This window comes from Stegostoma tigrinum, chromosome 12, assembly GCF_030684315.1.
Source record: "Stegostoma tigrinum isolate sSteTig4 chromosome 12, sSteTig4.hap1, whole genome shotgun sequence".
NCBI classification, from domain to species: domain Eukaryota; kingdom Metazoa; phylum Chordata; class Chondrichthyes; order Orectolobiformes; family Stegostomatidae; genus Stegostoma; species Stegostoma tigrinum.
This window is the reverse complement of record NC_081365.1, coordinates 58,853,400-58,924,447: the sequence shown is the minus strand read 5'-3', so window position 1 is coordinate 58,924,447 and position 71,048 is coordinate 58,853,400. Positions and strand designations below refer to the sequence as shown.

The window sequence follows — 71,048 nt, the reverse complement described above, 5'->3', positions numbered from 1 at the left end:
TTTGGAGCACTCCATGGTTAATTCACCTTGGCCTCTAATAAGGACTGGAGAGTCATCAACTTTATTTTTGATCTCCTTATCAGCCTTCATTTTGAATTTCCCACTTTGAATGAATCAAGTCTATGATACTTAGATGTTGCCAGCAAGATTTTAATAATTGTCTTGTCGGGAAATTTAAGTTACTTTCGCATTTTGAAAACTTCCATTTGGATTGAAGAAATGTTGGCTAGTGCACAGAAAATGAATAATTTTTGATTTGGAATTTCTTTGTCATATTTTTTAAAGATGTGCATAGGTAAAAACCTATTCTAGTCATAGGTAGGTAGCCAACTAATTAAGTCTACTAGTGACACAGTCATTTCATTTTGTTGACAATGTTTCTATGTCATGTATGGTACTTGCCACTACTTGTGGGGTAATCCTAATTTCATTTAACAATGGGTTAGAGATGATAAGGACTGCAGAAGCTGGAAGCTAGAGTCAATAAATACGGAGCTGGAGAAGCCCAGCTGGTCAGACAGCATCTGATGAGGGCAAAAATCAATATTTCAGGCCAAAGCCCTTAATCAGTACAGGGGAAGGGGAAGGCAGCCCAGACAGAAATAGAGGGGAGGGTGTTGTGGCTGGAAGACGGGTAGGTGAGATGGAGATAAGTGAATGGCAGGTAGGGGGTCATTGTGTTTGGTCAGTGGGAAGCGTGATGTGCATAGATGAATAAGAAGATGGGCGGGTTGAGGTGGAGAGATTTTGAAGCTGGTGATCCAGGTGGGGCGATATTGTGGTTGATCAGTGGGAAGGTTGGGGTGGATTGGTGAGTCGGCGGATGGAGGTGGAGAGATTTTGAAGCTGGTGAAGTCACTGTTGAGGCCATGGGGCTGTAAGCTCCCAAAATGAAATATGAGGTGTGTTCCTCCAATTTACATTTGGCCTCACACTGACAGTGGAGGATGCCAAGGATGGGCAGGTCACCAGGGGAGTGGGAGGGGGTATAAAGGGGATGGCAACTGGAAGGTCGGATTGTTTGGTGCGTGTAGAGTGCAGAAGGTCTACAAACCGGTCCCCAGGTCTGTGTTTGGTCGCCCCGATTATAGAGGAGACCACATCAGGAACAACAGATTGAGTAGGTGAGATTAAATGAAGCGCAGGTGAATCTTTGCCGGATTTGGAAGGATTACCTGGGGCCTCGGATGGAGGTGAGAGGGCAACTTGGTGGGTAAGTTAAAACAGGGGTTATCCTGCAAGAGAGAGAAAAAAGAACAAGCAAATCTAGTAGGTGAGATAAAGAGGGAAACAGAGAAAGAATTAAATAGAGTAATAAAGTGATGAAAGTATTTTTTAAGCTTTATATTACAACAGTAAAATTGAAATGCATGTTACAGAGCAGATCACAGTGTGATAGGATATAATTTGTTATATTTTCAGAAGAATATCTGTCTATAATTGAATATATTTCTAATATTGACTAGTCTGCATGAAATCTAATGATATCCATGGGAAAAAGAACAATAAAGTGAAATAATAAAATTCTACAGTTAGGTGCAATTTTTCTTTCACTTGCAAGAGAAACCTTTACAAATCATTGACACCTTCAATATGCTTGAGCACGTATTGATGAAACAACAAATGGATTAGTTCTGTTATTGGTTTCATACCATATATTTACAATTCAATTTTCCCAGGGTTCTCCCAGTTGTCTACTTTATTTACAATTGAAAATCTGCAAAACCTTGGGAGATTGTGTCACTGTGTTGGTGCATCAATGGGTACATTTATATGAAGTATCTTATGACGCAAGTTTGTTGGTGCCACTTATGAGGTACCTATTTGTCTGATTTGATATGGGTGAATGTCCTGATCTCCCACCAAACCTTTGGTGGAAATCTGGAGAAATTATACAAATGGTTGTTTCTACAGAATATCCATCAAATTACAACAAGCTGAGGAATCATGATGAAAATTCTACCTGATTATATGCATGTGCAAAGGGCACAAACTCTTTGGTCCAACTAGCCCACGCTGAACATAACGCCAAACTAAACGAGTCCCACCTGTCTGCACCTGTCCCATATCCCTCCAAACCTTTCCTATTCATGTACTTATCCAAATGTCATTTAAACGTTGTAACTGTACCCACATTCACCACTCCCTCGGGGAGTTCATTCCACACGCGGCTCGCCTTTTGTGTAAAACAAAAATTGTCCCTCTTATCTTTCTTAAATCTTTCTCCTCTCAACTTAAAAATTAGCCACCTATTCTTGAAATGTCCCATCCAAAGGAAAAGGCAACTACCATTAAACATGTCTATATCCTCCATTATTTTATAAATTTCTGTAAGGTCACTCTCAATCTCTTACGCTCCCGTGAAAAATGTTGCAGCCAGTCCAGCCTTTATAATGAATGCAAAATATCACTATGGAATACACAGAGTGCCACATAAATTGACACAGCTACAGGAATTGTAACTTAAAGAAATTATACTATTTAATGAATGCAACTGAAATATATTCAGGGATTGTCTGCAGCAAAGCTCTGATGCAGTAATTGAACTAATTATGGTCTGAAAGCAACTCGGATCAAAAATTATAAAAAAAAAATAGCACATATTGAAAAAATGGAAAACGAATAGGAAATTAAAGAAACCAATAATATTAATGATTTGAAAGACTGAAATATAATATGACCCAGACAAACTGAATGCAATGAATTTAAAAGATGGGAGCCCACACTGACACAATAGCAAAATCAGAAATGATTTAGGTATTCCTCGATGCAATGATGTTGAAATTCAGAATTGTCTGGTTTCAGTTTGTATCTGCTCCTGCAACAGGAGAAACATATTTCTGAGCTTGATGATGATGTCAGACAAGGGGCAGGCTCACCATCTATTTGAGAACTTGCGGTGATTGGAAGGTTGAATGATAGTTCTGAATGGAACATTGGTGAAATATGGTCACAGTTTGGATGTGAGTGAGTTGGAGGTCATGTTGCAGGAGGGCAACTGATCAATCAGCCCTACCTGAGATAGAAGGCTATGTTTCAGTCCATCCTAATTGCAAGCTGGTTTACCAACCAGGGCAATGTAGTCACTCAGATTTCTTGTGCAAATATGAGCTGAATTTTATCCGAACAGCTGAGCTCCCTCCACCCAGGCTGAAACAAACGGTTGTTATATAATGCAGTTAGTACTTGAAAGATTAACTTAACATCAGAAGAACGTTCTGCTCATCAGGCTATAAATGGTTATTCCTTGGAGAAGCTAAGGAATAGCTTCCTATTCCTTAGCTTCTCCAAGCTGGAGAAGGTCTCCATGTATTGACTGTGTTTCCCAACTAGTTCCTGAGTGACTATTCTTAGAATTGACAGTTGTTACTAGATGTAGAAATGTATATTTACTATGAGGTTGAATCTGATGAAAAGACAGCCATCTATCTCAGATGTAACATAACTGACAATGAAGTAATATGTCACAAACCTTTACTGTTTAATCTGGCCATATCTTCTGCTAAATACATCACATGTTTATTTCCCCGCTTGGTTTCAGTAACTTGACTAATACTATGAATGATAATTAGTGACAGCAAATCAGAATAGATGGGTGGTGCAGGCAACCAATACCACTGGAGAGGCCATCTCACTTAAGCTAGTGGCAAGACCTAAAGAGCTAGAGGAGCCAGCTGGTGGCCAGAGTTGAGCCCACCATTCTTATCACAGATGGTGAGTTTCCAGACACCATTGCAAAGCAAACCATAGTCACTTCTGGAATGGCATCTGCAAGATGAGGGTACATGGATGCCCAAGAAATATTGAAGGGATATGAAGACACCAGAGTCAGGTTGGCAGGTACCCATGGTGATCATGGTGATGTGAAAGAGCTGGGGGTTGTGCATGTGTGTGGATAGGGAGGGATAAGATGGCCTTTGCTACTAAGGGTGCTTAGGGTGCTCAAAAAGGATATCACAACACCATTATATGTATTGGGACGGACTAGTTTCTCCGTCTGTTCTCCCAGTGCTGAAAATAGCTTTCTTCCCCCTCAGTACTGCCCAGGAAATACCTGTGGAGATGGAAAGAGGACGTTAATTAGCAAATTAAATGGCTGAACTGCTGAACGCACTTCTGTCGACTTTTCTTCTCCTGTGAACATGGCAAGGCAGCTGTTAAACAGCATCCCACCTACCCCTCACCAACACCTTCCCTAAGACATTCTGCCAGCCTTCCTTCTTTGCTTCCTATAAGCGCATCGCCAAGGAACTAATAAAATCCAATCAAGCAGTTAGTTTGCTCTTACCAAGAATCAGGAGGAATCAGAACTCAGTGTCTAATCCTTTCACTGGGTCATGATACAAGACTAAACTGGGAGTTTTGCAGTTTTTTTTTACACTGAAAGTACATTAAAAGTCCTTTAGAGATCTTTTATTCACAACTTCCCATTAGCACGCGCAGCTCACTTCTACTTGCTTTCCATGTTGCACAGTGTGGCCCTTGAAACACAACAAGAATATAACGGTTCTTCAGCAAATAGGCATCATGGCAGCTTCAGGAATAGTTCGGACACACTTCTATGAAGTCATATCAATGATCACAGGTCACTTTCATGTTGGTGGAATGACCTTTTCTACTGATGAAATCAGCTGCGTTTTGATGTGGGCCTCTCAATTTGATGTGTGTATTGTCAAACCTGCCCTACACTGCAAGAAGCCAACTGTGTGGCCAAGACCTACTGCCTGGGCTGCAGCACTGACCTCATTACAGGGAAATAGGATGAAGTGGTGTGATCTGGCACAAATAACATCTGTCACAGCTTTGATTTATTTGTGGGCAGATCCCACACACATCCCCAGTGGGACCTTGGACAGAGTCTGTTGTATAAAAATGCAATGGAGTTCTCACTTTATTGGCTACATACTTCCTCGTGCCATGGGTGCCACACCAGCAGTTGGCGTTGTTCTGAAGCAGTGTCCTAGCACATTCTCAGTCTGCAAATTTGCTGGAAGTGCTCTACAGGTCTGGCAGCATCAGTGAAAGAAAGAACAGAGTTATCGTTTTGGGTCCAGCAACCCTTCCTCAGAATTGGTTTTGACTTCACAGATGCTGTCAGACTTGCTGAGTTTTACCTGCAGCTTCTGTTCTTTTCATTTTTACATTCTCAGCCAACACTGACACTGTGCCTCACTTATTAGGAGGAAATGGAATTAAGGATGAAATCCTTTGACCATTGTGTATCTCCTGTACATTCTAAGGGGACCTTCAGTTGCGAACTCTTCACAGGAGGCTGTTCAGCATCCGTTACAGGTTACTATTAGTTCTGGACTTGCTGGTGTATCTGTTGCTTGTTGATTTTTCTGCACTTTCATTGCATTGCAGCATCAGCTATGATAGCCATGATTGTGCCTGGATCCAGTAGTCATGGTTGCAATGAACCTGCATTGGGGACATAAAGAACAGAAGAGACCCGTCGTAATGAGAATGGTCAGCAGCTATGTCATTCACAAATAAAGTTTAACATACTCCTCCAGACATTGGGATATGAGCACTCAGACAGGGATGGCCATGGAATGCCTCTGCATGATACTCTGACCTTAGACCTTATTTTGATGAATGAGGCACCAGCCATGTTGCAGAGAGACAGTAGTGCTGAACACTTGTCCTCCAGGTCCCACCTAAAAGGCTTAAGAGCATCTTGCATAATACTTAAAGCTACGTTGAACAGCCTATGAGGCCTTGCATTAGATTTGTGAATTGTGGCTCATGGGTTTCGGTTTTAAGTTTGCCTCTGGTCACTTCTGCTTCAAAGAGATGGCTACCTTTAATCTGTAATGACCAATGACGCGGTTGAGATTGCTTGTGACCAGCATTTGCAGCCCACACATTTGGACAATGCACCCTGTCACATACACAATGGCGTTGTGATTGTGCATGACCCTAACCTACAAACTGCAAGTGCATGATTGATGCAATTGCCTCTTGATGGGCCTCACATCTTTCAGGCATGGAGACTGCATTTTGGCACAGCAAAGACACACTGACTGTACCTATTCTGGGTATGGTCACAACTGTCTTCCATTCATGAATCATAGTTTGGAATGGGGAAATCACAGAAGGTAATGCAGGCCATGCTGCGCACCATGAATCCCAGGCTCAGCCTGATCATCAGATTTCCCCCCTTCTACCTGGTGCTCCCTGAGCTGCCCACCACTAGTGATTGCCCACATTCCGACACACCACCTGGAGTTATAGCTGCAGCTTGTATCCTTAGGAACCTGCCTCCTCACCGAGCCATGTCCAGGCAATTTAGTCATGTCCAACACTGTGATGCAAACTCCTTCTGTCGAGGCTACAGTGGCAGCAACTGTTGATTAAGACTCCACCCCCTACATCCCATGCACTGTCGTATCCTCACCCAAATGTTAGATTTCCATCTGTCACTGTGTTTGTCCCCTCTGTAGCCAGGCTGCTGCCTTCTATCCCCTGCATTGAGTCCCCTACTTGGTGACCACAAGTGTGTCCCCTGATGTCCCCACCTTTACATTCATTCTGCCGACCCTCAGGACTGGACATGGCCAATGCCACACATTGACTTGGACAATGTCCTCGAAGTTAGCTGTCCATATAGAGGCATTCCATGGTCTGTCTTGTCAGAGTTCTCCATGTCCCATTTATGAATGACTATGCTAAAACAGTCAGTTTTGTGTGCTGTAAATGATGACTGCTCACATTACTAAGAATGTGTTCTGTTTCTGATGTTCCCTACATAAATCATCCCATCATTTAAAAGAAACGGGATGAAGAGATTAATCAGGAAGTTATAGACAAGTCAATCGAAGCTCAGGGATGGGAAGTTATTAGAAAGAATTTCTGGGGCACAGAATACATCTGCACTTGAAAAAGCACAAATTAATCAAGGACCATTAGCATAGATTTATTAAGGGAAGGTTGTGTTCAAAAAATGTAACTGTATTTTTGTGGAGGTAATTAGAATTGTTAATGAAGGTAATGCATTTGATGTAGTGTGTATGGATTTTAGCAAAGTTTTTGATAAGGTGGTTCATGACAACTGCTCAAGAAAGTAAGAGTCCATCGGATTTAAGGCCAAAGTGACACATTATCCTCTGCCTTTCAGTCAATTTTGGATCTAGAGGGTAATGGCAGAGAGATGTTTCAATGCCTGGAAGTCTGTTACTGGGAGTAGGGGATGGGTTGTGCAGGGCTTGGTGCTGGGGCCCTGGTTGTTTGTTGTTTGCACTAATATGTTGAACATAAATGTAGAGGAAATGCTCAACAAGTTTATGAATGACACAAGAATTCATATGGTTGCAAATGGTGAGGAACATAATCATAAACTGCAAAAAGATATCCATGGACTGGTCAGCTGGGTACAGTGGTAGCAAACAGAATTTAACCCAGAAAAATATGAGATAAAGCCATTTGGGAGAGCTAACAAAGCAAGGGATTGCGTGATGTATGGTACAGCCCTAGAAATTACTGAAGATCAGAGGAACATTGGTGTGCATGCCCACAAGATTCCTGACGTAGCAGGGAAGTAGATAAGAAGGTTGAGAAGGCACATGTGATATTTGCTTTTATCAGTTGAGGCAGAGAGCACTACAGCAGGTAATTATTCTGGAATAAAAGATAAAATTGCTGAAGAAACTCAGCAGGCCTCAGCAGTGGTAGGGAAATGTTCAGAAAATGTTCAACGGGTCAAAAACCATGTTGACAGGCAAGGAATAATTCAATGAAGGGCAGCATGGCTGTGCTGCAGGGTGTGTCATGTCTAGTAGCTTTGATTGGGCTTTTCAAGGAGTTTGACTCGGTGTTTGGCTGAATGAAGTTGATTTTATCTATATGGAATTCAGCAAAGATTTTGACAAAAATGTTGCATGGGAGACTGGTTAAGAAGGTAAATGCCCATGTGAACCAGGGCAATTAGTAAAAGGGTCAATAACCAGAGGCCATAGCTTTATTGTAGAAGGGAGAAGATTTTGAGAGGATTTACGGAAAAAATCTTTTACCAGAAGTAGTTGGGTATTTGGAATGAATAGCTTGAAAGGATGAGAAAGACAAAACAGCTGTAAAACTTAATAAGTATTTAGACGAATACCTCTAACACTGTGGCATACAAGACTGCAGGCCAAGTGCTAGAAAGTGGGACTAAGTACTTTATAATTGGTACATACACAGTGGTCTAAAAGGCCTCTTGCTGTGCTGTAAAAATCCATGACTCCCTCTCCATGTTTCAATTTTTGATTCCTTAGCATGTTGACATATTCCTCTACCATAAATACTGCTACTAGTGTGTATTATTTCATTGTTTTTCATGCAGCATTATTGTTATTCATTTTCAAGGGTCCACATTATTCCCGATCATCTTTTTTTCCCGATATAATTGTGAAATTTATCATGCTGATTTTGATTGCTCTTGACTTGATCTAAATACTATTTTAATTGCCATTGTCAAAAAAAAGTGCTATTGTGTTTAGGATTAGGCAATTAATCACTCAGAAGTTATCCATATCTAAGGAAGAGCTCTATTTTATAGCAATCTTTAAGGTGCTCACTGTTGATCTGTTGAGAGTTTCTTGCTTGAATGTAATTCTGAGTAAGCAAATGGAACTTATATCATCACAATGTTGAAACATTGCTTTAAAACATTGAGTGCTGTGACCTGCAATCAGGTTTTTAATAAATTTACCAACCCAAGTCTCAGCTTTAAGTTTTTTTTCCAACTTCTGATGGAGTTGATGTAATACTGCAAATAGTTTTATGTACCAGACACAGTTAGGCGCTAGTAGGCTAGGTCTCGTAGATCACTCAGGTTGAATGGCCTTTTTCTGTGCTGTAAGTTCTATGTATCAGCAAAAACAGTTCCATTTCATCCAGTGGATATTGAGTTAACAAAAGCCTTTGGTGTAAAGGTTAAACAGCTTCCTTCTAAATTACAAACATCCATGATTCCTGAAGATTTTCTCTCTGAAGTTACAAGAGAGCTGGTATGCAGAAGAGGAATTTCATATTTGTCTATTAGAGAGCACCCAAGTAAGGCATATTGCTAAGCAAAGTAAAAAGAACTTTATTTGCTATACTACCACTGATCTGAAAATACTTAATACAGACCATAAGGAAAATCAATCCTAATTTGTGACATTGATGTACGCACCAAAATTTGTATTTTTTTCTTAAATATCTGTCATCAGCTTATTTTGGGATCCAATAACTCTTTGGGCAGGGCATAGTACAGAAGCATCCTGTCTGTTTTGAAACTGCAAGGCACTATCAACCTATGTTACAGCAATTTGTAAAACAAATATTGTAAGTTCTCTGTAGAACCACAGAATACATTTTTAATGCTTCTTGCTGAAGACTTTTTAGTCACATTTTTCATTGAGCTGAACACTTTGCATTGAAATGAACGGAACTGAAAAGTAAGCCAAGCAGAAGTACACAACTGTACTTGATGAAACATATCAAATACGTTTGCAGATGTAATTATTGCAAATTTGACAAATACCAAAAGCAAATTTTTTGACTAACGATTTGAAGGATATATAAAAACTTAAAAGTAACACTTTTTTTTAGAACAAAACTATCAAATCCACAGGTCTTCCTGAAGCTACTGAGTGGTTATTTTTATATCCATTTCTTCCAGTAAGTGGAAGCTTTGATATGAAGCAATTTATTGGCTGGAAAGTCTACTCATCCAAAGTGAATCTCAGTGAGATTAGTGTTAATAATGTTATCTTGTTTGTCACATTGTCACAACCAGGTTGGAAATAAGGCAATGTCATTTCAACCCACTGATGTGATTGAATGATAAAAATATCAAAACAAAGAGAGCAGAAAATGAAAGAATAGAATATTATCAACAAATAAATAGCATGCCCAGGGTTCAAATTTTATGGAAATTAAACAACATTCTTCAAATACTCTTTCACTGTCTTTATTATGGGCATAGGACAGTTTATCCATTGTATGATATCATTGGGAAAAAGTTTAGAAAATGTAAAAATAGTTAAGAAAATGTGCAAAATCACAGTGTTCTTCAGAAGCTGAATACTCAGTGTTCTGCCTCCTATTGTTTTTCTGTATTAGTTCTATTCCTGATCACTCGTATTGATACAAAAAAGATCGAATTAATCTGAAAGTGATGCTAATTTTTGGTCTAACTTATATGTGACAAAATATTTGTTCATTTTTTAAGTCGAAAATTATGAAAGAAATATGTTTCAGCATTGAATCAGTTAGTATGACATTTTTAGAGGGTAATTTGGAATAAAAACCTCAATTAATGTGAACAAAAGCAATTACTCAGATTTTGCTATGAACACCAGACAACTATTTCAGTGATATGAAAGGCTAAACTTGTGCATAGACTTTGCAAGGGAAATTTCGGTGACAAGTTACTGTTACTGGTGCAATACTTGCTAAAGGTCCTTTGAGACCTATTTCAAATCAGCAAGAGTGTAGATTTTTAACAATTTGGCTTAAGGAATCCTTATTGAATAACATAAAGCCTTACCCAGGAAATATAAGCTAATATAAGAATTCAATCTCAAATAAAGCGGAGGAAATGAAAGTTTTTAAAAAAGATTGGATTAAGTGAGACAGAAATAAAATGTTGAAAACATTTACTTTCTTCTTTGAATGAAATACTTCATAACTGCACATTTTCAGTGCCTGAGAGGTTGTTAGCAATAATAACATTGTTAACAAAACTGCTCTCATGAATGGGGGACAATGAAAAAAGTGTATTGTTGTCAAAATACATTTGGTATGGGACTGATTTTTGGGCACGGAAATCTGCTGTTCTTGCCTGGTCTGGTCTCTATCTGACTCCTAACAGTGATGTGATTCTTGACTATTCTCTAAAAAGGCCAAACCATTGAACTATTTGTATCAAGCCACAATGAAAATGTCTAAAACATAAAACTGGATGGACAACTAAGGTTTAATGTAAGCATTGAACATGACAGCAGCCAGTGTCATTAGCCTTGAAAAATCCTCCTCACAAATGCTTGGGGATTAGTGCCAAAAATTTGGAGAGCTGTCCCAGAGAAGAATCAAGCCAAGGATCTGGCATAATCATATGCACAAAACCATACATTTCACCCAAGGATCTATTCTCGCATTCATCTCTGCATATATCCTGTTCCACTGGCAGGAGAACAATACAGCAGACAATGAGAAAGACAGGGCCTGGGAGAATGCAGCATTGGCTTCAAACCTCAGGAGCATGGAACTTGGCTGCTAATACCACCTACTTGTGAATTAGTGCTCCTCAATGTTGACAGAAAATGCATAAAACACACTCTGGGTGGGATACTTCAATGTCCATTGCCATGGGTGTCTGTGTACCACAAGCACTGATAGAGCTGGCCTAATTCTGAAGAAGATATCTGCCAGAATGGCTTGCAGCAAGTGATTCTGGTATGAACAGAGGAAATCACACTTGACCATGTTGACAACAAACTATCTGAGTCAAATGTATCCATGATCGTATTAGTTGGAGGGCCCATCACAAAGAACTTTCAGAGCTAAAGTGTAGGAAAGTATGTAAAGAGCAGCACCAGGCATACCTGAAAATGAAGTGTTGATTTGGTGAAGCTACAACTCAGCCCTCTATGCATGAAAACAAGAGAAGCAACATCTACAGATAGTCCAAAGTGACTCCACAACCAATAGGCCAAATCAAAGCTCTGTAGTTCTGCCACACCATTCACAAATACTAATGGGCAAACAACTCAGACCTGGAGGATGTTTCCAAAACATTCACATCCTCACTGGCAAGGAGCATTTATTACCCATCCTTAATTGCCCTTGTGAAGGTGGTGCTGAGCTGCCTTCTTGAATTGCTGAAGTAGCGGTGGTCTAGGTACACTCACTGCTGTTAGGGAGAGAGTTCAACCAGGGACACTGAAGGAACAGCAATATATTTCCAATACAGGATGGTGAGTAGGTTAGGGGGAAAAGTTGCAGGTGCTGGTGTTTTCAAGTATCTGCTGTTCTTTTTCTAAATCACTGTTCTTACCTGCGTATCCAGCCCAGTTTAATTTATTGATAAATCTACGCTCTGTCTATAAAGAAATATATATATATATATATATTTAGAAATACGAACATACATTTTGACAAAATAGTTGGGAAGGACTGCACATGAAGTTCGTTAATGTAGCTTTGGTCTGGATTGATGATCTAAATGCACTAAATAACTTTTCTTATTCTTTGTGATCTTGGTACTTGACGATCGGCTGTGACAGTACACAGTCACTTTCCTGACCTATGTACCACCCTCCGCTCACAGCATATCATCAAAAAAAAGTTTTTATTTATAATTGTAAATACAGCCGCGCTTCAATGGATTCGCGCTATGGATCTGCTCACATTCATTTGCTAAGTTGCTTATACTAATCAGTTTAGTGAAATGCCAGTAATTTCACAGAACTCGGCACAACGAACCAGATAACCTCGCTGTAAAACAATATACAGTTTGGTCAATGATATGCTATAGTCAAAATCATTCTTCTTTAAAAAAATATACCAGCTCAGGTATCCATGGAAAAATAATCACGAAAGCACTGCTTATTACAAGAATTGTGACCAGAGATTTTAGCAAGGGGAACCATGTTGCTGACAAATCACACGAAGCTCTCACATTTTGAACTGGACTGAAATGTTTGTATGCAATTTTGTTTGCTTGCACCGCTGAAATCTGACGGATCGACCACACGTTCAGAACGGACGCTTCTCACCACCACCCCGCGCATCGTTTTACATAGTCGGGAAGCCACTGAAGTTGTGAAGTTGAAGTGCCTGTGTGCTGGAGGCGTTACGACCGGAGGAGGCGCTGACGCTCTGCGCTCCCGCCCCCACCCCACCCCCCACAGTGAGGAGGAGCTGACTCACACGGTGACGGCAGAAAGTCCGACAGACCTGGGAAAGGGAGAGGAGCAGCGAGAGAGAGTCGACGGCGGCGCGCAGTGAGTGCACCCTCGCTCGCTGCTGGAGTGGGCAGTGCCAGGCGAGTCTTTCGGCCCCCATCGTTCAGCTGGATGATGTCTACGGAGGAGGAGAGCCGAGTGGCGACGGTCACCCCCCTCAAACTGACCGGGCTGGTGTGTGTGGTCCTCTCGCTGTGCCTGGACGTAGTGGCCTTACTGAGTCCAGCCTGGGTCACGGCCGACAGTCACTTCTCACTCTCCCTCTGGCAAAGGTGTTTCCGACCGGCCTCGTCCCCCGACACCGAGTGGGACTGCAAATGGGCACTGGGCAGCGGTAAGGAACGGCGAGATTCAATCCGCCCGTGCGTCGTTCGTCAGCTCTGGGACCAAACACAAATGACTGGAAGAGTGAGTTGGACAGAAACTGAGACAAGGTTGTAAGGACACTGAGAATGATTGACAGGGGGAAAAAAAATCACACTGCCAACTCAGAGTAATAGACAACTTGACAAAAACCCAGAGGCGGCTCGCTACTTATTAGCAATTCGAGAAATTGACTGAAACATTGTTGTGAGGAGTTAAACTGCAGAATGTTAGGTGGATATAAAATGAATAAATGAATAAATAAAGAGCTTTGTGAACATCTGAAAAGTCTTAAAACAGATGAAGAGTTAAGTAGGATGGGCAAAATGAAACGAGAAAAGAACGTGCACAGGCATACTGACAACAGGGGAGAACGATTAGATAGAAATATTGAAATTTAGAACCCGTTCCTTTCACGCGACTCTTATGGGTTGAAATAGATGAGTTGGAAATGGGGGGTGGTGGGGGGACGACACGCAACGTTTGTTTTGCGGAGACATGTTAACTTTTATGATTGCATCACAGAAACACCAATGTTCAGGCAGAAACAAATATGCATTGGGACGTATTATATTCTGACAAACACAAGACACAGTAAGACCTGCTTTACACTAATAGAAGTGTCGCCGATTACAATGGGACATGGTGCATAGTTGCCGAAGCATTGACAGGGATGTCGGCACTGAAAGTTAACACACTGAGCAAAATGATTCTGAGATTTGTTTTCGTCTCAGACATGCTTTAGGACGTGTACAGAAAACAAAACACACAAAGAACTCCACGGGGGCAAATTATATAGCCCAAATCTGACAGAAATTAGACATGAAGATATGTATAACTGATCATGATAAATACCGGGTTATATTGACACATTCACAAGTGGTAAAATGAGACTAAAACAGACCAACTGGAATAACTGCTATCATCTTGATGGTTGGACATAATACCGTATTAAATACGATCAAACCAAGATTAAAATTAAGACATGACTAATTGACATTTAAATACCTTCAGACACAGTGGGCTTACAGAACTCAAAACATAGACGAATGATAATCACACTGGGATAAATACTATGCAACTTTTCATCTGGACACTAATACAGACCTTATCCATAGCCTGACAGAGGAGGAGAGAGTGAGAGAAATTTAAAACAAAAAGGAGGCAGGAAGGAGATGGATTCTGCGAATGGCACTAATCCAATAAAAAAAACTCTCAAAATAAAACTGTAGAGGTTGAAGGAAGTACTTGGAATGGAAACGAACTACAAATGAGAGAACACTTTCAATGCGGAAATAAAGAATGTGGGAAAATTCAGAAATCTAAAAATCAACTGCAAGATGATTTTAAAAATCAGTTTGAGGGAAATATAAGTAACAGATATTGTGAAAACAGTGAGCAAAAATAGAATAAAGAATAACAAAATAAAAGCACTGGTGCCAGATGATAAAAATGGAACTAGAAATAGAATTAGATAAATACAAGAAAAAATAAGTGACGGAGAAATGCTGTGAAAAGGTAGACAAAGTAACAGGAGCTGAGTGTAATTTGTATTATCTCGTACTAATGTGAGCTGGTGTGAGGGTCCCGGCGCCGTTGGACTTAGTAGTTTGCGAAGTTCTGTTTAAATGTAAACGCAGAAGAGAAAATGTAAATTCAGGTTTAAGGGATTCTTCTGGCAGTTTTATTTGTGGGAGGCGACGTAAAAGCTGTTTCAGAAGAAAGACAGAGTGGCTGATGTCAGGAATCCAGAAAAAGAGCAATCGCTGGCAATAACATGAAAAGATGTACGTCACTACAGCTACTGATTTGGTTCTGTATTTGATTTTAAATTTTGAAATATTTATTGCAGTCAGTTGTCAATAAGTCCTTGCAAAATACACCCCGTGCACAGGAAGTTATTCAGCTTCGGTGGCTCTGTTCTATCTTGCTTTCATTTCGTCTTTGTGTTGTTGGTTAAAAAGTGCCTTCATCAACTACAATTTATTTGCTTCCAGTCGTTGACCGGAGCTCACGGGAGAACAGCGAAGGTCGCTCAGAGTCCGACCAGCTGCGATTTTTACTTTCCAGGTTTGCTGGGGAAACAGTTGCCGATTTCTCTGAAGCTGTCCGGGCGTTCGAGAAACATTAGCACAATAATGTGGGCTTTAGCCCTGACGGTGCGGCGTGCTGCTCTCGCTCTTGGCTGCCTTTTCACAGTTTGGTTGCTTTGCTTAAAGAATCGTGTTTGATGATCGTCTCCTACTGCTTGGCGGTTAGCAAGTTTGTGGTGCCTTTATGGAATATGGATCAGGCGCTCTTCCGAGATTAAAACTTTCAACTGTACATGTGGGGAGGAGGGCTGAGTTGAAAGGAAAACAGCGTTTGTTTCACAGTTTATTCACCAATTGCAATGAGCAGGGGAACAGTTAACCATCTCTCCCGCCTACTTGCCACAGACAAGCTCCTGAGAGCTCCTTTTAAAGGCATATTATGTGAGGGCCACATAGTGCTATTTGAACGGCCCTTTCTATTGATGAATTTTAAAAACTGCAGTGGGGAAGCAAGGTCTCAGAACGAGGAGAGCCGACTCGCGCGAACTCAGGTGTTTAATTGTTTGTGGACACTGCGCCTATTCTTAACAATTCGCCCATGATATTTTTAGGATTTTTAAAAAAATCGTTTTCGCATTTATTTCAATCGTGCAAATTCAAAAAAAGAGAATCCACGAACTTTATCTTGTACAGGAAGATGTTTTTATTTAACCAAAGTCATTTTTCCTGGTGTTTCATGACAACTCGATGAAAGATAAACGGTGAACGTTGTGTTGGGCTATGCATTATTTTGCATTGGACCGGAAATAGAGTCTGCTTCACAGTTTTCAGGTGTTTTACTCAGTTTTTAGTGAGATTGGATTAGCAATCCAAAGGCCCAGGCTAACGCTATAGGGAGATGAGTTCAGATTCCTGTTAGAATTGAAGCATGACTAATGATTCTGGAATTGAAGATTGGTCCTGAACCCATCCAGTTCATTACCTTCCTTGAGGGAAGGAAATCTACCTCTCTTTACATGGCCTGGTTTACTTATGACTGCAGATTGGCAGTGCTGTTATTCCATAATGTTGGAAATGTCTCTGGCCAGATCAGCATTTTTGCCCCATCCAAACTGCCTTTGAAATAGCCTAGCAAACGTTTCAGTTCAGGAGCAATTAGGGACGGGGCAGCAAATGCTTACCTTGCCAGAAATATTTACAACCCATTAAATGAAACACATCCCCTGTATGTAAATTAAGTCACTTCATACATATTAACAATCCCAGATGTTTCAGTGATGTGGATAAGATCACAGAACATTAATGTTATTCTTCTGCAGTTAGCTATTTACATACATTAGCCCTGAATTTGCCCTGCAGCATTCAAGCTTAGGTACAAAGTGGCACTCTGGACAAGTTGTGTTCAAACTTGCCCATTATCATTTTGTTCTTCAGTTGTGACATGAGTTTTGTAATGTATTTGAGTAGGAACCGTTCCAATGTTCAAATGTTTTATATCAGTTTAGACTGATGCTTTTCAGAATGACAACAAATAACACTTTTTAAAATCTGTCTACTGTTGTATTAGCTCACATTTTTGAGATTGAATGTCAAATAAGACGTATTACAGTTTGGTTTGTTGCAACATTCATGTAGAAGAGGCAACATAATAAATAGAGGGTGCAAAGGAAATGAAATATTCCATCATGAATGGTTATTTCCAGGCTGTTTTAGTGGGCAATATTTCCTGTATGTGAGGTTTTCTGAGATTAATATTTTGTTTAATGTTGTGAAACATTTGAAGTTTGCAACCATTTTTAATGTTGTCAGGTGCATGTTTCTGGAAATAAACACAGAAACATGGAAGATAGGGCAGGCGGAGGCCATTTTGTCCCTTTGAGCCTGCTGTGCATATATCACGATCATGGCTGATTGTCCAACTCAATGGCCTAATCCTCCTTTCTCCCCATAACCTTTGATACCATATGTTCCAAGTGCTATATCTAGCTGTCTGTCAAATAGATGCAATGTTTTGGCATCAACTACTTCCTGCGGTTATGAATTCCATAGGCTCACCACTCTTTGGGTATCCTAAATGGTCTACCCTGAATCCTCATACTGTGGCCCCTGGATCTAGACAGACCCAACGTCAGGAACATTCTCCCTGCATCTACCTTGTCTAGACCTGTTAGAATTTTATTAGTCTCTATGAGATCACTCCTCATTCATTTGAACTCCAACAAAAATAATCCCAACCTAGTCAATCTCTCATCAATCTCCCCTCATACGTCAGACCCACCATCCCCAGAATCAGCCTGGTATACCTTAGCTGCACTCCATTGAAAGCTAGAGCTTTCTTCCTCAGAGAAGGAGATCAAAACTATACACAGTATTGTAGGTGTGTCCTCACCAAGGCCCTGAATAACTGCACTTTGTCTTCATTACCGCCTGCTGTACCTGCATGATTACCTTCAGCGACTGGGTGTCCTTGTGCACCAGATCCTGCTGCACACTCCCCTCTCCATATTTACAGCCATTCAGGTTGTAATCTGCCTTGTGTTTCTTCCAAAGTGAATAACCTCACATCTATCCAAATTATACTGCATCTGCCATTGATTTGCCCACTCACCCAATCTGTCTAGATCATGCTGAAGGATCTCTGCATCCTTGCCACAGTTCACCCTCCCACCCAACTTGGTTTCATCTGTAAACTTTGAGATGTTACATTATGCTCCCCTCATCCAAATATATAAAGGAAATTATGAAGATACGAAGCATGAGTTGGCCATGGTAGACTCGGGAGAGTTACTTAAAGGGATGACAGTGGATAGGCAATGGCAAACATTCAAGGAATGCATGGGGTTCCGGCACTGATCCTTGTGGCACCCCACTAGTTACTGCCTGCCAATTTGAAAAGGATCCACTACTCTTTGTTTCCTCTCTGCCAACCAGTTTTCTATCCATCACTACACACTTCCCCAATTCCATGTGCTTTAATCTTGCACAGTGAACTCTTAACGTGGGACTTTGTCTGAAAGTCCAAATATACCACATCAATAGGCTCTCCCTTCTCAACTCTACTAGTTACATCTTCATAGATTTCCAACAGATTTGTCAAGTACGATTTCCTCTTTGTAAATCCATGCTGGCTCTGTCTGATCCTGCCACTGCTTCCTAAATGCTCTGGTATAAAGTTCTTGATCATAAATTTGTGCATTTTCCCTACTACTGATGTTGGGTTCACTGGTCTATAATTCCTTGTTTTCCCTTCACCTCACTTTTTGAATATTGGAGTGACATTAGCTGCCCTCCAATCTGCAGAGATAATTCCATTGTCTATCGAATCCTGGAAAATGGCCACCGATGCATCCACAATTTCTAGAGCCACTTCCTTAAGTACTCTGGATGTGGATTATCAGGCCCTGGGGATTTATCCACATTTAATCCCACCCATTTGCCCCACACCATTTCTCTACTAACATTGATTTCCCTCTCACTAAATCTTGCATTCTGCAACCTTTCTTCTTATCTGATTTGTGTCCTCTTTTGTGAAGACAGAACCAAAGTATGTATTCATTTGCTCAGCCTATTTTTTGTACCTGATTATACATGTCCCCGTTTCTGCCTGTAGGGAAACTACATTTGTCTTCACCAATCTCTTCCCCTTCATGTACCTACAGAAACTCTTAGTGTCAGTCTTTATGTTCCCTGCAAGCTTACGTTTATACTGTATTTTCCCCTTCTTATTCAGTCCCTTGGTCCTTCTTTACTGAATTCTAAACTGCTCCCAATCTTCAGGCATATTATTTATCTTGGCCAATCTGTATCCCTTTTCCTTGTCTTGGATTTATCTCTCATTTCTCTTATACGCCATGGATTGGCCCTCTTACCTATTTTGCTTTTGTCCCAGACAGGAATAAACAGTTGTTCCAATTCCCCCATGCATTCCTTAAATGTTTGCCATTGCCTATCCACTGTCATCCCTTTAAATAACTCTCTCCAGTCTTTCATGGCCAACTCATGCTTCATATCTTCATAGTTTCCTTTGTTAAGATTCAGCACCCTTGACTCCAAATCAACTACCTCATTCCCTATCTTGATAGATTTTTTTTATCATGTTATGGTCACTCATCTCTAAGGGGTCTCGCTTAGCTAGATTTGCAATGATTCCCTTATCATTAAAAGTACCCAGTCTAAGATGTTGTGCTGTCTAGTTGGTTTCTCCTCCAATTGGCCTAGAAAACCATCCAGTATACACTCCAGGAATTCCTCCTCTACTGTATTATTGCTAATTTGATTTGCCCAATCTGTGGGGGTTAAAATGATCACTGATATTCCCTTTTAACACACATCTCTAATTTCCTGTTTAATATCATTCCAAACTTCACTGCCGTTTAGGGGTCTGTGTATGACACTCACTAATGTTTTTGCCACTAGGTATTTCTCAATACTACCCATACAGACTCCACATTGTAAGAGCTAATATCCTTTCTCACTATTGTGTTAATTTCCTCTTTAACCAGCAATGCCTCTCCAGCACCTTTTTCCTTTTTGTCTGCCCTTCCTAAATACCGAATGCCCTGGGACATTCAGTTCCTACCCCTCGTCACCCTGCAGCCAAGTCTCTGTAATCCCAATTTATATTATACCCGTTTAAATCTATTTGGACGATTAGTTCATCCACTTTATTGCAAATGGTCCATGCATTAAGGCACAGACCTTTTAAGCTTGTCTTTTTAATATTGCTTGTCTCACTGTTATTTTTCTCAATAGCCCTGTTTGGATTTTGTCCTTGGTTTCTCTACCTAGCACTTTTCTCATTTGCTTTTCTAACCTTTTTGTTTTTGTCCTTGCTTCCTCCTCCTCTGACTCCTTACATAGGCTCTATTCCCCTGGCAGATTAGTTTAAACCCTCTCAATCACTCTAACAAACACTCCCCTACTGTGGAACCCCTGCCCCCAAACGCAGCTGTAACCCATCCAATCTGTACAGGTTCCACCTCCCCCAGAACTGGTCCCAATGCCGCTGGAATCTCAAACATTCCCCCGATACCATATTTTCAGCCACATATTCATCCAATGTTATTTCTACTCTGACTAGCACACGGCGCCGGTCGTAATCCTGAGATCACTACCTTTTAAGGTCACAGTACTGTGTGATAGCATTAAACACAAAATTGCACATGGCAGCTGTAAGACAGTTTTCAGTGGGTGATATTTAGCAGTTAACAGAGCAAACAGCAAAAAATAATTTCAAGGAGTTGCAAGCTCTGAAACTCAGAGAATCTATGAGTAGCATTAGGCCTGACTGTGAGTGGACCTGAATCGTGAATTCAGGTGTCTTAGTTTGAAGCAGGATTGAAAAAGACAAGGGAGGTTGTGCTGCTGGCAAAAGTCAGCTTACTTGCGAAGAAGGAATGATGTTAAGGAGGTGTCATGCTGAAATTTACATTGTTTGGTGAGCACTAGACCAGTGTTTCACCTGCCTTAAGTAAAAAGTCATAACTAGCCCACTTATGTGACATGCTGAAATTCAATTGCTAAAACCAAGTTGCTGTGAACAAAAATTAATTTTTTTGTTGTGCATGGTGCCATTTTGTTAACATTCTTCACCATATTTTCATACAACCAGTTGTTGCTGCAAATATCTTGCAGGAAACAAAGTGATGAGAATAGGCATTCCTTTGAGGTTTCCTGTACTCATGATTTAAATGAGGAAGATGAATCCACGAGGGGATGATGAATGCAAGTAGAATGCAATGTGAGGAATTATGCCAGCAGCAATCACGACTGTGGGACTTTCACTTACAGATGCTGGTAATTTTAAGTAGGCACGTCAGTGGAGAGCTGTCTTCACTGGCTTCACTTTGCATAAGAGGCTATCACTGATATGCCATATGCTCCAGATTGACCTTAAGATAACTGCTAGAATAAGGAGGTCTCTTTCTATAAATATAAAGGTTATTAACACAAGAAGGTTTTATGCCATTGAATTACTCCAAGTCAGAATGTGTCTGATCACCCATGGTGTGATGCAGTAAGCATCCACAGATGTGTCAAGCAGGTGACAGATGCTGTGTGTGCACAATGGGCAGTATGCTCATTAGTTTTCCTGTGGAATTTGGCATAAACTAAAGGGAGAAAATGACAGGCTTTACAAGAGTGCAGTGTATGGTAGATGGCACCCATCTGGGCATCAGCGTTACTTTCATCCACCTGGCGACTTACACGAGTGAAAGTGACTTCAACTTAGTTAATATGTCAGTGCAAATGATTATCTGTTATTCAAGGTGCCTCCTTTATGCAGAAGTCCAAGATGCCTGCACTATTTGACAGCACAAATATATTGGATGGATAGTTGCTAGGAAACCATGACAATGTTTAGCAGTTGTAGTTCATGCTTTACCAAACTCTGTTAGGGTTTCTTGTTTGTTCACTTATTAGACATGTAAACTTCAAAATGTATTGCTCATTCCTATTCCATATTGCCCCACATGAGATGATGATGAGCCACCTTCTTGAACTGCTGATGCACATGTAGTGTAGTAATGCCTATTGTGTTGTTGGGTAGATAGTTCCATGATTCTGATATATGACAATAAGTGAAAAGTGATAAATATTCAGAGTTATCATTGGTTGGGAAGGAACTTGCAAAAGGTGGTGTTGCCAAGTGCCTACTGCCCTTGCCTTTATGGATTGAAAGGTTGTTCTTTTGGAAAATATTATTGAAGAAGTTTTGATTAGTTGATTAAGTGTCTTAAAGAAATGTTTGGGATGCTGATCAACGAGGTTGCATTGTGCTGGATGGCATTGAGTTTTTTTTTAATATTGATGGAGCTCTATTCATCCAATCAAGTGAGAGGTATTCCCTTGCAGTCCTGACTTGTGTGTTGAAGATGATGAGGTGGTTTTGAGTGTCCAGGAGGGGAATTATTCACCTTGGAATTTCCAGCTTTGACTTGATCTTGTTGCTATAGTATTTATATGGATGATGCTGTTAGGACCTGTTTCATGAAAATCCTGAAATTGTTGGTGGTGGGAGACTCAGTGACAGTTAACATGACTCAATGCTACTGAATATGAAAGGGATTGATTAGATTATGTTTTGTTGCTTACTGCCTGGCTAATGTTGGAGGTGATTGTTACTTATTAACAACCGGTGCCCAGTGAAGGTTCATGTCGGTGTGTCTTGCTTCATTAATCAAGGTGTTGTAAGACATACCATTATTTTTCTTTGTGCTAGGTATGAGGAGGTTCTCCCCATTTCCATTGACTCCAATTTCATTAGTGTTCTTTGATAACACACCTTCTTATGCTTGAAATCAAGGGCTATTGCTCTGAAATTCATTCTACTCAATTGTTAGCATTGAGTTAAGTAGCATTGTAGACCCTGAATAATAATAGCATAAAATCACAATGGGACATTAATAGACTAATTGGGAACAACTGTAGCAGATGGAGTCCAATGTAAGCAAGTGTGAGTTCATTCATTTAGGTGCAAAAAAGAATAGGCAAGGGTACCTGGTAGACTGTATTAAATATAATGGCTGTTCAAAGAGACTTGGGGATCCAGGTGTACAGGTTTTTGAAATGTCACAAATAATCACAGAAAATAATCAAGAAAGCTATTGGAATGCGGAACTTTATATTTAAACAGGTAAAATACAAGAATGCAGCAGTTATGCAAAACCCTGTTGGAGTCCTGTGAAAAGGTGCAGGCCTCACATCCTAGGAAGGATATATTGGTCTTCAAGGGTGTACAACTTAGGTTTACCACAATGATATCTGGACTTCAGGGCTTAAGTTATGAGGAGAAATTATACAAAGTAGGCCTATCTTCTCTAAAATTTATAAGGTTCAGAGGTGATCTGATGAAAGTCTTCAAGATATTAACAGGAAGAGGGTGTATTAAGGAAAACTATTTCTGCTGGTTGAGAATTCTAGAACTAGGGGGAATTGTCTGTGAGTTAGGACCAAAGCATTCAGGAAAGACGTTAGGAAGTACTTCTACTCGTAAAGCTTGGTAGATGTTTTGAGCTGTTTTCTATAAACAGTAGTGGATGATGGATCAGTAGTTAACTTTAAATTTGAGATCGATCTTTTCCTTGTTAAACATACACATTAAGGAGAATGGGCCAATAGCTGGCTTATGAAGAAGGGTCCAGACCTGAAAAGTCAGCTTTCCAGCTTTTCTGATGCTGCCTGGCCTGCTGTGTTCCTCCAGCTCCACACCTTGTTATCTCAGACTCCAGCTCAGCAGGTCCTGCTATCTCTGGCATGTGAAGTTAGGCCACAAATCAGCCATAATCTTTTTGAATGGCAAAACAGGCTTGGGGCTGAAAGGCTTCCTCCTGTTCCATGATTTTTGGCCCATGTTTAGATTTGGGCTGTAATGAGGTCTAGAGCAGTGTCGTCCTCACAATAAACAAACTTGAATGGGTTATACTTGAGTAAGTGCTGCTTGACAGCACTACCAATGACAAATTTATCACATTCTTATGATTGGAAGTAGACAGAAGAGAGATAATTGACTTTCATTTATCTTGCTTTATGTGGCAGTGCATCATTGGGCAATTTTTTGACTTAACCAGGTAAATATCAGTGTGTCAGCTTTAAGAATATCAGAAAAAGAAGCAACACTATGCCATACAACTCACTGATGTCTCTTTGCCATTCAACATAATCATGGTTGGCCTGATCTTGCTCTTCACTCCAGTCCCCCTCCTATTCTCTGTAACCCTTGATTTCCCTATTATTTAAAACTAAGTCTATAAATCTCCTTTTCCGAAGGACACATTTTCAGCACTACAGCTTGTTATGCCTTACTAGGGCACATAGCTGAAAGTCAAGCTCCACTGGTCACTTCCCAGCATTGTCAAAGATTTTGAAAGTATATAGAATTCCCAATTGTACCTGTCTTTTACATTTAGGTTGACCAACATGGACCAGATTTTTGTACTTAGCAAGAATGACCATTTATTACAAGTAGCCTGTAACTGAAATATAATTAGAAATGATCAGCATATAATTGTAATTGTTAAGAATCTAACTCACTTATAAACTTTCCTTTGCGCGCACATACAGACACACAGATGGACGTAGACGGGAAACAAATGGGTGTTATAGGAAAAGGGACGACCTGGGAAAGCAGTTCAGTGGTCCCTGTTCAGAGGACTAGCTAAGATGATTCTTGTTGCTGATCAGAACATTGCTTCTCGATCTTCTTTCTCCAGATTCTTTCACTTATTTTCAAGAGGCACCAAGGTGACTTTTCACACTTACAAAGATCTCTGACTTATTAATCAAAAGTCACAGCATGCAGCAACTGCTGAAGGGAATTTCTTTTTGTCCTTCAGGCTCACAGTAGTTTTTACTGTAGACACCAGAGACAGTTTCTAAGTCTATGGAAGTCTGATGGCTTCTCTGATGGCTGTGTCTTCTTCACAGCCCTAAGCTGTTTAACAACCTGGAAGTCAATCACATTTTTGTTGATAGGCAGAAAGCCTTTGGTCTGTGGACCTGATCAATTGTCAATCACTTCTGTGTTGCCAGCTGAATCTCCCACACACTCCCTTCAGCTGCTCTGCAAGCCGCAGGAACCAGCAGCTGTGTAAATAGCACTTACATTGATCGTCACGTTACTTCTAAAAAGTTCTGTGATCCAATAGTCTTTTGTTTTTGTAAACAATTTTTATCCCTTTTCAATCCACAATTTAAAACTCAGAAAATGACAAAATGACTTACTGTCTGAGCTCATAATCTTTGCTGCATCAAGAGTGTGGAGACATTTTTGATGTCATGTAAAATGGATTAAATTGTCTGAAAATTTGCATCTGTAAAACTAGGGTGATGAGAAGGAAGCATTTGGCTGAAGGCAGTTGCAAGTAGCTCGACCTTGAGTATTGTACTTTGGTGTTGAGCTGCACCTCTTAGTGAATGTGGATGTTCATCCCTCTATTTGTTTACATTTCCACCTCCAATCAGATTCTGTCTGATCGAGATGCAGAGCTTTGAAATGATATATTAGTAGTACGATCACAGAACTCCGTCATTAGCGTGCTTCTACTTCTGTTCCACATTTTATCATTCTGTATTACTGACCACACTTTGTGTTATGATGTGGTGGTGCAGAGTTTATACATGTTGTTTGCACTGGTGTTGGATTGCCTTTAACACAGAATGTAAAACATCCAGATGATATAAATTGGCACTGCTCACATTCTGCCTTGGTGCACATAACAACTAGGGAATGTAATCTGAAACCATGTTCATGTAGATCCTGGGGACAGTGCAAATCCTGCAAACCCCTTCCAGTGTTTGTGTCACTGCAATGCATTTATATGCCAATCAAAAATTAAGTTACTCACTTATACTGCAATCGCATCGAAATTTATAATGTGTATTTTGATGCATTAGGTTGGGAGCTTGCTGTGCATGCTGCAGCTTATACTTTTGACTGATCTGATGCATATAGTACCTGACGTTAATGAATTGAAGAAAGCTGTATGGTGAATTTTCAGCATTTGTCAGTGTTTAGGCTGTACTCACCTGTGTCATTTTATTGCCTCTTCTATCCGTCAAAATGTGCATCTTGAATTTTTGCTTTCTTGGAAGTTTGGTGCTCTTCTCCAAAGTATCTGTCGTTGAGGCATCTCTTGCATGAAGAACTGTGTCTTCTCTTGTGAAGAAATTCCGGTTTTCCTGTACTCCATTGAAGTTTGCACAAAGACATTTCTTGGGAGCTCTGTAAACCAAAACACTCTATTCAGCAAGTAGTATTCTTTTAAGACCGATCACAATCAAACTCTCCCAGTGCTTTTCTATGACAGAGGACTTAGGTCTAATGTGTCAATTTGCTGTAAAATCAACTGCCCCTGTGGCAAATTAAAGGCCTCTTCCGACCATCAAAAGGGAGAGTCCATTCCTTGCAATTTCAGGAACCCCGTTGGGAATTCAGCTGCTAAATTGTTATAGAACCTGACTTGGACACCCCCAAATACCAAGGATGGTTTTTCCAATTTTCTAGCCAATTGTCAGGTTTACTGCCACACTGACAAAATCCCCCCCTCTGTATGTAGCCAATGTCAATATGTTGTTGTCAAAATAGCATTATAACTCGCAGGCATGGTGCTTTGTGAGAATAAGAGTTCTTCTATGATTCTTCCCAGATTATATTTGACATCCTATCTGAGCTATTTGATTGCCATACTAACCAGTGTCATCACTGCATTTGATGGATTTTTTTTGATAAAGTAGATAAAAGAGAACAGCAGATGTAGTTTACTTGGATTTCTGATAAAAAAAACAGAGGTGCTGCACGAGAAAAACCTAATATATAAGTTAAAGGCTATTGATTTGGTGGTAATACATTAATTTGGATCAAGAATTAGTTTATTGACAGGAAGCAAAACGGGGATAAGCGGGGCCTTTTCAAATTGGCAGCCTATAACTAGTTGAATGCGATACAGATCACTGCTAGCGCCTCAACCATTTACAATTTATATAAATGAATTAGAAAAAGAAACAGTTTACTGGTGATATGAGGCTCGGCAAGAATGCAATAAAAATGCAACATACTGAAGAATCTCAGTAGGTCTGGCAGCATCTGTCAGCAGAAGAGTTGACATAGATACCAAACTGAAAAATTCCACAGATACTGCCAGGCCTACGCACTCAGTTTTATTTAGGAGAGAGTGCAGAGTGTTACAAGGACACAATGGTGCTATAAAGTGACATAAACAAGAATTTTGTAACACGGTAGGTTCAAACCATCACTGTACTTGAAAATAAAACTGAACAATTTGAAAAGGAGGTTGGTAAGAGGTTATGTGTAATTCTGCCCAACAGTAGGCTGGGTTGTTTGGTTACCGTAGGGACAAGCGAGGACTTGCTAAGCAACATGCGCACCACTCACACCCAAAATAAAGGTAAAAGTAGCTGGGCAAGCTGTATTACTCAAAAACTTTACATACCAAGTATGTAAGAGAGAGAAAGAGAGGAAGGAGTCTCATGGTAACCCAAAACACTTCAGAAGATGCAGTCAGCAAAGGGGAGGCTGTGTCCTTTTGGTAGGCTACCAAGCAGAATGTGGGAGTGAGCATGGTCCACGGGAGCACAAAGATTCATTCTGCTTTGCTGGGGTTAGGTTGAAAGATCACCAGAAGAGGCTTTAATACAGTAATCAGGACTTACTGCTGATATTCAGGTTAATGTTCTCCAGAAGTTGATGGTGCTTCAATGTTACGATTCAGCAAAATTTGAGAAAACCAACCCAATGGAAGCAAGGAGGATCTTGTGAAAACTCCCATTCTGTGGCAAGTGAAATAGTGTTTCAAATGTCTTAAAAGGTAAAGTGGAGATATTTTTCCTATAGAATATTTGTTGCCTACTAACTACACTACATTGCTGATCTAACCTGTGACTAGTGGATGTAAAGGATAATTATGGTGTGGAATGTTAAAACATAATATTTTCTTGTAGTTTTGTAGCCTACACAATATTGTTTAGTTAGTTTTAGTTTTAGTTGGCTTGTAACTGGAGAAGTGCTCGACCTTTAACTTTCACCTGTAGATTTGAATGACCTCTGTCTCTCCAGGGAATATAGCAAAGTACACATGGACAGTTAAGATTACTCCATCTGTCACCTTGGTGTCATAGTATGGAAAAGTGTGACATTATTCACATTGGTTGTCAGAATAAAAAAGCAGGATTTTTTGGAGGGACTTTTGTACAAAGAACATAAAGTTATTTGGAAGGTTCAGCAAGAAATAAACAAAACATGTTGGTATTTATTGTAAGGGGTTAGATTAAAATAATCAAGTTCTAAAATAAAAGTGTTCTGCCAGTATTGCACGGAGCTTTGGTCAGACCATACCTGGAATTCCATTTGTAGTTTTATTTTCCATATTTAGACAAGATAATACTTACACTGGAGGAGAGACAGCAAAAGTTCACTGGGATAACTCCTGGGACAGGAAAGTAATGAGCAGCTGACTAAGTTGTTGTTATATTCTCTGGAGTTTATAAGAAATGAGAGGTTGTCTCATTGAAACACAGAAGACTCTGGGCTTGACAGGATAAATGCTGGCAGATAGTCTCCCCTGTCTATGGGGTCCAGAACGTAGATGTACAGTTTCATGAGAAGAGACAATCACTTATGGCAGTGATGCGGAGAAATTTCTTCTTTCAAGTTACGAATATTTGGAATCCTCTACCTGAGACCATTATGGATGCTTCATTGTTAAGATTGAGGTCCCATGACTCCCTGGGATAGTGCACTGATTATTTCTAAAGCCATCACAAATGTGAAAGTCTGATTTGACTCCAAATGACCCAATTGTACTGAACTGTTAATTCGGGTTGAAAGAACATGTGAATCAAGTTTTTAATTAACAAGAAAATTACCACCTATTGTAATCAAAATGGTTTTAACCAATGACAAGGAAGAAACATGAGTTATTAATTCTACAACTTAAACTCCACTCCTTTTACAATTCCCGTACACATATAAAAAGATATAGGAAGAGATGAGATATGGGAAGAGAGGCTCTTAAGGATGAAGAAGGGTATGGGGTATGTTTTTGGTGGGGTTAGGGGAATGGGGAGAAATAATTTACCACTACCAGTCCAGACAACAAGAGTCCATGAGTTCACACAAAACAACTGCACCTCCCAGTTGTGAACCACTTCAACTCCCCGTCCCATTCTGCAGATGACGGGTCAATCCTGGGCCTCCTGCAGTGCCACAATGATGCTCCCCGAAGGTTGCAGGAACAGCAATTCGTATTCCACTTGGGAACCCTGCAACCCAATGGTATCAATGTGGACTTCACAAGCTTCAAAATCCTCCCTCCCCCTACCGCATCCCAAAACCAGCTCAGCTCATCCCTGCCTCCCTAACCCGTCCTTCCTCCCACCTACCCCCTATTCCCACCTCAACCTCACAAGCTTCAACATCTCCCCTCCCCCACCACATGCCAAAACCAGCCCAACTCGTCCCTGCCTCCCTTACCTGTCCTTCCTTCCACCTATCCCCTCCTCCCACCTCAACTTCACAAGCTGCAAAATCTCCCCTCCCCCTCCCACATCCCAAAACCAGCCCAGCTCGTTCCCGCTTCCCTAACCTGTCCTTCCTCCCAAAAATCCCCTCCTCCCACCTCAAGCCTCACGCCCATCTCCTACCTACCATCCCGCCCCCTTGACCTGTCCACCTTCCCTGGACTGACCTATCCCCTCCCTAACTCGCCAGCTATACTCACCTTTTACTGGCTCCATCCCTGCCTCTTTGACCTGTCTGTCTCTTCTCCACCTATCTTCTCCTCTATCTGCCTCCCCCTCTCTCCCTATTTATTTCAGAACCCTCTTCCCCTCCCTGATTGGATTGACATTGCAAAAATTGCCCGTAGTGCTCAGGGATGTGTAGATTAAGTGGGTGAGAGGGGGGATGGGTCTTGGTGGGATGCTCTGAGGGTCAGTGTGGGCTTGTTGGGCTGACGGGCCTGTGTTCCACACAGTCAGGATTCTCTGATGAGGTGACTTGCATCTGAACTTGTCTTTCATTCACTGGTTTAGCAATTGCCTCTTTCAGTATCTCTGGTTTACTCCATTTTCCTTTGAACAGACAATTTACAGAGAGAGCTGGTCAAAGGAAAATACTGCGCATAGTTCCTGGGATATTTCCAGTTATTCCATGTAGGAGTGAGAGAAAGATTGATGTGCTTTCTCCTTGCAGGATGGATGGTACTACGGATGTCCACGTACGAGGCTGTAATCACTTATCCAGGAACCAGTAAAATGATTGTTAATATGCGGAGTCCTTCTGAATCCACAACGATGGATTAATTGAAAAGTCAATCAAAGGACTATCTCTGGGCAAAACTGCCCTCAGTGTGTGCAGACACAAAGCCAAGCATCTGTCCCCTGTTTATGCTTGAATAAGCATATTGTAGATACAACTCAGTTCCATTAAATCGTTCTTAAAACTGCAAGAGTTTCTTCATTTAAAAGCAGTATACTTTCCAATTCTTTTCATCCATGGTCCGAAGAAAGTGTCTTTACACGGGGAATCGGTGGATGTAGGGAGTGGGCTTGACAGATCCTGTGATAACAAAGTGTGGAGCTGGATGAACACAGCAGGCCAAGCAGCATCTTAGGAGCACAAAAGCTGACGTTTTGGGCCTAGACCCTTCATCAGATGTGTTCATCCAGCTTCACACTTTGTTAACTTGGATTCTCCAGCATCTGCAGTTCCCATTATCACAGATCCTGTGGTTGACTTCTGTTCCTTTTTCTTAGGTTCTTATGAGATGTTGAATCAGGGATGGGCAATAAATGTTAGTCTAGCCAGTGATGTCTACATCCCATGACTGAATAAAAACAATGCATAATTCTTGTAAGAACTAATTTAACCACTGTGCCAACTTTTATTTCTAACACTGTTGTTGTTTTCCTGTCTTTTTAATTCCTCTGTCAATTAATGCATCATTCTCAGACTGAGGTGGAAACAATTGGCTCCAAAGGATGTGGCAAAGCCCCTCCATAAGAAGCCCCTAGGGAACTGAAATAGAATGATTCAGGTGTTTTCATCTTTAACTAAATCTGTTAGCCATGGTTCGGAACCGTGGTGTGTATTTTAGCTGCCATGTTTCTTACATTACAACAATAACTACTAAACCACTAATTTGCTTCTCTGTTGCATTGTAAAGACCTGATGGTTAATCCCTACCCAGTGTGCAACATTGTTCTGAAACTGAATCATACAATTCTGTGCTGCAGCAAACTGAAAGATCAAGAGTTAAATTGTAAACCCGCTGAGATATATTTTGTAATAAAGCAAAGAACTTCAGATGCTGGAGATCTGAATGGTACATAAACAGAAGCAGCTGGAGAAACTCAATAAGTCTGGCATTAATTGTGGAGAGAAGTTAAATACCACCTTTTCCTAGCTCCTTCCAGTTCTAAAGAGGGGTCATTGGACTCAAAATATCAAGCCTGTTTTCTCTCCACAGATGCTGCCAGACATGCTGAGTTAGTCCAGCAATTTGTGTTTGAGATATCTTCTGGTCTGTCTTTTTTTATGAAAATTTCTCCACTCTTTAGATTCTACCTTGTGTCATCAGACAGTCCCTGGCTGAGGTAAAGGACAATTTGCAATCACTGTTAAGATCCTGCAAAATACCATTGAAGTTGAAAGAAAAAATCAATCACCCCTTTACTAACAGACAGAACTACACAACAGCAAAATACTTAACATTTTTATTCAGAAACATTTTCTTTTGTATATTTTAAAAACAGCAAAAAAGCACTGAAACATAACACTGTGGTTAATAGCGACTGAGACCATGAACTCAGTTCTTTTTCCTTTCTCCAAAGATTTTCCTTGCACATGTCAAGACTCTTAAGGGTTTGTTTTGTCTGGGACTAGTCCAATGTATGCCTCAGCATTCCAGAACATTTTTAAAAACTTTTCCTCAGTTATCTAACTTCCTCCAAGTACAAAATTTCTGGATAGGTCAGGCAGCATCAGAGGAGCAGAAAAGACCCTTATTCAGAAATGATGGTGGGGGGAAGAGAAGGCGTGGGGCTGGGGAAGGTAGCTGTGTGGTGATAGGTGAGTGCAGGTAGGGAGTGGCAGGGATTGGCAGTGAATGGGTGGAGCGGATAGGTGGGAGAGAAGATGGACAGGTTGTGTCAGGTCAAGGAGGCGGGAATGAGGGAGGGTTAGACAGAGGATGAGGCCGGGGTGTGGAGAGATTTTAAAACTGGTGAATTCTATGTTGAGGCCATTGGGCTGTAGGCAACCAAGGCAGAATATGAGATGTTGTTCTTCCAGTTTGTAGGTGGTGTCATTGTAACATGGAAGGAGGCCCAGGATGGATATGTCACCCAGGGAGTGGGAGGGGGAGTTAAAATGATTGGCAACCAGAAGGTGTTTGTCATGTACAGAGTGCAGATGTTCTCTGAAACTATCTCCGAGTCTACGCTTGGTCTCACCAATGTAGAGGAAGCCACATCTGGAGCAACAGATACAGTAGACCAAGTTGGCAGATGTACAGGTAAACTCCTTTCTGATATGTAAGGTTTGCTTTAGAACTTGAATGGAGGTGAGGAGGGAGGTGTAGGGGCAAGTGTAGCACTTGCTGCAGTTACAGGGTATGGTGGGTTCAGTGGGTTAGTGTGGAACAGATGAGGGAGTTGCGGAGTGAGCAGTCCCTATGACAGGCAGATAAGGGTGGGGAGGGAAATATCTCATTGGTCATGGGGTCGGATTGAAGGTGGCAGAAGGGGCGGAGAATGACAAGCTGGATGCAGAGGTTGTTGGGTTGATGTGAGGACCAGGGAGATTCTGTCTTTATTTCTCGTGGGGTTGGGGAAGGAATTTGAGGGCCCTCAAACCTCACTCCGCATCTGCCAAGTTGGTCTACCGTATCTGTTGCTCCCAATGTGGCCTCCTCTACATCGGTGAAGCCAAGCGTAGACTCAGAGAAAGTTTCACAGAACAAACAACAATACTTTCTGATTGCCAACTCCCCACTCTCACTATCTGGGTGATACGTCCATTCTGGGCCTCCTTCAGTACCACAATGACACCACCCGCAAACTGGAGGAGCAGCACCGCATATTCTGCCGAGGGAGACTGCAGCCCGATGGCCTAAAAATAGAATTCACCTGTTTTAAAGTCTCCCCACACCCTGGCCTCCTCCCATGTCTAACCCCCCCTCCCCATCCTCACCTCCTTGACCTGACACAACCTGTCCATCTTCTCTCCAACCAATCGAACCTGCCCATCCCACTAACCAATCCCCACTACTCCCTACCCGCACTCACCTATCACCATCCCACCTACCTTCCCCACCCATCCTGCTCTTCTCTATTTATTTCAGAGCTTCCTTCCCCCTCCCCATTTCTGAAGAAGGGACCCAACCCAAAAAGTCAACTTTCCTGCTCCTCTGTTGCTGCCTGGCCTGCTGTGCTCCTCCAGCCCCATACTGTGTCGTCTCTGACTCCAGCATCTGCAGTTCTTGCTATCTCAAGATTTCTGGATTTCCTTCCTTAGCTTCTTGCTAAGTGATCCTGCAACATCTTGAAGATCTTGTTATTGTGGATTCCTCAGCTGCCTATCCTGTTTGCTGACTGCCTTCTCATAATTTTCCAAACTAATTCTGCCAACTGCTTTCTGACAAGGCACTGTGAGAATGATTGTTCACTTCTTTATCTAATTGCAAATTAGGCATCTCTTTCAACTTAGTTCTTCAGAAAGTTCAGACCGTTTTTGAGCCCCATCTGCATTCTGCACAGTGACTGGTAACTTTAGTATTTTTTTTTGCTTAAAGTGCGGGTGCTTGAATAATGATCATCTCCCATTGCCTCTCTCAATCCAGTAATGTACATTGTCATGAAGCCAAGAATTACAACTGCATTGGTTGTTCCCAAACTGAGCAGCTTTAGAACATAGAACAGTACAGCACAGAACAGGCCCTTCAGCCCACAATGTTGTGCCGACCATTGATCCTCATGTATGCACCCTCAAATTTCTGTGACCATATACATGTCCAGCAGTCTCTTAAATGACCCCAATGACCTTGCTTCCACAACTGCTGCTGGCAACGCATTCCATGCTCTCACAACTCTCTGCGTAAAGAACCTGCCTCTGACATCCCCTCTATACTTTCCACCAACCAGCTTAAAACTATGACCCCTCGTGCTAGCCATTTATTCTGCCTATGAACACCATAGACAAATTAAACAAATAGTGGAGGTGTTCCAACACCCATATTCCTCTCTACAGTAAAGTAGTGTGCAGAACAAATGCAAACCAATTATATTTTACCCTCAACACAAATCTTGATTCCTTGACCCATATGAATAACTTACAGACTTACACAAAATTCCCATTTCAGACTCTCTCTGGTTCCATTGAGAAGCCCAGAGATGCATCACCCATTATGTTTGTTTTACTATTTAGCTTTCAACTTTAGAAATTAAAGTGGTCTAAAATGTGAATTATGGAGTAGATTTTCTTCATATCACTAATGGCACACTCAGTGTAAGAGATGAAGGTAATGTTGAAATAGGAGATGTGCTTGGGAACCACTGTGATTTCCGAAATATAAACCAAAAGAACTGCGGATGCTGTAAATCAGAAACAAAAACAAAATTGCTGGAAAAGCTCAGCAGGTCTGGCAGCATCTGTGGAGGAGAAAACAGAGTTAACGTTCTGGTGACCCTTCCTCAGAATGTTTTTGTTGTTGACTGTGATTTCCTATCTGTAGTTTTTGCTCTCAGCTTCCCCACCCAGACAACATTGTTAAGATCAATTTACAAATGGTCGCTGTACCTTTATTGTTGTTTTTAACAAATTGTGGAAAGTTTGTATAATTTTTATCAAAACACAAATCCATTGTTCACATTTTTGTATTTGCTTACTAGTTACAGAGTTTTTTTAATATGTTGGCTAATCATAAATAGAAAAATGCTTTCTTTTCTTTGTATTTAATAACTTGAGCGAAAATAAGGTTTTAGAAATGGAAATATTTTCAATTCCATGATTGGTTTTAAGATATTTTCTAAGTTTTCGATAATGCAGGAATTTCTAGTCTCAGTTAAAAAGCAAGTCTGAGAAGGGATGAAAGTCACCTTAAGTAAATGGGACAGATTAAATTATTATTTTTATCAAACGGTTCACAACAATAGTCTGAAGAATACTAACACATTTTCAAAAGTTAATTTAATTGCTTAATCAATGGATAGCACCTAATTCAGTGTACTTATGGAAAAATACCTTGCAACTGACTTGTGATTTTGGTCACTTGTGGATTCTGTGGCTTTTCAAATCAAAGATTAATCTACATGCTGTCACTTAAATGTTTGTACGCAGACCAATATCATAGCTTTTTACCTGGCCTGGTACAAAATCAGATCAAATTTTGATATTTTGCATGCTGTGGAAATTCCTGTTTAGTGAATATCAGATTCATCCACGTTGGAGTACATCCCAAAAGTTAGAGTTGAAATTAGGTAATAGATGTTTATATTTTTTAAACTGCTCCCCTGCTTTGGAATTGTTGATCCCTAACAAATGCAGGAAGTAATTCTTGTCAGGTTTTGCTGTCTTTTCATGTAATATATTGGCAAAGTGTCATTGTTTTCTTTTTGCATTTTACAGATTTGAGCCAGCTGTTCAATTCTTACAAATTTGCAGATGGCATTACTTTTTCATACACCGGCTCATTTGTACGCTTACTTTGTGAATATTGGAACATGACAGGTTTATGTTCTGTGATTTTATGTATATTCAGATTGTTCCACCTTTATGTTCTGTGTTATAGATTGGGAGATTGCCACAGTTGCTTTGCTTCTGGCTGGAGCAGCCATCATTATCATTGCCTTTCTGGTGGCTCTGATCTCAATCTGCCAGGGAACTCGCCGGAGATTCTACAGACCTGTGGCTGTCCTGTTGTTTGCTGCAGGTAATTCACTAATCAGTCTGACTCCTACACAACTCGTATGCTCATATTAAATATGAAGAGATGTTGTAGAGTGTGGAAATGATACTGCTGCATGCAGTCTTTTAGTTCTTTGCACTACCAAGTTTCAGCTGCATATGTTTTTGAAAAAACACGTTGATTTTTAGAAACGTGAAATAGAAAATATGTGGAAAGAAAATTGTTAATAAGGTAAAGTTAGTTTGATTTTCACTTCTGTTCGTGAAGCATGGGTTCACAGGTGCTGATGACATCCTTGACTAAGGAGCCATTCATACAATGTGAAGCAAGACAATGAGCACTGGAGGATAGTCAACTGTCAGAGAATCACAGCTAACCCCAATCCTGTCCTCACTCAACATAAACCCATGCTCTTCTGCAATAGTGATTGGGAGCCATCGTCAACTTTCAGAGCTAGGATCTGTGATGCTGTGTTGCTCCCTTCTTGGTCAAGAATTTAAGTATACACTGTTATGTCTGCAAATACTACCATCTTCACGCTCCCCTCTAAGCCCCACAGTATCCTGCCATGGAAATATATTGCAATTCCTTCACTGTCACTGGGTCAAAATGCTGGAATTCCCTCCCTAGTGGCATTGTGAATCAACCCACAGCAGGTGGATTGCAGCACTTCAAGGGGGCAGCTCACTACCACAGGCAGTAAATGCTAGCCAAGTAGCAATGTCCACATCCTGCAAAAATGAATTTTAAAAAATTATTTTGAACATTATAGTGGGAATTTCTTCAGCTTGTGAAACATAAAACTGTCTGAGCTAATATATTTGTTTAAACAGGCACCATATTGTTTGTAGGACCCTGGCAGAAAGCTGCTACTTTTCATTTCACACTTGTGGCAAAATTGTCGAACAAATATTGCACAGCATTATGGTAAGATAAGTGTTGAGCTGTCACTTGTGTGAAATTCATGATGTACCTGCAACGTACTTTCTGTGTCAGAAATACTTTCAAGTACTCTTATGAAAGATGTCGGAGCAACTCCTTCAACAGCCCACACGTCAAAAGTAACCCCGCAAGTTTCTGTTGCTGAATTTTCAATGGCATTTGGCTTCGTCTATAGCCTACCAATATTTTTCTCCAATATACTGTGCCATAGTGCTCTGTATTATTAGCCCCAGTGTGAGTCCTGTATAATGCCCATCGACGAAATAGAGAGTTTCCATCACCCTTGTGGATTTTGGGCCCTTTCTAATGTTGCTTTTTAGCAACATTCAGCAAAGCGGAAGCATGATAATGCTGCCCTCCCTCCCCCTGCCCCAGCACACTGTCAGGAGTGCTGTGGAGTCAAAAAGAAACCAAACAAAGATAAATGGAAACATTGGCCAGAGATACAATCAAAGGAATTAAGGGCAATAAAATTCAAGGAAAGCACGATAAAGAACAGATATGTTGAGAGAAAAACTGTCGATGGAACCAAAAAGATCAAAATGAGAGTGAAGGAGCAGCAAAGGTTGAAGAAATCAAAGCAAATATTACATAGCGTGAGACAAAGGGAGCAATTTTAACTTCTGGGACCAGTACCAATGTATTGGATCAAAATTCACATGGCACCAGGGTATATTCCAACAGATTTGTTCAAAATCACAAGCTTTCAGAGCTTTCAGGTGCATTGAGACGACAGCACAGAAACACAGTTTTTAGGCAGGGAGATGAAGGGCAGAGAGATCAAAGGTGTGAGTGGAGTGAGCAACCTTAAAATGGTTAGCTGACTGAATCTTTAATCATTCATATATTCTTGCATTCTAAAAATTGCAGAAGCAGGGCATGGAGAACTCTGTTAGAAAGGAGACACAAGTTTCAATTGATTAAGATGCATATTCCAGAGTCCATTTCAAGTCACTGCCTGGAATATTTCAAGAGACTGCTGGACATGTATATGGTCACAGAAATTTGAGGGTGCATACATGAGGATCAATGGTCGGCACAACATTGTGGGCTGAAGGGCCTGTTCTGTGCTGTACTGTTCTATGTTCTATTCCAAAATTCAAACAGGCAGAGCGATAAGAATACACAGTAGATGACACCTCAGGTCAGACACTGAATTGTAGGTGCAAGGCCTTGCCCAGAAATGTCTGAGTTTTAACTTGGAATCAGGCTGGTTTTATTCCAAAAGCAGGAATTTATAAAGTGCCACACTGACTGTGACAAAATAGAATGTATTTGCAAATAACCAAAACCTTGGATGAAATGATTCACCCCATAGGTTTATGTGTGTATCTGTGTGTGCTTGAGAGAGTGGTGTGTGTTTGAAAGTAATAATTAATCCACAACTGTACGAACTAATTAAGGTAGAGAGATGGTAACAATTTATCCAGGTGATGGTGTCAAAACAGGACAGCAAGAAAGATTTTAGAGATACAGAACAGTGTGGTGGGGTCACATGTAGCATGAAATGAACTTAAGATCACAGTTGAGGCTGTCTTCATGGGTATGGAACTTGGCTATCAGTCTCTGCTTGGCGATTCTGCATTGTTGTGTACCCTGAAGTCCACCTTGGAGGATGTTTGCCTGAAGATCAGAGGCCGAATGTTGTTGACCGCTGATGTGCTCCCCCACTGAGAAGGAACATCCTTGTCTGGCGATTGTTGCACTGTGTCCATTCATTCATTGTTGTAGCGTCTGCATGGTCTCAGCAATATACCATATCTCAGGGCATTGTAGCCTGCAGCATATGAGGCAGACAACATTGGCCAAGTCACATGAGTATCTGCCGCGCACGTGGTGGGTGGTGTTCCCACGTGTGATGGTAGCCTCCATGTCACTGATCTGACCTGTCTTGCAGAGGTTGCCATGACAGGGTTGTGGCCAATTGTTATTCTGAAGGCTGGTTAGTTTGCTGCGAACAACGGTCTGTTTAAGGTCTGGCAGTTGTTTGAAGGCAAGAAGTGGAGGCATAGGGAAAATCTTGGTGAGATAGTCATCGTCATTGATGACATGTTGAAGGCTGCGAAGATCATGGGGTAGTTTCTCCAGTCCAGGGAATTACTTGACAATGAAGGGTTCTCTATCAGGCGTTCCCTATATCTGTCTTCTGAAGAGGTCATTGCGGTTTGCCACTGCGGCACGTCGGAACTGATGATCGAAGAGTTGATCATCGTATCCTGCTCCCATGAGGGCGTCCTTCATCTGCTTGACCTGTCTGTTGTATTCCTGCTTATCTGAGCAGATCCAGTGTATGTACAGGGCTTGATGGTAGGGGATGGCCACTTAAAGTGTTTCGGGTGGACGCTAGAGAAGTGCAGCATCATGAGGTTATCAGTGGGCTTGCGGTAGAGTGAGGTACTTAGATGTCTGCCCTTGATGGAGGAGAATGAGATGGATCCTAAAGATTAGTCTTATGGTGGGATGATACTTGTTGACATCACTATGCAATTGTTTCAGTGATTCCTCGTCATGAGACCAAGGGAAGAAATTGTCATCAATCTATCTGGTGTATAGCATTGGTCGGAGGTCCTGCACAGCAAAGACGTCTTGCTCAAACTTATGCATGAAAATGTTGGCATATTGGAGTGCAAATCTGGTCCCCAGGGCTGTTCTGTGTGTCTGGACAAAGAATTGACTGCCGAAGGTGAAGATGTTGTATGCGAGGATGAAGTGGATGAGTTGTAGGAAATTTGGAAATTGGCAGTTGTTGGTATTGAGTACTGAGGCTGTTGTGTGATGCTGTCTTTGTGGGGAATGCTGGCGTGGAGTGCTGAAAAGTCCATTGTGATGAGGCATGTTGCAGGTTTGACTGGTCTGAGGTACTGAGTTTCTGTGAGAAATCTATAGTGTCGCGACAGAAACTGGGGGGTCCCTGAACAATGGGTTTCAAAATGAGCTTGACGTAGCCAGAGAGGTTCTCACATGATGAAACATATCTCGGGACAGTGACTTGAAACAAATTCTGGAATTTGCATCTTAATCAATTGAAACTGACAGAGTTCTCCATATCCTGCTTCTCCAATTTTTAGATTGCAGGAATACATGAATGATTAAAAATGCAACAGGAGGTTATCAGTCAGCCATTTTATGTTTGTTCACTCCACTCATACCAGTTGTATGATCCTTTGATCTCTCTGTCCTTCCTCTCGCTGCCTAAAACCTCCGCTTTTCTGTGCTCTCCTTTTCACTGCACCTGACGAAGGGGCTGCTGCGCTCCAAAAGTTTGTGATGTTAAATGAAGCTGTTGAACTATAACCTGGTGTCATGTGATTTTTGACTTTATCCACCCCCGTCCAACACTTGCATCTCCACATCCGAATATAAATGTATGGTATTGATTCATCTGCACTTTTTAGAAATCTGTCCCAATTTACATTCCCAATCAATCAGATACCCACTTTTGCAACTTACCCTCAGAAGGACATCCTGTAATTTTGGGTGAAATTTTCCATTTCCCACATCAGTTGGGAAAAATTGGATGTAGTTTGAAAGCATTCACAAGTGTCACTCCCCTCAAAACCTGCAGCCATTCCTTCCACTGTCGGCAGAATACAAGCTTTTCCTGGTGAACGTAATCCACAATTGAAAAGTGCAGCTGGCTCTAAGTGTACTTCACTGTGGCAGCACATCTTGCAAGGTCCCACGTTTGTAAACGACTAGCACCACTTTAACTAGCCCTGCACTTTTCAGTCAGTCTGTACCGTTTAGAAGGGGAGGAACATTCTGCCTGCAGCTGATGATCCAAGTGTCTGGAGGTAAGTAACTGGGCAGGAAAGACATTGAAAGATACCACAACAGCATGGAGAACATGCTTCAAAATTTTCATACGCAGCATTGAAGACCTAGCAGTTGCACAGGAAGAGAAGACCCTTTCGAGGGACACTGCAAAGGCAATGAGAACAGAAACCTGTTGAGATTGATGATAGCAGTATGGCTCAGAGAATTCAGATACAGCGCGCTAGATACTGTGCAGGCAGGGTAAAACAGGTTTGCAAGAATATTGCTGCCCTGGCCCATAGGAAGTACCTACATAGCCTTCTTTCATGATCCAAGTTTTCTAAGGCCCTGAGAATCTAGTCAGCTGGTGTTGACAATAACAGTACAGTTAAAATGCAACTGTATGGCTTTGTTAAAGTATTTAAATATATAGTTACCTCAGGGACATGAATTGGTTGCCTGTCACCCAGCTTACTTGGTTTCAAGCAGAAGGGGACCGATTGTGTTTTTTAAAATATTTCTAAACTTCTATCCCATTCTCAGGGGAAGGGGAGGTATAAATCAATCCCTTTACTTTCTCCTTACTTTAACATGCCTTTTTCTGCATGTATTTTTCCTCTTGCTTTTATTCCTCCATATTTTCTAAATCCTTGTGGATTTGTTTCGATTCCAGTCTTATCTCAGCCCTTCTATGGTGTCTGGCCTCCTGCTCAACACCAGCTTTGCATTATTTAAGAGGCTTTTCTATCATGTTTCCATTTCAATTTTTAATTGTCAATTTATTTTTCCATTGTGTTTAGCCTGATATCTTTTTTTAAATGATTGTATCATTTCTGAAAGGTGCTTTGCAGAAAATGTGGCTATTAGCACTCTTATTCTTCCATATATATTGTAACCTTGTGAACTGTTAATTTTATTTTGAATTGCCATTTCTATTTTTGTCTGATTGAGCCAATGTTATTAGTTAAAAACAATATATAATATTAGAATAGTGATAATACAGAAATGATTTAATGATGACTGAATATGAATGAATAAGCATTACAATATTAACAGTGAAGAATATCACATTAGAAATGTTATAACTTCTTTGCAATTTTTTTAAATTCCAGAGTATGCCCACTATGTTTTCTTCTGTCTTGAATTGGGCAGCATTTTACTTTTCACAGGCACTTGTATCTAGCTAGCTGTAAACTTGAACAAGACTTCCCCTTGTCTCTGTACTGTGTTTTGTGTTGAGAATTCAGCTGTATGACGGGAGCACCTGAACAAGCAGCTGCTTTAAGTGGTTGGCTTTGAAACAGTGGACAAGATATGCTGGGTGGTGAATAACTCATTACTCAGCTGTTTAATGACCATTTTTGTTTCTCGATGACAGATCACCTGCTACCAATGCAGTATTCAAATTAGCTATCAGTGAAGTTACAATTTACAAGTAATTGAAATAGATCTCCGTTTCTTGTATTCAACCCACTGTTCCATGAGGTAGAAGGTATGCACATTTTGAATCTCAATGTCACTTACATTTCAGTATGGATAGAGTGAAAGTGGTGGCACAATTCTGAAGGACATGATAAATTTAGCATTATAGTCATTATCATTTATGACTTAGGCTGTGATCTTTATTGGAAATTTCAAACTATTTTTAATCATTCAAAAAAACCAGATAATTTACCTCTAGGCTTTGAGCATGTAGATGATAATGTTTCTCAAGTTGTCCTACTCATTTGCAGGGAAAAAAAATGACTTTCGGGATGAGTAAAACTATTCTGAAAATTCTCAAAGCTTAAAATAATGACTGAAAATTGATATGACCACTGCTGGAATATTTCTCCGTGCTTTCTCCTCATGTACCTGTGAGATTAACAATAACAGTATGCAATACAGATGTGAAGGAAGGGTACAAACGTAAAACATACTGTAACTTTATTCTCTCAACTTATTGCTTCTTCTCTTTCCAGGTGTTACTAGTACGAATTGTCCATGTTTGAATGGATACACCAGCAGATAATTATTTGTTTAATATTTTATTAGTTTAGGCTGAGACAATTTCATTTCATGACTCCCAGAATAATTTAACCAGCTTTGTTTAAGTGCCAGAATTAATTATGTCTGAAATATGCACTTTTTAAAATATTCACTTAACCTTTCAAGTTAATGATGTGTTAGTGTGGAGAAGAGTAGAGAAAAGAACAAAATGTAACTGTGTACAGTGGAAAAATACTTGCAGTGAAAAATTGTTGCCTTTAGTCCTGCAAGGTAAATTTTTCTGTAATCCAAGAATTAACTAAAATGCCATTTTAATTTGCAAATTATACATTTTAGCAATTCAGATTTTTGAGTGAAATGATTTTCCAATCCATTTTTTTGTGCAGACAGGATATTCCTTCAGGTATTGCCCAGCTCCTGGAGACATGTTGTGTTAACCTCTGAAATGAGGATATAAGCCAGTCAAAGCAATACAGTAGTATTTATGAGCAAAAGAGTTGAGTTGCAGACATCAAGTAATCTCACTTCGGATATTTCTCTACAACAGCAGCCCTGTTTACATCTCCCCTGATTGAAATCTATATTTTGGGACATTCCTCATAAGCTTGGAGTACAGTTGCTGATGGTTGCAACAGATCCATCATTGTCTGAATATGGCACAGGTTCAGTTATTGCTTTAAAATGGCAAAGTTACTAAAGCAAAATGATTTGAGGTTAAAAAGGCATGTAGTTCATCAATGCTACAACAAACATTCCGTTACCGTGACCATATGGTCAAGAACATTACTGAGTAGCCACAAAGCACCCAGAGCGCAATATAAATAGCCAGCATTCATTTTCCATATCAGTACCCATGACATTTGTGAAAAGGCCAATGTTGCCCTGTGGTCAGAACTTAAGCTGATTAGAAAATTAGCAATCTGGGCCTCAAGTAGTCAACTCCATATTCCTCCCAATACTATGGATGAGTGTGAAAATTAGAGGAAAAAGCAGTTGAATGTGTGACGAGTAAGAGGGTATAGGAGAGAGGGCCTTGGATTTTCAGGAAGATGGAATTGATACAAACCAAATGGGTTTCACCATCACAGAGCCAGAACTCATTGTGGAAAATGATGCTAATGCTACTGGGGAAGATTTGAACCAACTTGGCAGGGATGTGGGAACCAGACCATAATATCAGAGAGGCATACCAAGGTTCAGAAAATATTGGGAGCAATAGAAAACACTTGAATAGAGAACAGTGAGCTAACAGGTGGGGTCAGGGTAAATTAATAATGTTTAAATCTGGTTACTGTACGTGCATGTGAAAGATGAAGTGTGCTAAATAAAAATGATGAATTGTAGGTGCCCACAGCCATCTGGAAATATGATGTGCCTACAATAGAAGCAATTACACTGCTCAATGTAGTCTATGTCATCTAGAAGGAAGAATGTTGAGGAACAATTTTGCAAGAGTTGCAAAAATTATGGAGTAGATATAACGGGGGACTTAAGTTATCTGAATAGAGTTGTGATAGTCACATGTTTCTGGATTATGCTCATCAATATTTTCTACAGCATAACATTTACAATTCAACAAGAAAGAGCAAAGACTTGGTTCTTGAGTTTAAGCTTAGCCAATTAGATTCAATGTCTGTAGGAGAATATTTAATTGGTAGCAATAATTTTATCAAAAGAATTAGGCTGACTAAGGAAAAGGACATCGCAGAATCTACAGTCAGAATAATTAACTAGTAGAAAGCCAACTTTGATGGAATAAGATAATAAAATGTGAGGCTGGATGAACACAGCAGGCCAAGCAGCATCTCAGGAGCACAAAAGCTGATGTTTCGGGCCATGAAGGGTCTAGGCCCAAAACGTCAGCTTTTGTACTCCTGAGATGCTGCTTGGCCTGCTGTGTTCATCCAGCCTCACATTTTATTATCTTGGAATTCTCCAGCAACTGCAGTTCCCATTATCTTTGATGGAATAAGAATGGATCTAGGCCAAACAAATTGGAGTCAAAGGTTAGCATGAGAAACCATAAAAGAAGAGGTAGTTCAGGGACAATGAGGGTATATTCCCTTGAAAGTGAAAGGCAGAGCAAACAAATCCAGAGCATCGTTGATTTTGAAAGGGATAGAAATTAGGATGAAGAAGAAAAAGTGTGCTCATGATAAGTCAAGTGAACAATCCATTTGAGAGCCATGCTAAATATACAAAATTCAGAAAATAGGTGAAAAAAACAAATAAGAGAAATCAGGAGATTCAGGGGCAGAGGTAAATCTCTAGTAGCCATCACTAAGGAGGAAATGTTGGGAATGTAAAAACTTCTGAAGGCGCATAAATCACCTGGACCAGACAGACTACACCCCAGGGTCTGGAGGAGATAGCGGTGAAGACATTTGTGGTAACCTTTGTGATCACTGGAGTTAGGAAGGGTCCTAGAGACCTGGAAAATGGCTAACGTAAGAAGGCACGAAGACAAAAAAAACTGGAAATTATAGGCCAGCTAGCCTAACCTTGATTGATGGTAAGATTCTAGAGACTATTATTAAGGATGAGATTGTGGAGTACAAGTGCATGGCAATATTGGGCTGCGTCAACAAGGCGTTGTCAAGGGGAAGTCATGCCTAACAAGTCTGGTGGAATTTTCTTTGGTGAGGTAACGAGCAGCTTAGACAAAGAAGAGCCAATGGATGTGATCTATTTGGACTTTCATAAGACTTTTGACAAGGTGCTAAATTAGACAAGAGCCCATGGGGCAAGGTACTGGCATGGATAGAGGATTGGCTGACTGACAAATGAAACAGTAGAGATAAAGGGGTCTTTTTCAGGATGGCAGCCAGTGACTAGTGGAGTTCTGCATAGGTCAGTGTCAGAACCACAAATATCCACATTTCTCATTAACAATCTTGACAAAGGAACTGAAGGCATTGTTACCAAGTTGGCACATGGCATAAAGATAGGCAGAGGAATAGGTAGTGTTGGTGAGGCAGGAAAGCTGCATAAGACCTTGGAGAGGCTCAGCCAATTGGCAAAGAGGTGGAATATAATATGGCAAAGTATGAGGTTAGGCACTTCGGGAGGAAGAATAGAGGCATAGAGATTTTCTAAATAGGAAAGGCTTCTGAAATCTGAAGCACAACTGAATCTTAGTTCAGGATTATCTTCAGGTTAACGTGCAGGTTCAGTTGCCAATTAGAAAGACAAGTGCAATGTTAGTATTTATTTCAGGAGGGCTAGAATACTAGAGCAGGGATGCACTGCTGAGGCTGTGTAGAGGCCTGGTCAGGCCACATTTGAGTATTGTGAGCAGTTTTGGATTTCGTTTCGAAGGAAGGACATGCTGCCTTTGGAGAGGATCCTTTGGAGAGGAGTTTTGTCAGACTTGTCCTGGGGATGAAGGGCCTGTATATGAGAAGGGGTTGAAAACTCTGGGTCTGTCCTAGATAATGTTCGAAGGATGAAGGGGGAGCTTATTGAAACTTGCAGAATACTGAACAGCCTGGATACAATTGACATGGACAAAGTAGTTCCATCTTATGAGTATGCAGAAACATGAGTCAGAAAACTCTATCTTCCTCAGTATCAGGAGTAAGCACTGGAGAACTGCAAACTGTACGTTCATGTTAAAAAAAAAACAAGATAAACCCAACAGCTACAAGCCAGTCAGCTTAACGTGCGTTATTAATGGTGAAACTTCTAGAAACAATAATTTGGACAAAATGAAAACGGCATAAATGAATAATTTGGATAAAATAATGCAGGTTAATCTTTACTTCTTTTCAGACAATGCTTAACAAGCTCTCTGTCATTTTTTGAAGAGGTAACAGAGGAGGGTTCAGCAGGGTATTGCTGCTGGTGATATAGACTTCCAAAACACATTTAGTCATTGCCACACACCAGATCTGTGGGCAAAGTTATAGTTTATGGAATAAAATGGAATGGTGCCATTTGGAAATGAAATTAGCTGAATGACAGGAAACAGAGAATGGTGGCTAATAAATGTTTCTAAAATTGGACAAAGGTACAGTTTTGAAGGGGAAGCAGGAACAGAGGGACCTGGATATGTATATGCATGAGTCGTAGGTGGCTGTAGTGATTGAGCATGGTTAATAAAGTAAATAGTGTCCTAGACGTGATGAATGTGATCAAAAGTACTGCAGCAAGAAGGTTTTATTTAACTTACATTTTAGGCAAATATGTTTACTAAAAAAAAACGCCGGTGTTGCGCGTCAGTATGATACATGAATCCTGCAGATATTTCTCAAAGTACCACCTGCAGGAGTAATGCTTACTTCAAACAGTTAACTTTCAATTTGTTGTGAATCCAAGTACTAAACCTGAAAGATATGTACTCAAATAGATAATGGCTTGCTGATGGTGAATCAGATGGTACAATGATTTCTGACATTGTAATTTAATTCATTACGTGCGTTAAATCAATGTGACTGTTTTACTGTGATAGGGGGAAAAGTATGTGATATGAGATTAAACATTGTGACTGCCAATTTTTGACTAAATTGTAAATTATTTGCCTGGTGTACTATGTACTTTTACTAGCTTCAATTATATCGCTTACCTTTATTAAAACACCAGAATTACAATAACAGTACAGAAAAAACAGATGACGAATCAGAATCGGTGAAGTGATTGTAGAATATAGACAGAAGTGGTGAGTTCCAGTGTTGTGATTAACTTAGTCAGAGTCTGGCAGCGGAAGACCAAAGCAAAATCTTTTAGACTGTTACACAACCGAACAGCTGAGTCATCCAAAAAGATGCTACCTACATCTTAACTCATCCCAAACCCATCATTGTTGTATTCAATGAGCTACATTCTAAGGAAGGGTCACCGGACCAGAAACGTTAACTCTGATTTTTAGTCTTTCTTATCTCTGTTTTCAAATCCCATCCCAGCCATACCTATAATATCTGTTATCTTCTCCAAATTTACAGCCCTCCAAGATATGTACTCCTTCAATTCTGGTCTTGTATATCCCAAATTTTAGACAGACTGCAATGGGTGGTCATACCTACAGCTGAGAAGGTCCTAAGCTGTAGAATGATCTCCCTAAATCTTGCCACCTCTTTTCCACACTTTCCTCAATTAAGACATTCTCTAAAAACCTATGTCTTTGACAAAGATTTTGGCCATCCCTCCTATGTGGCTTGATGTCAAATTTGTGCACCCTCACCAGCTGAGATTCTGATACCTTGGTGGGTATTCTAGCTGCATCAGATTGGGAGCACATGCTGGTGAACAGATCACTGCTACCTCTCTGCAACTGGCTGATAAAACACCTCATGTGACTGGTATTTGGAGGATTGCCAGAGTACAGGGATCTGCTCAGGCCCAGGTCAGAGATAATCTTGTAGTGCCAGCCCATTAGCAACTTCATACAAATGCACCATCAGACACAGGAACAGCAGGCACATTTGTTGGTGGCTTTGGGAAAACAGACTGAAAGTTTGGAGGGCTTCACCAATGCTTTTAGTACTGTCCTGCCTCTGGCATGGGAGCATCTTGATGCCTCAATGAATAAGTCAGCAGCTGCACTGGAGAGCCAGGTCCAAAACCCACACTGTCTGCACATACGTCTGCACTCTATCAATCTAGCTATTTGGTACTCAGCAGACACAAAGACTCTTGTGACTGGATCTATTGAGGATGATCCGATATGCCTCTATGCGCAATATCAAAAACAAAGCAGCTCCTCAGCACTTGCAATACATTTGCAAATAACATTTGGAAGAGTATACTCCAAACACTGGGACATGGAAACATCCTTTTTGGAGGCAGATGGGCTGCTTCTCCATTGATGTTGCACATTGAGACTCTGATGCAGAGATCTATTGCTCAAGGGTTTTGGTGCACATCCAATAAGAGACTATTGCTGCCACACGTAGAAGAAGGACTTCTCCCACTCCCAAACCCTACTGTGCTCAATAAAGACAGTTTTACACATAGTATAATGGTGTGGAGGTTTTATGGCCAAGGTGTGAAGGGAGAAACGCCTGTACGGTGTGACGGCGATAGCACCGTGTAACTTTGTTACTCTGATAACTCGGGTGATATTTTCCAGGATGCAAAGCATTGCTTGCACTTCCCAGAAATTGGTAAGATTGATTCCCAATATTGAATAATGTGGTCAGGTGTTGTTGGACCAAAATCTTTAGCCAACATGAAAAATCAATCCTTAAAACTCTCAGAACATTTTGTGCTCATTTATGTCCTTCATTAGGTAGAGGTCTGTTTCACGCTATTGTCCTTTGAAGGGCCTCACATTGATATGAAACTATACCAATTCCCTCAGAGAATGAAATGTTATTTTCTCGCCTCTCTCGCTATGGTAGCAGCCATTTTTATTTCCATTGTGTACTTATGATTTGGGTGAAAATGGAAGGAAACTTGACTGAATCCACTTGGAGCCTTGACTGCCTGCTTTTTCAAATGCATTTTGCTTTCTTTTTTCAAGTTATTTCTTTGTTTCGCAGGTACTTTGTAGAAAGTCAAACTTTATTAACAAAGTTTGTGTGAGTTCTTATCTACACTTCCGAACAGGTTTATGATCATTGAATGAGTCAGTTGCCATATCTCCAGTCACAAATGTATGTGTTTAATCACATCTTCTTGCAGTTTCCCCATTGTGTGACCCATGCAGTAATCTGCAGATTCTTATCTGACAGTTCCTTTCTTTCAGCTAACATCTGACTCCGACAAAGCTGTTTGAAATTCTCCAAATTTGTCTAGCCTGCAACATTGATTCATAAGTAAATCTCAAACTATGAACTGCTCCTAAGAATGACAACCTGCCTGGTATACTGGACATCTCAGGAATTGAAGATGAACCTCCTGCACAGTCATTTGAACAACATAAAGGAAAATCACAAGACCCAGAAAACTGTGTGTTTAATTTAATTGCACTTGTGTGCTTACGTTTATTAGTAATAATATTTTGGAGAAGTTGGGGGAAGACTATTTGACTGGTAAGGTAGTTGGATGTTCGGTCACGTGCTGAAATATCCAGGAGTAATTCCAACACAATTAGCAACTCAAGCTGTTTCCCCTTCCTAGTTAAAGATTTGTCTTTGATTTACTCTGTCTCTGTTGCTACCTTTTTTTTAAAATAACTTGCCAGATCCATGTAGCTAGTGTCAGCCATACTCAGGTGCTTCATCAATAAGCTTCCCTCCATCTTTGGGACAGAGATGGAGATGTTCACTGATGATTGTCCAGCACCATTTATTTCTCCTTGCATGCCGATACATTCCATTTACAGCAAGACAACATTTGGGTTTGGAATGTGAAGTGGCAAGTAATGTTTAAGTCACACAAGTGCCAAGCAATGACCACAAGAGAATCTAACCATCACCCTTGCACCTTAACAGTCAGTTGCATTATCATTGCTGGATTCTCCTTACTAGCAAGACTAAGGGGTTACCATTGACCAGAAACTGGACAGTCACACAAATATTGTAGCTACAAGATCAAGTCGAACAACAGGAATTCGGTGATGAGTAGCTCACCTTCTGAATGCCCAGTCTCTCTCTCTCATCTCCGAGGAATGGCATGCATGGAATGGAATAGCCTCTCTTACTGAGTATAGCTCCGACAACCAGCAGGAATGTCTGCACCATCCAGGACAGAACTGATTGGCCGCCTATCCATTACCTTCAACATTCACTTCCTTCACCGCTGACACACCACAGGCAGAAGTGTATCATCTACAAGATGCTTTGCACTAACTCAACACGGTACCTTTGACAGCACCTTTGAAACCGCGGACCTCTCCTACCTGGAAATACATGATTTGGAGCTGTTCCTTCACTGCCATTAGGTCAAATTTCTGCTTGTCTCCAGGGCAGTTGGGAATAGGCAATAAATCCTGGCCCAGTGAGCAGCACTAGCAAAGCCATGAATGACATAAAAAAAATCAACTTCATGAACCTGGAACAGAAATAGAAATAGCTGGGAAATCTCAGCAGATCTGGCAGCAAGGGTGCAGAGAAAGCACAGTTAAAGTTTCAGGTCAAGTGACTCTTCTTCAGAACTGAATGTTCTTCTTTTGAATAGGGGTTTTCTTTACATCATTTGAAATACAGACTTTATATTTGAGTAATAAAAGCAAATTGGCACCAATATGTGCATAAATACATAGAAAAAAACATATATACTGATGAGCTGATATTCATGGTTGGTAACTTATTGGATAGTGGGACTGTAAGGAGCTGCCAAATGAGGCTCATCAAATTGCTGCAGTGCATCATATATGTGATACATACTGCTGCCACAGTGCAGCAGTGGTGGAGGAAGTGGATGTCTACACTGGTGAATGCGGTGTCAGTTAAGCAATACTGCTTTGTCTAAGATTGAATAAAAAAAACACTTACATGAGATGTGGACAAGAAGGACAATGCCATCAGCTGCAAGTTCCCCTCCAAGTCACATGCCATCTTGTCTTGGAGCTATTTCATTGTTCCTTTGATATCACCGGGTTTAGCTTTTTGAAGGTTGTTGCAGCTGCACTGTTCCAAACAAAAGAAGAATATTCCATCACATTCTTGATTTATGCCTTGTCAGTGATGTGGATAGGCAATGCTTTAAATTTATGTTCAATGGAAACCTTCAGGAGGTTGATCGTAGAGGTTTCAGAAATGGTAATTGAATTGGGTGTTAAGGGGAGTTGGTTAAATTTTCCAATTAAAGACAGTCAATGGCCAGTTCTTGCGCAATCCAAAAGTTCCTCCTTAGTCTAAACCTGAATCGTGTTTATGTATCATTTGCATATGATTGGTTCATTATCTGTGAAGTTATAGGTGGTGTCTAATAATACACAATATCAGCAACTTCCCCACTTCTGACCTAAATCTGAGGAAAATTCATTGTTGAAGCAGTTCTACACTTTGTGCTTAGATTACTATCCTGACAAACTGGTGCAACTGTGACTTGGGGCTTGAGATAATTGTCCTTCAACACTCATAACCAAATTTTGTTATGCTGGGTATGATTCCTAACCAGTGGAGAGTTTTACCCTGATTACCATTGACATCAGTTTTGCTGGGATTCCTTGATGGTACACTGATGCTTTTCTGTAATGATGTTTGGAGCCAAGTTGTCTTGATGGAATATAAACTGTGCATCAGTGAACGGGGTCATTGCTGAATAAGTGTCACTGATTGCATTGTAGATGACGTCTTCTGTGACGGATGGTGATGGCTGAAAGTAACTGATGGGGCAGTAGTTGGCTTGTTTGGATTTGTCCTCTCTTTTGTAAACAGGACATAGTTGGGCAATTTTCCACAATGTCAAGTTAGAGTCAATTCTGCCTTTGGGTGATTTCACACTGTTTTATTTTTATTTCATTTCCAGTACACTCATAACCAGCTTGTTAGAGATTTTTGGGGCAGTTAAGTGTCAGCCACATTTCTATGAGTGTCATTTGGATTAGATCATGGAAGGATGACAGAGTTTCTTCTGTAAAAGGTATCTGTGAGCCGGGTGGGGATTTACAACAATCTTGTAGTTTCATGATTACTGTCACTAAGACTAGCTATATATTCCTCATTTATTTAATTAAATTTAAATTTCCCCAGCTGCCATGGTGCAATTTGAATTCATGTCCCCAGCCCATCAATCAGAAATTCTATGGATTATTAGTCCAACAATGCAAATTACAGCAATACTCTCTCTTCCTTGGAAACTTTGAATATCTGTTGTGATTTTGAAATCAATGAAAACAGGGGAAAAGTTTTGCTTATTGGAAACTTCTTTCAAGAATATGTTTTGAATTGATTCCAGAAGAAGAAAATTCAAGTTATAAAGATGTAATGATATGTTAGGGAACATGTCAGATTACAAAGATACTGCACTGTTGAGTAATTGGAAGATTCTTCATGTCTCTGAATCCACACCCAACAACTTCAGTGCTGATCCAGTAAATAAAAACAGGAGGAGCCTGACAAATGTGAGCTGTCTCCTTAAATGCAGCAGTTTTGTCATGCAACAACCAGATGTCTACTGTTGTGTTAGAGTTCAGGATCAATGCTAGTTTGGGAGCAAATCAATTCAGTGATGAAAATAATGGGCCTGAGAGAAGCAGCACACAATTTTAATCCTGAGCAATGTGGGATTTAAAGGAAACTGTTGTAGGGCAGGGGTTAGTGTTGAAACAGCTGAAACTGACAGTACATATGTTATCTAATGAGAATATATTTTCAAATGTGAATAGTATGGTGATGTATAACATGCTGTAAAACTGACATTGGCAACCACATCCACTCAAGTAACTACACTAGACAGCAATAGTCTAGATTATGTAAAATATTCTGCACATTCAAGAGTTTACTGGAACACCAAAGAGACAGATAAGTCACTTTTAGGTAAGACAGATGAAATAACTCCACTGAGGCAGGTATCCAATCACCAAGTCACCCCTTATTTTCATGTGGAAAGTCCTCGATACTGATCCAGCTCTCCAAGTGAGCAGAATCTCTGACACTGCTGTTTATATCTGTCAGCCAGGCTTCCCGATTGGACCAGATTAACAGCTGCAATCAGGGAACTCAGCAAAGAGTTCCACATGGTTGACCTTGTTGCAGTCACTTTGGCAGAGAGAGAGAGATATGTAGGCAACTCAGAGTAGGGATAGTACAAAGAAATTTCAAAGTTTTAACTGTTTTTCCTAAATTTGCACCTGGTGCTACCTTTTTGGTTTTAGTAGAGGCACATAAGGAGCTACATTGACTGCTCTGCTTTGACCGATAAGATGCTTTCTTTTTTTCACTTATGGGACGTGAGCATTACTGGCTGGCTGGCTGGGAGTTCGCCTATTACACAATAGTTGCATCCTTGCATGACCTTGCGCTATAGAAAATCACCATCGAAAATCACATGATAAGAAAGTTGCTATATCTGTACAGCAGCAAGTTTGTGTTATCCATATGGTGTCCACTATTCATCAACTGTGTTCCAGCCAATTTGCTACAACCAAATATAGAAATTAGCAGAACTATCTGTATTGCCTGTCCCTAGCTGCCCTTGACAAGGTGGTGCTGAGCCACCTTCTTCAACTACTGCAGACCACTAACTGTAGGTTGACCTACAATGCCCTCAGGGAGGTATGCAGATAGGCCTAAGATATGGTGTATAAGAAATGAAAGCCAGGAGGTCTGGGTAACGGCGGAGGCTTCTCCCCTTTGTGTTCCCCAAGAAAGGTGCTTGCGAGCTGTGTTGCATAAATATTGGAAGGACTGGATGCCTTGAGCCTTACTTAGCAAAACGTTTAGACTGAAAGGGGAAAGTTCCACCTAATATGTCTGAGGCCGTATGTAATTGTGAGCTTTGTGACCTGCAGAAAGTTACCTTCAGTCCTTTGGAACTCCCTGGTATCCAGTGGTCATAAAGGAAAAGATGTATAACTACAATGGGAAGTACTCATGATGGAAATACATGAAACCACTTTAGGATAAAGATACATTAGACTTAGGTGCAAGTGTGCAATTTTGAAAATTGTGGATGATGTAAAATTTTGAAGTACTCTGAACTGCAAGGAAGATCATAATAAAACTCGACAAAATGAAGACAGGCCCATATAATGACACTACAATGGACAAATTGTACTTGATCCAGAATTGCAAAGTCACTCATTTTGTCGCGGGAATGAGGAGGGCTGATATGAAACAAAGGGCACAAGTAGAAGGGAGTGAAGGAGCTGGGGAATCTGGGCATATGATATATGCACAATTCTTTGAACACAACAAGGCAGGTTGAGAAAGTGGCTAATAAAGAAAAGGAGATCATGGGTTTTATGAGTAGATAATGGTCTCAGCTGACGTGATTACTGGAAAAATCAGACCCTGAACTGATGTATGCTTCAATAGAGATGGTATGAACTCCAGATGCTGGAGTCAGAGATATCACAGTGTGCAGCTGGGGAAACACACTGTTTCTGAAGAAGGGTCCCGATCCGAAACGTTGGCTTTCCTGTTCCTGTGATGCTGCCTGGCCTGTTGTATTCCTCCAGCTCCACACTGTGTTATCTCTGGTTCAATAGAGTTTCTTTTGTTTTAATGAGTTGATCATATACTGAAACACGAATATACAATGCTACAGATTTGGCTTTAGAGATAAAACCGAAGTTTATTTCACAAAAGAAATGAAGATAAAATAGTTAAGCAAACTATTTACACCTAACACAAATGTAAAGAGTTTGAGACACATGGTAAAATGCAATCCCATTAATCCCAAAGCACTGTTTTGCAGTACTCAAATCGGAGAGAATTCCCTTCACTACTCCAGATCAGGTTTGACTTACCTGTGTTTCACTTCCCAGTTTTGAGCATCAGATAGCCTCTTCCTTGATTCATCATATAACTGAGCATGGATTTTCTCACTTCTGGTCTGGAGCATTCAAACTAAACTCCTTGCACTAAAGTAACCTCTTTCATAATGAACCTAAGCCACCTCCTTTTCTCAGGAGCAACTATTTTATACGACCAGCTTCAACCAAGACCTCTGAAAACTGCCCCCATCTAAAACAGAAAAACTGTTCATCCCCTCAAGCTATGGGTGTTTCCCATCATCAACAGAGAAATTTAAAAAAAACCTTGATCTTCAAATGCACAACTGGTTATTTTCTTCATTTGTAAAAATTCCCATTAGCCTGCCTGAACATTCTCCATCAGACTATTTAAAAAGAAAGCAAAACTACAATGGCTGCAGAAATACCTGCAAGTTAATCATTGAACTCTTTCAAACTTACAGAAAACCCATGTACAATGGGTCAAAATTCTAAAATCCAAAATAAATGATATTAAAACATGCATAATTCATACACCTTACATTATACCGCATGGCACAAATGCAAGAAATTTATAATAAACCAGTATAAGGAACTGGTTTTATCTCCACTGGGTAATAAGCATAGTGCTAGGCAATACGCTTTATAAAGGATGTGAAGACATTAGAGAGAGTTCAGAAAAGATTTATCAGAATGAGCCCACGAATGACAAACATTAGTTATGTGGATATAATCAAATGCAGAGGTTGTTATCTTTGAAGAAGAGAAGGTTAATAGGAAATTTGAAGGAGTACTTCAAAATTGTGAGGAGCTGGAAGAGTAGATAGGGAGAACCTGCTTCTGTTTACAGTAAGATCTTGAATCAAAGGGTATCAATTTAAGGTAATTGGAAATAAAACACAAAACTAATATATACCGCATGAGTTTAGGATGTGCAATGCACTGCCTGAGCATGTGGTGTAGGAAAATTCACTTGTTGTTTTTGAAGGACATTTGGACAATCATCTGAAGAAAGAAAATTTGCAGGCTTTGGACACAGGCTAAGGAGTCAGATTAAGTGAGTCACTTATTTTTATGTTCTGGCTGAATGGTCTCCTTATGTGCAGTACCCAATCGATGATGGAGTGACCTATTGATCTTATGAATGATGCCTCAGCACCTGTAATCATCTCAAATTAGTAACTGTCTTCTTGCAGTGTACAGAATTAAGTGCAAAGTTGATTCCTCAAGTTCAAAATCCCATCTCACTGTGATAGGATTTTTCTTTGGCATGGTTGCATTTCACTGTTTGGCTTGTGTATGGTTACATTTCCCAAATGATGTGTGCAGTATGTATAGTATATGTACTTTGCTTGATTTTCAGATCAAAAGTGCATTTGTATTCATGACAGCATACATTTAAAGATGCGGCATTTAAAGACGATTCATTTGTCCCACTTGGTGTCATTTTAAAATTGCAGAGATACAGACGTGAACAAAGTAAATTTTAATTTATTCCTAATCACATTATTTGTATGTGATTACAATGCAACTACATGGACTGAACAATATGGACAGAAAAGTTCATAGTTGAAGAAATTATTGTGGTTTAACCATCTCAGATAGGGCAGCAGTGGGCATCACAAGTAGCTTTGACATTGTTGATTTAAGGAGCAGTCCAATTTCACATGGGTTTCCATGTTTGGTATCTCTTGTCTGTTTTTGCACATTTGGTTGCTGATTGACAGTCAGATTGGATTCAGAAAGATGCTAAGCTGGGGTTTTGCATCGTGTCAGGTTCACAACCTAGATCGATAATCATGAGAAATAGAGAAACATAGAAAATATTTGCAGGAGCAGGCCAAACAGCCCATCGAGCATGTGCCACCATTCAATATGATCATGCTGAAACAATATATCTCAGCTTAACTAAACACTTCCAACAAAAGCCTGCTTTAACACAGCAAAATCTCCCAAAATGTTTCTCAGGAAAGCTTCCTAATAAAATTTGATAGCAGGCTATAACAGGAGATGTTAGGTACACGAGAGGGATATTGTAAGGAGCAACGTAATGGAAGAAGGTGAGAAGAAATTCCAGAGCACAGACCCTTAGCGATTGAAGGCATTTTCATCAATTGTAGAATGCTTATAACAACGTTGTTCAAATGGCCATGATGAGAGGAATGCAGATGTCCCCCAGAGACTTTTAAGACTGAACAAAATCAGATTTAAAACAGAAAAATGGGAGCTTCAGTCTATACCAATGTATGAAAAACACATGGATCCTGATGAAGATTGTTACATCATTCATCTGGTGCACAGCTCTTATGAAGGACTGAGATGGTGCCCGTATAATATACAAATAAATCAGATTATGAAAATCATCTCAATAGTCTAAAAATGCTCAAACAATGACTTGATGTGCATTTTATGTTCAATGCATAAATTTCTAATTTTAAATGTATATCTACCTTGAGATGAGTGGGTAAGAGCAGAGAAATTGGACTCACTTGAGGCTATTATTAGATTTAGCAACTCTCTAGAAACAAATGGGTAATAATAACTATGGAAATTGGTGTGTAGTTAATGTATTTAGTGATCTCAACCCAACTGTCATATTTAATAGAATATATACAAGTGGGACAAAGACCAGGTGGCACCTGAAATAAAGCCTTGAACATTTTTTGACAAATTACTGTAATGATAATGATATTACAAATTCTAAGATTAATTTTTAGCCTTTGAGTGAAAGGACTGCAACTTTTCACATTGTGTTATGCACCGTAGAGTACTGAAATAACAACACTGAAACATTTCTCTATTTTGTTGCTGAATGTTATAAATAAAATGTATGTGGTTGAACACAAAGTAGAGACCATAGGGTCTGCAATACCAAAATATTCCATTTTTCTTATTTGTAGCGAAAAGACAGGTGGCTGTTGCATTAACCACATGTATTTTTGTATAGTTGTTCTGCAGGTATGCGGACTCATTTTGTACCCAATCAAATTTGTGGAAACCGCTACCATGCGAACATATCATGAATTCAACTGGGGATACGGCATTGCCTGGGGAGCTACCATCTTCTCATTTGGGGGAGCTGTGCTTTACTGCTTAAACCCGAAGAACTATGATGATTATTACTAGAGTAGAACTGATTCCACTGACATACTTAAAGTAGAGCTCACCACTTATGCTTACTTGCTGTTCTTTCAGTTGAAGTGTGGCATTTAACCTACTCTATCAATGCATTATCCACTTTGACTACAATGAAGATAATCGCTTTAACTCCTGCACCAGGCTTTAAAAAAGTTCTGGAAAAAGTTATAGCTGTAATGTTTGTACATTGGCAGTTTTACATATGGAGAGCTGGAATGCAGACTTTTGGTAATGTGTCATTATCTAAGAAGAATCACAGAAGAGCTTGGCTAAGAGTGAAGATTACTAAATAAAAACCACAGCTGCAAGATGTTAATTTCGATCTGTCTGCAGAAAAAGAACTTGCCCTCAGTATGATAGTTTTGTGTTCCCCATATTGAGGTTGGGAACTTATGCTTCTTTTTTGGATTTCGTTCAGATAATGTAACATCTGCTGATTGCTCTGTGGTAACTTAAGAAAAAGTGCATGCTTGTATCCATTTACCATTATTCAGCAACATCTTCTGTAAACTTCTCGTGTCCTAATGCAAAGTAAACCTCTATTACTCTTGTTTATAATTATTACAATGTGTTTGGAACAACAGTCTAACTGCAGTGTTGAAGTTCCATTTGTCTTGTCAAACTAAAATTGCAGCATTTTCTCTATCATTTTATTATGCCTAAAAATAAATTTTATGAAATGACTTTAAAGATTAAAAAACATCAAATGTCTGTGTACCTGGAAGCCTCTTGATTCAGAAACCCGGATGAGCATTTTGGTGAGGTGGAATGTCAGAAAAGAGCTTGTATACTATTCTAGCATTCTAATTTATTTGAGCAACTACTGTATTTTTATATGGACCTCTGCACACAATTTCCTGAATCTTGTATAGTGTTCCTTAAACTGTGCCTAAAAATACTTATTTTGACTTACGTCCAAGATAAATATATTTCCAGCTATGTGTTGCTTCTTTCTTTCTCTGTATCTTTCCTTTTAAGAATAAATAAAGATCCATAAATATGTTTACTTATGATAAAAAGACTATTTTGGGAAAGCAAAGATTTTTTGTTTTGGCTGTAAAATATGGCATCTATACAATGAATCAATAAAACTGTGCAGAATAAAAGACCTACTTACTTAATTGATCATTTTATTATTTTCTAATGATAATTACATATGATATTGTACAGGTTTGGTTCTATGATTTATTTTAAAACTATTCTTATGTGTACAATAACAGAATATGCTGCATGTTTAAACTCTCATCAATATTTCCTTAAGTTGTGTGTAGCAAAATTGATGCTCTCAGCAACAAACATTCCCTTGGCAAATATACTAACTTCAACAAACAGGACACATGAAATAACCGATAAATGCGCTCCTAGCTGTACCAACTGTGGATGCTGCCGTACTTTTTATAATGGAACATAATTATGCTCATATCACTGGCTGGAAACTTGCCTCATGGTTTATTGCAATCACCAACTGGTAAAATACTAGCACTGCAATTTGTTTGCAGCAAGAGTGATAACTTGCAAAGCAATTTCACCAAATTAGTCTGACAGGAACACGAGGCCCAACGAGATTGTTCAACCATTCAAATCAATGCCTGATCTGTGCTCTTGTTGTATTTACCCACTTTTGCCTCATTTCCTGTTAAACCTTTGTTTGTTTTCTCATCAAACAATTTCAGATTTAAAACTGAACAACTGATCCAAAGATAATGTGAGAGAGCAAGCGAGAGGATGAATAGGCAGGATGAGAAGGGGCATAAGGTAAGAAAGTAGGGTGGATGAGGGTAGGTGGGCTGCTTGGCAGGTAGATGGGTGGTGGCTGTGTCGAGTCAACAGGTGGGCCAGGGCATGAAGTGGTAAATGGTTAACTGTGTTTGAGATGAGCTTTCAGGCGAGTTTCTAGTCAGATTGAGTCAGGTACTAATTGAGTTGTGAGACTAGTCAGGACTATTTGAAGGGGTGTCGTTGAGCTGTGGAGATGAGTCAAGTTCTGTTGGGGGGGTGTTTATGGAGTTGGAGGTTAGGAGAGTAGCCATTTCAGGTTGGGGGTTGTCGGGAATCTGGGGATGCTAGGGAGCTAACAGTCTAGTCAGGGACTCGATATTGAGACAAGTGTTTGAGATAGTTACTGTCCATACTGAAACTGTCCATACTGAAAGTCTCCAACATTTCCAAAGATCTCAGGCTACAGGGGAATTTGTTCATCAGAAGTTCAAATTTCCTGGGCAATTTTTTAAAAATTCATACATGGGATGAAAGCATCATTGATTGAACATTTATTGCCCATCCCAAGGAGTCAACCACATTGTGGGTCTGGAGTCACATACATGTTAAACCAGGTAAGGATGACAGTTAGCACGGCACATTGACCATGCGGTTAACTCAGCCTCTCCTGCTGCCACCACCGACGTTGTCACTTCCGCCGACACTGTTTACATCACTTCCTGCTGCTGCTGACCAGATGACTGCTACCGCCGATATGGTCACTTCCGCTCCTGAGACAGTCTCCACTCCTGCTCCCAGCTCTAGCTGTACACCCAGCCCCAGCCCCAAACGTTGCTGGGTCTTCACCACCCCCTTCAGACCACCCCTCTCTGAGGACGAATGATCAGTCCTCAGCAAAGGACTCACCTTCATTTCCCTGCGTCCACACATCCATGGATTCTGTTCATGTTTGGATCTTGAACTCTTTTCCTGCAACCTCTGAACCTATTTCTTTAATTGCGTGTCTAACTCACCCTTTGCCAACCCCTTCTCCCGTCTCCAGCAAATACCATCCCTCTGGACACCACCCTGTGGCCGCTTACCCTCCCTCAACCTCTTCGTCTCCAACTGCTGTCGCAACATCGAGCACTTCAATCTCTCCATCCCTCTCACTCACTCCAACTTCTCCCCTACAGAATGTGCAGCCCTGCGCTCCCTCCGCTCCAACTCTAACCTCACCATCAAACCTGCAGATCAAGGTGGGGGGCACAGTAGAGGTATGGCACACTGACCTTTCCATCGCTGAGGCTCGGTGCCAACTCTCTGAGTCTTCCCCCTATCGTCCCCTCGATTATGACCCCACTCATGACCACCAAACCATCATCTCTCAAACCATTCAGAACAAATATCACCTCAAGTGACATCCCACCCACAACCTCCAACCTCATCGCTCCCCAACCCTCCAGCATCCATTTCTATCTCCTCCACAAAATCCACAAACCTGTCTCTACCTCCTCTTGTCCCACTGAACTCATCTTCACTTACCTATGCACTGTTTTCTCCACCCCACCCCAGTCCAGGAACTCCCCACCTACATGCGGGACACGATTTGTGCCCTCCACCTCCTCCAAGACTTCCAATTCCCTGGCCCCCGAACACCTCATCTTCACTATGGACATCCAATCCCTGTACACTTGTATCTCCTACACGTATGACCTAAAAGCCCTCTGCTTCTTCCTCTCCCACAGGCCCAACCAGTCCCCCTCTGCTGACCCCTCATCTGCTTAACGGAACTTGTCCGTACCCTGAAAAACTTCTCCATTAACTCCTCCCACTTACTACAAACCAAGGGGTTAGCCATGTGTATCTGCATGGGCCCAAGCTATGCCTGCCTCTTGCAGGTTATGTGGAACAGACCTTTTTCTGCAGTTACACTGGTGCTATCCCTCACCTCTTCCTCCACTACATTGATGACTGTATTGGCACTGTCTCGTGCTCCCATAAGGAGCTTGAATATTTCATCAACTTTACTAACACCTTTCACTCCAACCTCAAATTCATCTGGACCATCTCCAATACCTCCCTCTTCATTCTGGACCTCTCTGTCTCCATCTCTGGTGACCATCTCGACAGTGGCATCTATTTCAAGCCCACTGACTCCCACAGCAACCTGGACTAAACCTCCTCTTACCCATCTTCCTGCAAGAATGCGACCCCCTACTCCCAATTCCTCCACCTCTGCCGCGTCTGCTCCCAAGACAGAGCATTCCACTCCCAGACATCCCAGAAGTCCTCCTGTTTCAACAACCACAACATCCCCCCTCTGGTGATCAAAAATGCACTCAACCACATCTTTTGCATTTCCTGCACTTCTGCCCTCAAAACCCTTCCCACAACACAAATAAGGACAGAGTCAACCTGGTCCTCACATTTCACCAACCTCTGTATCCAGTGTATCATTCTCCATCACTTCTGCCACCTGCAATCCGATCTCACGACCACAATGATGTTTCCCTCCCCACCCCTATCTGCCTTTCAGAGAGACCGCTCTCTCCGTGACTCCTTTGTCCACCCCACACTCTCCACTAACCCTATCACACCCGGCACCTTCCCCTGCAACAACAGGAAGGGCTACACCTGCCCCTACACCTCCTCCCTCACTTCCATTCAAGGCACAAAGCAAACCTGTCACATCAGACAGGGGTTCACCTGCACATCCATCAACTTGGTCGACTGTATCCACTGCTCCCGATTTGACCTCCTCTACATCAGTGAGACCAAGCATTAACTCGGAGACCATTTTTAGAACACCTCTGCTCTGTACATGACAAATGACAACATATTCAAGTCGCCAACCATTTTAACTACCCCTCCCACTCCCTGGGTGACATGTCCATCCTGGGCTTCCTCCAGTGTCACAATGACACCACCCGCAAACTGGAGGAGCAACGCCTCATATTCTGTCTCGGGAGCCGGCAGCCCAATGGCCTAAACGTAGAATCCACCAATTTTAAAATCTCCCCACCCTTGGCCCCATCCCATGCTCAACCCTCCCTCTCATCCTTGCCTCCTTGAACTGACACAACCTGTCCAACTTCTCTCCCACCTATCTGCCCCACCCATCCCACTGACCAATCCTCACCATTCCCTACTGGCGTTCACTTATCACCATCCGACCTACCTTCCCCAGCCCCACACCTCCTCTCTCTATTTATTTCTCAATTCTCTTCGCCCTCCCCATTTCTGAAGAAGTGTCCTGACCCAAAGTGTCAACTTTCTAGCTCCTCTGATGCTGCCTGGCTGGCTGTGTTCCTCTAACTCCTCACTGTGTTGTCTCTGACTCCAGAATCATCAGTTCTTGCTATTTCTGAGTGAACCAGACTGGTTTTTCCAACAATCAACTCAATTCTGACACTTAATTCCAGATTTTGATGATTTCCAAATCCACCATCAGCCATGGCAGGTCTCCAGAACATTACCTAGGCCTCTGGATTAGCAGTCCAGTGATAATACCGTCAGGTCATCACCTTCGCATGGAGGTTAGTACATTATGAATTCCTTGGGTTTCAATTTTGGATCATACACCTGGCTTCGAGCAATTCTAAAACTGGAAGACCTGGGCTATTACTTATTGGAATTTAATGCCTCCATTTACGCTGATTACATAAAGCCCAAATTTTCATCAGCATGTGTTTGGATATTTAGCTTTCTATTCCCTCATCTGAAAACTATTATCATAGTAATTCTTATGATACCGATGGACATGGGAAAAGAAGCATGAGAAAATGCGACCAGTCCTATTAAGTCAACCTCATCACAATCTGTCAAAACTTCCCTCACATAGTCTAATAAGAGAGGGAAAACAAATTTGGGTTCCAGCTTAAATTGTTGGAACACTCCTCTCTAGCCCTTTGAAGATTCAAAAATTCTTGTGGCCTTTTAATCATTATTACACCGGTACCTTGGTGGTCAGCCCAATTTAAACATCACCTGAAGGCCCCCTGTTCGACTCTGTCATGGCAGATAGACTGGCTGCAGATGAATTCTCAGGGCTGAAGGATAGCAGCAATCACTGGTCACTATCATCTTAGGGCCTGCATCTTAGCCAACTGAGCTTCGCATTTTACCTCACATCTTCCATTGCTCCTCTAAACAGTCAGTCCCCATATGTCCAGCCACCAGCGACTATGCTCCAATTAACCATGTCAATCTTGGCCATTTTTATATCTTTATTTAAGCTGTCCTTGCACCAATTAGGCTATCATGCAGAACTTTTGTCAATGGTTTCAAATTACATCACAGAAACAGACACTTCAGTCTAATGCCAAAAATAATTCTGTACTGAAATAGTCCCACCTGCCTGCTCCTGCTCATATCGCTCTAAACCTTTCCTTTTCATGTACTTATCCAAATGTCTTGTAAACATTATAACTGTACCTGCATCCATCACTTCCCCAGGAAGTTCATTCCATATGCAAACCACCCTCTGTGTAAAAAAATTGCCTCTTAATTCTTTTCTAAATCTCTCTCCTCTCACCTTAGAATGTGCCTCCTTGTCTTGAAATCCCCCATCCTATGGAAAAGACAACTACCATTAACTCTATCTCATACCTCTCTTATTTTATAAACTTCTTTCAGGTCAACTCTCAACCTCCAATGCTCAGGTGAAAAATGTCCCAGCCTATCAAGCCTTTCTTTATAACTCAAACCTTCTATACCCAGCAATATCCTGCTAAATCTCTTCTGAACCCTCTCCACCTTGATAATATTCTTCCTATAACTGGGCAACCAGAACTAGACACAATATCCCAGAAGAGGCCTTTCTAATGTCCCGTATAACTTCAAAATAACTTCCCAACTCCTATACTCTCAGGACTGAGCAATGAAGGCAAGCATGCCAATCACCTTTTTAACCATCCTGCCTATATGTGATGCAAACTTGAAAGAGTTTGCACTTGCCCTAGGTCCCTCTGTTCTCTTTATAACTACCCTCCACTCCCCCACCACCACATCCCTGGTCCCTCTATAACACTATCCAAGACCCTATTATTAATTGTACAAGCCCTACACTTGTTTGATGTACCAAAATGCAATGCCTCACATTTATCCAGATTGAATTCCATCTGCCATTTTTCATTCCATTGACCCATTTGATCAAGATCCATCTGTAATCTTAGAAAACCTTCTCAACTGTCTAGTATGCCATCAAATTTGGTGTCATCTGCAAACTCACCAAACATGCCTCCTATATTCTCATCCAAATCATTTATACAAATGAGAAACAAAAGAGGTCCCAGAACTGAACCCTGTGGAAAACTGCTGGTTGTAGGCTTCCAGTCCGAAAACCAACCCTCCACAATTACTCTCTGGCTCCTGCCGTTAAGCCAATCCTGTATCCAGTTGGCAAGCTCACCCTGAATCCCATATGACCAATTAGGCTACTGTGCAGAACTTTGTCAATGGCTTCACTAAGATCCAAATAAACCATGTCAACTGCCCTGCCATCATCAATCTATTTGGTACCTTCCTCAAAAAACTCAATCAAGTTTATGAGACATGATTTTCCTCACACAAAGCCATGCTGACAATTTTTGCCCATCTAAATTTCCGTAAATCCTACCTTAAAAATCACCTCGAACATTTTACTCACAACTGAAGTCAGATCCACAGACCTACAGTTGCCAATTTCTCCTTATAAGTTTTCCTAAACAAAAGTACAATATTAGCCACCCTCCAGCCATCGGGCACCTCACCCATAATTGTAGATGATGCAAAATTCTGCAAAGGATCTCACAATTTCCTCCCTTACTTCCCACAATGTTCTGGGATACATTAAATCATTAAACCAGAGATTTATCCACCTTTATATTCTCGAAGTCTTCTGAATTTCCTCTTCTGTAATGTGAGCTGGTTGTAAAGCATTGAAGTTTATTTCTCTGCATTTTCTAGACTCCATTTCTTTCTCCACAGTAAAAACTGAAGTGAAATATTCATTTAATATTTCTCCCATCTCCTAGGGTTCAACACAAAGATGATCTTCTTGATCTTTAAGAGGCCCTTCCCTCTCTCTGGTTACCCCCTTGTTCTCAAAGTATTTGTAGAATCTCTTTGGATTATACTTAGCCCTATCTGACAATTCTATCTCACATTCACTCTTTGCCTTCCTGTTTTCTCTTTTGGAGGCTAGCAGTTCATGACCTAGCAGTCCCTCCACCACAGAGAAGATGTGTGTGGCCTTCATTAATCCAGTGAACATGGCTGAGCCAGTGCTGAAGTCATTGGTTTTGTAACAAGTATAAACTGACAGAAGCATGGATATGACTGAAACCATGAAGGTACAACCTGTTCAGCTTTTGCTCCTGTCTAATGTAAGTTCACTAAGTCATATGGGAGGGTGTGGTGAGGATGTTGAAACCACAGCATACCTTCCATAGTTAGAAATGGTGTCTTCACTCTGGAACTCAGAAAGCTCTCTGCTAAAAGAATAAATACAACCACAGCGGCATGTTTCTGTAAATTGGCTCAAAGTGTGTTCATCAGTCATGCAAACTCTCAAATAACTTATCCAGCTCGATCAGATCCAGTTCTTCCAACGTTTTAAATATTTTAATCATGCCCTCTTCAAGTCTCCATTTTTCTTGCATAATTTGTCCCAATTCTTGGACTTCCTCTTTATGCCCAAAAACTCTGATTCTAAGTATTCATTTGACAGCTTTCCTCTGTGGCTTCTCTTGGCCATTAATATCTTTTGTTCTGTGTTGATTTTCCAAGTTTATGTGCAACCTGGGTGGAGAGCTAGCGATTTTTCTACACAGCAGACATTACAACACACGCTTAATCTGCCTTCTTAAATGCTTCAAATGTTCAACTTATGAACATTTATTCAGATGTCAGCCTTTAACCTAACTACATTCCCCCTCCAGAGATATCTGTATGGATAAATGACTCGTAACAAATTCTAATTGTAGAGATTGCTTGCCGATTTAAACATGGCAGGAGCATCACTAAACAAAATTTAACAGCTGATCAGGTCAGGTGGCATGGAACAGGTGACCAGAATCTTATACAAAGAGAAGCTCAGTAAAGGAGGAGGTGTAAAGGCTTATGAATTCTAGAACTCAGGACACACACAGCTGAAGGCACATTCACCAATGCTGGAACAACTAAAATTGGTGTTGCGTAAGAGACCACAAATGGAAGGATACAAATGCCTTGGAGGATTGCAAGGCTGCAGGAGATTACAGAGAAAAAGAAAGACATTGCAGGGAATTTTGGTTTTGGCTGGTCTCAATTTCACAGAGGATAGAATGTGGAAGACAAACCGGGACTGCTTTGGAGTTTTAAATCAAAACGTAACCAAAGTACGGATGAGAGTCTCAACCACAGATGATCGAAAGTGGGAGCAAAGTAATTGATGTTAAGGAGATGGAAATTCTAACAGTTAGTGATGCACAGAAATGTGAATCAAATGTGATACAAGGGTGCGAAACAATTTGATTTACTCCCAGAGTGTTGCATAGAGACCAGTGGAGCTGGTGACAAATAAATGTAATTTTTGATGAAAAACAAAGGTATGGACTGGGTTTAATGGACCCCAGCAGACATGGTGCTGGTGGGAGGAATGGTGGTCCTGGAACAACCAGGAGGTAGTGCTAGCATCATGTCAATTAACCCTCATTAAGCTGGGAATGGAACGAGCCCAAATAGGAATCCCAATCACTGGGCAAGAATTAGGATCAATAAAGATTCCAACTAAAGTCCATTATAACTGAAACCAGTGGATTTAGTCCTGATGCAGAGATTCACCAAAGATCCTTTAGTCAGCACTTTCCATACCCACGACTATTTCCATCTAGAGAGTCGAGGGCAGTAGATACATGGGAACACCACCACTTGCAAGTTTCTTTCCAAACCACTCAACATCTTAACTTGGAAATATTATCACCGTGCCTATTGTGTAATCAGGTCAAAATCCTGGAATTCCATTCCTAACGGCATAGTAGGATGATCTGCAGCACATGGACTGCAGCAGTTCTAGAAGGTAACTCACCTTCTCAAGGGCAATTAGACATTGGCAAAAAATGCTGGCCAGTCAGAGATACTTCTATCCGGTGAGTGAGTAGACAAAAATTTGTGATTGAACCAAAATGGAATAGCTATCCTGTTCCTCCAAAAGGCAGAAGATGCTGCTCGGCCTGTTGTGTTCATCTAGCTCTACATATTGTTATCTTGGATTCTCCAGCATCTGCAGTTCCTATTATCTCAGGAACCTGTTTCAGGTTTGCTTGAGCCTTTTCGAGTTTGTCCCTTTTGAACAAGCACTCTCCATCTGATCGAGAGATCAGCAGCTGGAAAGAGCCATTGAATGCCCATCTGCCCTTTCCTCCTTCGCTGTTACCCATGAACAAATGCCTCCCTGTGATCCCCAGTCACCAACATCTTGGATCCAATGTTGCTCATTACCAGCGGAGGCTCCAATTTTACTTCCTAAAATGGAGAGCTGTTGCTCCCTGTTAGTCTACCAACTCTGGGGCATGGGATTTCCATCTCAGAGTGGCCATAATTGTTGGAGACCCCAGATATTATCTGTTTAAGTAATTGACAGACACTTAGCTGGATCGGCTCTCCCTCTCGGAAGCAACTCAATGTTCCTGCCAAGTTCTCGAACTGGTGAAGGGAGCATTACTTTGCTGGAATAATATACAGCTAAATAATTCCAGTCTTCTGATATTTAATTGGAGGAAATTTCATCTCATCCTGTACCGGATGTTTGATGATCATTCTCATCATTTAGAAAAAGTGAAGATGTTGTGAGCGATGGTGTTGAGGTAAAGCTGAGTGTTGCCAGCAGACAAAGTGGAAAGCGCACAAGTTGTGCTTTCAGATTATGTCACTGGGAGATGATATGGAGAAATAAGAAAGGAATCAGGACAGATTCTTAAGAGATACCAGACGTATTGATGTGAAAGGAGGAATAGAAACTCATTACAGGTCAGTTAAATGGGATAATTAGGTAATAACTTGTACTATGAAAGCCTGTTTCGGTTGGGTTCATTGTTTCACAAATTTGTTTATAGTGTGGTGTTTTCATGGCTCCCAAAAGAGTTAAATCTTTATGTAAGCCTTCATTTCATTTGTTGAAAACAGAAGAAAGTAGGAATATTCTTATTAGCATTGCTCACCTATAATGTGGTTTCACTTGTAAGAGCCCAACATTTGCTTTTTAATAGAATTCTACTGTAGTTCAAACAAGACTATAATTGAAAACATTTTGACTCAAACACTATCTATTGGTAAATATCAGAAAAAATTTCAATAACTCAAAAATCAATTAATAATTTTATTAATGAAACTAACAGCAACTGTAACTGTGCTTTTTAATCTCACAATATGATTAATATCTTAAAATTAGTGCAATTAAATGCATAGACCCAGGTAGCAATCAACAGCAAATTAGCTTTATTAATGCACAGGAGCATTTTTACAATTCTGTTATGATTATACCAAGCCAGCATTTTGTACTTGGCATGTTGAGTTTGAAATTATTAGATTGACTGATTATTTAGGGCAGTATATACAAACACAAGGTAAAGAGACTCTTTAGAGAGTTAGTAAGATCACAGAGCATACCATGACATGTTTATCAGATAAATGTAACTATAATGTAACTACACAGTGATCTAATTACAAGATTTATTTGTCCCGTTTTGCGAACAAATTAGCCTCTTCATCATCCAACAGAGAAAATATGCGTCTTTTTAATGCAATGTTCCAGTTTTTGCAATGTTGTCTCTGAATTCCTTGACTATTAATTACTGCTAATTATTTCAGAATGTTGATAGAATTTTAATCAAATTGCATCCTTCCTTGTGCATTTAACTTGTGGAATGCCATACAGGTACAACATTTTTATAAACCGGAAAAATAAGATTGCAAAGCAAAGCAGTAAGTAGAGCTCAGAGTCATTTTTTGTTTAAAAATTTAAATGCAAAAGTATGACATATCATTTTAAAGATTAAAAGTAATCATAAATAATTCTTTTGAATTGTATTATTCAGAATATAACTGCACAAGCAATTCTGGAACATAATCTCAAGAAAGACCTCCACTGTGTTACAACCAGGCGAGGAGGCTGTGAGGCTCCCCTATTTTTAAATTCTGTCATTTAAGAGCATCAGAGACGTTGGGCTGAATCGTATGCTGTTTTCAGTTAGTACAAGTTACATTCAGTTTTGTTTTAAAGGTTTCTTGCCATGAGTCCCAGTGACATTTCTCACTATATCTTAGGAAACTTGCCTCATTCACAATCTACCCCAGACCTATGGAGTCCTTCGCATTCCATCCCCATCTAACCAAATGCTATTCCCAGAACGACTTGCTACTTAACGGACATATCTGCCAAGCAACCACATTGAATACACCAATTCAGGAGGCAGCTCACCACCAAAGCCTCAAGGGTGATTAAGGATGGTCAACATGTGTTGGCCAAGCAAATGACAACACTGATCACATGTGTGAATACGAAAATCCTCATTCAAAACTAGGGAACCAATGATAAACTTCTCTTGAGTGAAAAAAGTGAATTTTTTTTCTTGCTAGCACTCAGAAAAATTATAAAATGTGACATTAAAAATACCCAAGGAAAAAGTCACATGTACATAAATGAAAGTAAAGAACATGCAGTGCAAAAGTCCTCAGACTCCTTCAGATGTTAGGTTTTGACCTGTAGTTGCAGTTATGTTATTGACATCTTGTATCTTTAGTAATTGTGAAATCACTAGATAATTTTGTGTTCTCAGTGAGTGAATGTACTTTCCAATTTGCATTATCTCTGAATGTTATTCCAAAGATTGGAAGAAAATAGAGAGTCTTTAAGTTCTATGGTAACAAAGTAATTTTTCTTTCTCTGCTGCTCCGCCAAAAGCAGCGACTTGAATGCAGTTTATTTTTCTATTCCTGTGTCTAACTTCATTGTTGTGCAAGTTTGGTAATTTGGTGGTGAGTCTCCCTTATTTCTAATGCACAAAATTTATACATTAACATTTAAATCCAATCTCAGCCATGTTCTAAGTTTTGATAAATGTTAATTTTGACTCAAAATGGTTCTTGTTGATTGATGGTTTCATAAGTTGGTTCAACCTGTGATCAGTTGTTAGCTGTAATTAAGCTGGGCTAGCTGAATTTCTGAAGAAGGGTCTCAGCCCAAAATGTCAGCCTTCCTGCTCCTCTGATGCTGCTTGGCCTGCTGTGTTCATTCAGCTCGACACCTTGTTATCTTAGCTGTTAGCTGTACCTGTTTCCACATGGTGTTTCAGTTTTTAAAACAAAACTGTATTAGTTCATGAAGTTGCCAGATATCGATATCAGATCATGGAAGTTGAAGGTTTGTGGTACTTATTTGGAAACTATTCTGTACTGGCAACCAGTTCTGTACTGACAACCGGTTCTAAACCTTCCTAAGCTAACATAGAGAGATTTTCATCTTTTG

General features: G+C 40.6%; 1 protein-coding gene across 1 annotated transcript; it reads left to right on the top strand.

The window, feature by feature from the left end:
* Nucleotides 1-12,883: 12,883 nt before the first annotated feature.
* Nucleotides 12,884-58,992, top strand: tmem47 (transmembrane protein 47). Its single transcript, XM_048541262.2, has 3 exons — nt 12,884-13,269; nt 35,638-35,778; nt 57,672-58,992. Exons 1-3 carry the CDS (start codon nt 13,047-13,049, stop codon nt 57,848-57,850), a joined length of 543 nt encoding a protein of 180 aa, XP_048397219.1. The 5' UTR covers nt 12,884-13,046; the 3' UTR covers nt 57,851-58,992.
* The last annotated feature ends 12,056 nt before the right edge of the window (nt 58,993-71,048 follow it).

Coding starts and splice junctions, on each gene's coding strand:
- tmem47 (XM_048541262.2), top strand. CDS start 13,047: ATGATGTCTACGGAGGAGGAGAGCCGAGTGGCGACGGTCACCCCCCTC. Junction 13,270..35,637: donor CAAATGGGCACTGGGCAGCG/GTAAGGAACGGC, acceptor TCTGTGTTATAG/ATTGGGAGATTGCCACAGTT. Junction 35,779..57,671: donor TGTCCTGTTGTTTGCTGCAG/GTAATTCACTAA, acceptor ATTTTTGTATAG/TTGTTCTGCAGGTATGCGGA.